We start from the raw sequence: 72089 nt of genomic DNA, 5'->3' as shown, positions 1-72089 counted from the left end.
GGGAGGAAGGTAGGACAGGTACAGAGCACAGACGGTGAAACAGACGAAAATTGAAATAGACAGTGGTATGGGGTAGGTTTCAATAGATGATTGTTGCGTCCACCTCACAATCTCAGTGGCAGTTGGTGGGGCTCGAGCCTACCATTCAAAGCGTCCTCCAAATGCGGGACCAACACTAAGTCAACCAAGCCTCCGAATCGCCCAAACCCGACCAGCCGGCTTCCAAACCCTACCCCATTCCCAGCCTCAAGCCCCCCGCATCCCCCGTATGGCATTACAGGTGCTGGCCACGTCGGCATCATTTGTCAGGGTAGAAACTTTGGCAATGTGTTACACTCCGACACTCCACACATCCCTCTCTTAGGCTAACATCTTCACAAAGTTCGATACAGCCAACCTCCTTAACCTAACCTAACCTAACCTAACCTAACCTCTGTAATGCGTTACACTCCAACACCGGCCAAATCCCTCTTTTAACGATTTTACATGAGTTCGATACTGCCTAGTTCCGTACCTAACCTAACTTAGCCTAATCTAATCTAAACTATGTATTAATCTAACCTAATTCAATCTAAATTGCGCAAACCAAACCTAACCTAACGTATGATAACCTAACCTTACTAAATCTAATCTAATGAAAGTTAGTAGCCGAATCAGTAGAATGGTGGTCTGCAGTCCTCATGGACCCAGGTTTGAATCCCGGCTGGGGCAAGGAACAGTTAAAGGAATTGAATTTTATTAAAACAGACTTTACTGCTCTACGAAAAGGCCCAACGACACGTAAAAATACCCCCGCTAATACCAATACACCAGTCCTGTATGAGACAGCCCTAGCATGTATTCAATATGGACGGACGGTGTTTGAGCCGAAATGGTGATTTGTGGAAGTGTATGATTTGTAGGAGGACTACTGGTCATTGGAAGCGGGCTGTGAAGCCTATGCCCAGTGTCGGACACATAAGGAAAAAAAAAAACTTCCTTCTCCCCTCATTTTCACCCCTCATCCTCACCCTTAACTCTCCCCCTCACCTACCTCTCAGTCTCACTCTTTCCCCTCTCTCCTCACTTTCACCCTTTACCCTCCCCCTACCCTCCCACTCACCTACCCCTCACCCTCACTCTTCTCCCTCTCCTCTCATTTCCACCCCTTACTCTTTCCCCTCTTCTCTCATTTTAACACCTCCCCCTCCCCCATTACCTTCTCCCACTCCTCCTCATCCTCATCCTCACCTCCACTCCAGATCTTTCACTCTTACCTCTCAATCTCACTCTTTCCCCTCTCCCCACATTTACACCCCTCAATCTCACTCTTTCCCTCTCCCCACATTTACACCCCTCAATCTCACTCTTTCCCTCTCCCCACATTTACACCCTCACCCTCATCCCTCACCTTCACCTCCTCTTGTCCCCTCTCGTGGCCACTCTTTAAACCTATGTGCTGCTTTTCCCTTAAGGGGGATGAGACACTGGGGTCGCATCCCTCGGCTCTCTCTCATTTCCTCGTATTCTGATGCATTCTTGCCCCCTTATCTTCCTCTCTCTCTCTCTCTCTCTCTCTCTCCTTCTTCTTCTTCTTCGTCTTCTTCTTCTTCCTCTTTTTCTTCTTCTTCTTCTTCCTTCTCTCCTCCTCCTCCTCTTCCTACGTCCACTTTTCCTCATTCTCGCTTCCATTCTCTTGCCTTCTTGCCCTTCCTCCAATCCCATCTTTCATTTCTTCATCTCCATTTGTTCTCTTACAGTCTCTCCACATTTGTCTCAAAATCCCTCATTTTCATCTTCTCTCTTCTTCCTGCCCCTTCTCTCTTGCCCTTCTTCCTATCCATTTTTCACATCCTCACTCTTTCACCTCTTCTTAACATCTTCCCTCACTTCCATTTGCTTGACCTTCCTCTATTCAATCTTGCTCCCTGTCCTTACCTACTTACTTGGTGTTGGAGAGGGGCGCCTTCATGTGGTGGCACTGATATGCTGACTGGTGGAGCTGCCCGGTAATTATACAAACGTCCCTCACTCCCTCCCTATTCCCCTAAAAAGAGGATAGTGGTGTGCAGGAGAGGGCGACTTCAGTCTGCAGTCCACCGGGTTCACATTTAGATAAGCCTAAGGGGTTGCAATTAGGCTACAAGATCTACTGCAATTACTACTGCCTGCTTACAACTTTCCATTATTTCAGCCTATCTTTGATTCCCTTATCTTTCCACTTCTTTATACCCTCCTATCATTCACCTCTTCACCTGTTTTCTTATAATTCCTTCATTTTTGCTACTTACTCCCCCACCTCATGCCCTCCTCTCCCCTTCATCTTCCCTCGCAATCCCCTATTCCTTCGTCTTCACTTGATTACTTTGCCTTTCTCCCATCTTACCACACGTCATCACTTGGTGCCTTACATTTTCCTCCATATTTATCTCTTACTCCCTAATCTTCACTTAATCTTTACCCCTTCCTCTTCCAATCTGTCATTAACCTCTCTTTATCTCCATTCCCGTTTTTCCTCAATCCTGTTAACATGTTGGATGGAATTTACAGGGTCTACCTTAAATAAGCACTGTTTTCTAAGAAGTACAACCATGGCAGTTTTCTATGACACAACATGTATCTTATCAAACTAGCTTTTCTAAGACTTTTGTTCTATCTACTTATTATCTACTGTATATATTTTCTGCTGTAGGCCTATTTGTTATTCTCTCTGCTTACCTATGAATACATAGTGGGGAATTAAGAAGCAGGCTTCTTGTGGTGTTCCCCACCTCTTAAGACGTGTCAGCCAATGTGCCTTATCAGCCAATGTTCCTTATCAGCCAATGTGCCTCTCTCTCTCTCTCTCTCTCTCATTCTGAAGATATATTTCCATGCCTTATGTGCGGTAGATGATCAGTTTTATTTGATATGAATTCTGATAATGCGATACTACTGACACCCCTCTCCCCGGGGCCCTGCCTTCATCTATAATTCTACATCGTTCCCAACTTCCCTGGAGTGTTCAGGATTGTTTGGGTGGGATTTTAGTAGTAGTAGTAGTATTAGTGGTAGTATTGTAGAAATAGAAGTAACAACCCTAAGCTCACACACACCACAAAGCCAGCCAGGAGACAGGAAATTTGTGCTGGGCAATCCCCAGGTCCTGTCTTCCCCCCTTGCTGTTTTTTAACCAGCCCATACCCCACTGACCGGGCTAATGTATGGCCCGGCCTGCACTGTAGGTGCAGAGAATCTTTAAACAACAACAACAACAACCCTAGGCTGATCTGACAGTGAACCCAGTGGACCGAATGCTAAAATTACCCGTTTCCTGCAGTCCACCATCCTCCTGTGGCGGTAAAATGAGAGAACTGAGGGATGTTCCTATAACCTGGCAACAGCATCACCTGGAGATATTGGTGCCACCCCTCTCCAGCACCTGATCCTTCCGCTGTTACAAGAGAGGGATGCCTTCACGTGGTGACACTGTAGGATTATCTATTTACGACCGGTTCTCTGTCGCAACTTTGATTTATTTTTGGATTAAAAACTAGAACCAGGGGAAACTCTACCCTTTCCTTTAATTATTCTTCCTTCAGTATGCCGATATAATTTACGCTAATTTTTCTCTCCAAAACTCCAAAGATCTGCTTATTGATTTGTTTATTTATTTACTTTTGTATTTATTTTTATAGGGATAGCAGGAGACAGAGGAAGACTGCACGCTCTGGTCTTTGTCCTTCATTAAAAAAAATACTACTGTAGTACTAATACTAATACTAATGATAAAAACAATACTGTAATAAAGCAAGAAGAGGGAGAAAGCAGTTGACAGTGTTTATAAATCTTTGGACTGAGTGATAAATACAGAGTGTGACTAGAAAAGAAAAATAATGCTTATCGTATCAAAGTTTTCCTAAGCCTAACATAATGGTACACCGAATGCTTCCCTCTTCCCTTTAAAATTTCCTGGACCAGTGTTTCTTTCCCCAGGTTAGATGGACTTCCTTTTCCAGGTCCATTCTGTGATAAGAAAGATTGGTGGGGAGAGCCATCGTCTATATTATGCTCTTTTCTCACTAGCAGAATAGCAACGTGTACCTGGCAGCTTCATTCATAAAAACTTCCTAAGGAGTCGTTGGACATTTTACGATACTACTTGTCCTTGTAATTCCTTGTAACTGTTTTAGAGCAAATTATTGATCCACACATCCTCCACTAATCAGAAAATCATGTTGCTTATTAAACACGTCAGTAAATCAATGTCTTGACAGGAAAAGGGAGAAATATGCGACTGTCCCAAGGCAGAAAGATTAAGGGCCTTATTTATGCTTTGCACATTACTCAAAGTCAGTGTTTTTATTCGTTACATTAGTCAGAGCCACGAGAGAGAGAGAGAGAGAGAGAGAGAGAGAGAGAGAGAGAGAGAGAGAGAGAAACATCTGTATGGGAAGGAACACTTGCCTTACTCCCACCTCACCATCACAACACCTGAGCTGGAGGAATCGATAAGACGATGTGTGTGTGTGTGTGTGTGTGTGTGTGTGTGTGTGGTAAAGAGATAAGTGTTAGTTTCGTAATATACTCAAGGAGATAGCAGCAACTAACATTTCACCTCTTCTGCTTGTCACTTCTGCTGGTTTATATTCCTAGACTGAGATAGGCCTGGCGTGTTTTCCTTTCAATTAATGATTCTCTCTCTCTCTCTCTCTCTCTCTCTCTCTCTCTCTCTCTCTCTCTCTCTCTCTCATAAGCCTAAGTTTAGAGAGGCCTGGTGTTCCTTGATATAATGCATAAAGGAAAAAGTGACAGACATACCCTAGCTGTGAAGTAGCAGCAATGGAATAGTAAGCATTTTTCCCCAAAAATTTTATAATATTATCCCGGAGTTGAATGATACAGTTGCGTGATGATACGTATTAAGCTCCTTGAATTTCGGTGTGTGTGTGTGTGTGTGTGTGTGTGTGTGTGTGTGTGTGTGTGTGTGTATTTAGTCCATCCATTCCCTCTCCTGATGGCTATTTTATTCAACGATTTTACTAAACATTACGATCAAAAGGAGTTATGGCTGTATCAACCCCTCCAGTTCTAAAAATATCTCCTAAACTGAATTAAATTGAATGGTAACTGCAAAAAGTTATTAAAAGAAAATTATTAGTTAGAAAAGCACCAAGCACCATAAATCCGATTATTTGCTCATATTTTACTGTGTGTGCGTGTAACTTATTTGCATTTTTACAGGATTTATTTGGACAGCGGGCTTATTTTCGACCACTTCCACAGTTGGTTTGCTTGCAACTCAGCGAAAGGAATCTCCATCCTGGTAAGCTTCAGCGGTGAGGTATGGAGTTAACATGTATTCTAGAGATAAATGTCCTACTAATTCTCAATTGAGTGTTTAGTGCGTTCACCATCACCACCAAGATAGTTGTGGAAGTGGAAACTGAGAAATGGAAGCTTCGTTGGTCAGCTCTTTAATAATAATAATAATAATAATAAAGCGAATGTGAATCTAGCCCTTGGTCTGTAATGTCTTTCGCTACGAGTTTTATAAACAAAGCTAACGGAGCTATCATGCGATGTTCGCGTGAACCAAGTTATCAATAGTAGGTAGGCGAAAACTATAACACCTTTACCACAGACAGTATAACTTTAAATAAATCATGGTTGATAAATGTATCTTCAAAATCGTATATTCGCATCATGAAAAAAAGAAGAAGAAAAAAAAAAAAAGGTAATTCAATGTATCAAGCCAGACCAAATGCATAGCCTACACCGACCAATAAGTAACACCTATTAATATACCCTTTGTTCTTGGAAAAATCTTCATGTTGTACTGGGGGTCAGGTTTGGGGACTGCACTTTCCCCTAACAAAATATACAGAATATTCTCAACCTATCCAGTGTGACGGCATAGTTTTTTTTGTTTTCCTTTTGTTACAGCGTGATGATATTTTACAGTTTCGAATATCCACTCTTTGTAGTAGAGTTGGAAACAATATTCATTATACCCTTTTGAGATTAGGTCTTTCATTCCCGCTAACGCAAAACGATTTTATTAATACAGAAGAGATTCCCCTTATTAACAGGATAAACAAGTCATTAATAATAGTACACTGAAATTCATTGCCTTAAGCTGTATGTTATTTGCATAATGATCGCTATAGACAGGTAGATGGATAGATATGTATAGGTATGGATACAGGCAGATACGAAGACAAGTGGACAGATATACAGACAGACAGAGACAGACAAATAAACAGAGAGAGATATATATACATGTAGATATATATATATATATATATATATATATATATATATATATATATATATATATATATATATATATACATGTAGATACACACACACACACACACACACACACAGGTCATGGTGTACGAGTATGAACGCAAGTGTTTATGTGCGTGTTGAGTTAATATGTATTTATGTAAATACCGGGTATGCATTTATGAATGTATGTATGTATGCCTCTATGCATCTATCAATATATCTATCTATCTATCTATCTGTGTCTATCTATTTATCTATCTATCTCTCTATCGATCGACTGATCTCTCTCTTTTTAGTATATGCGATTTACTTGAGTCCCACAAACTCTGCCGATTCGCAGCAACTTCTTATCAGCAATTCAATGACCTTGGGATGACTACATTTTTATTTCAGACACTACTTTATTTCAGGCGGTTTTATCCAACAATCATATTCTCTTCAATACGATTTTGTTTTTCTTCATTTCAGTCACACTACTGTACCTTCAAACGCTTTTCTTCGACGATATTGTTAACAGGTTGATTTATACTATACCTGACCCTTCCAGTTCCAATCATCTTCCTTTAGCTGTTAAATAAAATCGTCTGCAGTGAGTTTATAATAAAGTATATCCTCAGTATATCTTTTTCCTTGTCACCTCCAGACGATTTTATTTAGTTCAGGGGACGCCTTTCATACTGATGGAAGATTACACACCCTCCACTACCCTAACATTACTATTCGTCGGTGTTATACTCTATTCACTTTACCTTGGCCTAAAAGTACCATCCCTCCATCTTGAATGTTGAGTTATGGCAAGATATTAAGATTATATTATGACGCTAGTCACGAAGAAGTGATACAATAAATATTTAAAGCCACGGTATTATCTTTTTCTGCCACTGACCTACATGAATACATATTTCTATCTTGCATGCTGAGTCATAGCAAGAGATTAGGACCAGAATACGATGCCAGTCACGAAGAAGTGCTACAGAAAGTATGTACAGAAACAATATCTTTTTCTGCCACTGACCAACGTGAATGCCATCCCCACCATCTTGAATGCCGAGTTATAACAAAAGATTAAGACTAGTCACGATGAAAAGCTACGGAATGTATGCAGTCACAGATTATCTTTATCTGCCACTGAGATGCATGAAATTAGTGGCAAAAAAAAAGAAAATGAACACTTGGGCCAAATTAAAGCGAATGAACTATATGGGGGACGCCTTCACGTGGTGGCACCAATATAATCAGGCGGCTCAGCTGCCTGGTTATATAAATGACCCTCAACTACTTCCCAGACGCCCGAAAGGAGGATGGTGGGCTGCAGGAGAAGGGCAATTTAAGCCTGCTGTCCACTGAGTTTACGTTTTAGATAAACCTAGCGCATCATCTTCAGCAAGAACAACAACGACAAAAACAATAACAACAAAAACAATAACAACAAAAACAACAACGACGACGACACCTATAACAAAAACGAAAGCAACAATAACAGCCTTCTTGATCTTATAACTACCAATATAAAAACATATATTACTCAGCAAAAAGGAAAGATTTATAATACAAAAAAAAAAAAATACAAAATAAAACTATCTTTACCTCATCAGTACCATAATGTCTTTTTTTAAATTAGTGTTACCGTATTTTTTTTTATTCTCTCACAGTGAAGAGGTTCGATCCTGTCTGCAATCATCTTTCCAGTACGATGATGCTTCTTCTATTACTGATAACGTTACATAAGTTTACCTTAGGAAGTACTTTTATTTAGTTATTAATACTATTATTATTATTATTATTATTATTATTATTATTATTATTATCATCATCATCATCATCATCATCATCATCATCATTATTATTATTATTATTATTATTATTATTATCATTATCATTATTATTAGCGTGTTCGTATGCGTCTTTGTCCACTACGTCGCATTCCAGCATCTACAACCCCAGCAACGAGAAAGAGCCAGGGAAGGGGATCGAACTTTTGCATCTGACTGTACGTTTTTTTTTTTTTTCCCCGACTGTACGTAGCTCCAAAACTCTTCTTGGAAAACTCTTATCAAACCTGAATGTGAAGGTCAGTTTAATTCGTTCCATCATTTTCTTTTCCTATTTTGTTACGTCTGCCGCAATTTTGGGGTGGAGAGAGAGAGAGAGACAGATAGACAGACAGACAGACAGACAGACAGAGGATGATGCAAGAGGTGTGTGTGTGTGTGTGTGTGTGTGTGTGTGTGTGTGTGTGTGTACAAGCGAATGAGACAGCATACATAAAAAAAACACTTCAGTCATTCAGTAACGACCACACACACACACACACACACACACACACACACACACACACACACACACACGTAGCGATAGCCCGAGAAGTATGTGGTTGAGAGGGGGGGGGTAAGGATAATTTTGACCAACTTGATCCGTTCGGCGTTACAGTTTGGCCAGCTAAATAGGTATCATTAACAAACCAAGTTTATGACAAAGTACTTTTTATTGTTACAGATTTACAGTATTTCCTGGAAAGTAATTGACTCAGTCATGACATCCGGAGTTATTAATGACCAGACCAGTAGCAGGAGTCCATACAAATTTGCACCCTCCCTCCCCTCGCCGCTGTTCTATGGGTTAAGTGGATCCATATCTAGGCACCTGGATTAATATGGTACTTGATTTTGGCTTAGACTATTCTCCTGACCGGAAGGAAACTCGGGTATTTTGTTATTTGTACTCTCTCTCTCTCTCTCTCTCTCTCTCTCTCTCTCTCTCTCTATATATATATATATATATATATATATATATATATATATATATATATATACCGGTAACTTATTTAAAATATGTTTTGTCCTCTCGGAGACCTCTCCTTCTATGTTAAAAAAAAAAAAAAAAAAAAAAAAACAGGCTCCACTCTACATTTCTGACTAATCCAGTATTTTTTTTTACCAACTCAAAAAAAAAAAACCTGGCGGGGTAACCCCTCCTCCTCCCGGTCGGGCCATCCCTGCACACACGAACAGATAAAGCGACGGGGGTGAGGCCACAGAGTAAGATAAACGGTACACACACACACACACACATACACACACACACACCAGTCTCCCAGCAAGATACTTCGCAGACGGTAGAGTGAGCTGCGGAGGTGAGGTTAGGAAGAGACGCGCTGGGTTTAGTGTACCCAATGACTCGCACGCATGTTGAGCTCCCTGGTCCGTGTTGCAAGACGTACGCATAATTATATTTTCTGCCTGAAACTACCAGACGATTGTATTCAAGGAGAAACTTTTTCAATTAGAGGGGTTAGATACAAGCTTCATTAACCCATTCATGAACCAGAGGGGTTAATACAGCCTTCAATATCCCCCTTCACTCCTAAACCATCCTCCCGCGCTGAGTAAAATCGACTGGTTGAAGCAAGAATGTAATATGTAATAACATACTTGTGGGATAATAATTAACCATAAGACCCGCATTCTCGTCGGTTAAAGAAGCTCCCTAATACCGTTTCCTAAGTGATTTATGTTGCTTATTACACTTTACTGTCCTATTCTGTGTTACATAAATCCATCCAATATCGGCATAATCTGCATAAAGAAGTTATAAATGGATATCAACCAGCTCTTTCCAAAAGTAAATCGCTAAGGAAGAGATGTTACGGCTGCATTAACCAACGAGAATACGAGAATTAGGACGTCATTTATATTCTTGCTTCCACCAGACGATTTTATTCACTTTAAACAGAGCATCTTAAAAGTGCAGCGGTTAATGAAGACTATAATCAATCCTTCTTGTTTTAAAGGATCTCCTGAGCTGAATAAAATCGTCTGGAGATGGCAAAGAATATAATATCGTAGTAAGGTGGAGGGGGGGGGAAGTGCCATAGATGTGAGCGAAAAGAAAGGAAACTTACGGAAATGGACTGGACGAGAGGCGAGGGAAAATGCCACGAAAAGTGACAGAGAAATAGGAGAAAGAAAGGATGAAAACGGAATAGCGAAAAACTGGTCAACGTACTCGGGCAGAAACAGAGAAATGTGAGTGAGAGAAAGAATACTGCAACTGGCGGCAAAGGAAAATGAAGACAGCGGAAAAGACAGAGAGGTAAAGAAAAGTGAGAGAAAGGAATGAGTGAAAGAGTAAGACTTTTAAAACAGGAGACGGACAGTAAGAGACAGCAAAGGCAGGATAGCATAAATAAAAACAAAACTACGGACGCGGAAATTTAAAAAGCCGCCAAAAATGAGGAGTGAGAAATATGCAGCAAAGACATGGTGGATATAATGAAAATCTAGTAAATTCAAAATAAGAAATAGAGAAAGATGAAGTGAGAAGAAAAAATGCTAAAATTGGTGACAGAAGAGAGGCAAAAGATAGTGACAAGACAATACTAACACACACACACACACACACACACACACACACACACACACACACACACACCAGACACAATATACAGAACGAACAATAACAGAACGCAACAGAAGCGAATAACACACCTAAAAAAAAAAAAAAAAAAAAAAAAGACGAGAGGTGATGCCAAACGTGCTAAGCTTCAAAACAATGAGGCTGGTATACTCTTTTTACTTTAACCTGGACTAAAACTGCCATCTTTCCATTTTGCATACTGAGTTATAACAATAGATTAACAACAGAATAAGGTGTCTGCCATAAAGAGGTGCTTAGGACAGCATAGTATTATCTTTTAACTCGATTGACCTACGTGAAATAAACCCCCAAAGGACGAAAATCTGGGCCAAGTTAAGGTGAACTACAGCAAAAATAAAAGCTAGTCTCTTATTTCTAGCCTTGTTCCTCCCAGACGATTTTGTTCACTACTTCACTCCTGTTATGTTCAATTGTATTCTTGTTATCTCCTTTTTTAAGCTTATGTGAGACATTTCTTGAGGGGGTTAAATATAGCCTTTAGCCCCCTCAGTGCCAGAGATCTTTTCCTAAGATGAGTAAAATCATCTGAAGATAGTATGAATTGAGTATATATATATATATATATATATATATATATATATATATATATATATATATATATATAAAGGTTGGGAAAGCTTTCTCGTAGTGCAGGGTTTGAGCTTAGGGCAGGCCTCTTATGGTGAAGGGGTTACTGTAAGCTATATATAAATCTCCCAGTTCGAAAAGTCTCCCTTACACGAGATTTAATTTCCAGTGCTATTAGGGCAATATTCTATGTGGCCTTGGAGATTTCGTAACACCTTTTCCTTAGCTATAAACTGATTTTACTACACTTTAACATTCTCCCGTGTGTTAATTTACATCGCTTTAATATCGATATAAATTGCATCAGTGACATAAGATGTTAATGAGGTATAATGTGCAGAATATGTCCCTATGGAAGAGGTGCTACGAAATGTCCCATACCACCTTTAATACGGCCCTCAGTGTGGAAAGGGAAGTACATAGAAGACGAGTGGCTGTAGGCTGAATGAGATTGCAGATACCGGTTTTATATTCCTACAAATGCTCGTCTGTATCTAAAAGGATTATGGGAAACAAGATTACAACGAAAACAGTCTTCTTTCAGTGGGAAGGAAAGTGTATGGCAGTTAAACATGCAGGTGTGTGTGTGTGTGTGTGTGTGTGTGTGTGTGTGTGTGTGTGACAGGAAGAGGGGAATCCCACTGCGTGGCCGTGGCGGAGTTAACATGCTTAAGCCAAGAGATGAGGTGAGGTGAGGAGGGTGAGTAGTTAGGCTGAAGGGGTGATGAAGTGAGGTGAGGTAAGGAAAAAAAAAAAGTGACGAAAGCATGAGGTAAGGTGAGAAGAAAGTGAAGTGACTGAAGTTTATGGGGTGACGTGAGATGAGGGGGAAAAATGAAGTGACAAGAGAATGAAGTGAGAGAAATGGTGACGTCACTAAATATTTTAAGTTGAGGAGAGGTGATGTGAGGTGAGGTGAGGTGAAGTGAGATGAAATGAGATGAGATGAGATGAGGAGAGGCGAGGTGAGATGAGGTGAGGTGAGATGAAATGAGATGATATAAGGTGGGGCGAAGTGGGGTGAGGTGAGGTGAGTTGAGGTAGCATCAGGGTCTGTGGGTAAAGTCAGCGTTCAAGGATTCTCACACTAAGTTTTTATGCAGGTTTTTGTACTCAATTTTCCCTTAACTCTCTCAGGTTCGTAAGACTCACTCACAACTTAATAAAACCATCTGCCGTTCGCTGTGATATAATGCATGATTTGCCTCCACAATGAGATAATTAAGAGTACTAGTAGTAACACTCTCAGACTCCCATACTCACTCTCAGCTGAATAAAATCGTCTGGCATTAACTAGAATAGACTAAAGGAGCTGTCCCTGTATCTTCTGTATCAGTCCATGTGAATTCCACTACTGGATCAAACCTTTTTCTCTGAAGGAATATAATAGCCAGATTTAGCTCTTCCCTATGCTGGCTGAGTTTGAATGAGGAAGACCTCTGAGCCTGTGGCGGGTTATTCACACAGAAGCTGTGTATCCAAGGCCACTGCATTATCCAGTTTACCACAGTTATCTCTCACTGGTGTTACCCTACGTACTCATTTTATCTACCACCCTACAATGGATGGACGGACATGTGAGTCGAGTGACGCCAGGTGCCTGCATCAGGATTCGAACCGTGGCGCCATTGCACCTGTGAGTGACTATGACATATGAAAATAAAACACGAGGGTCATTAAGGCGACATTTTTTTTTAGGTTCCAATCTTCCCCTAGACTACCAGCTTCAACTGTTGATGTTCCATCCATGTCCCTGACTGTATCTGTGGGTAATGATGCGTCTTTCCATCGGTGTACGTGAAAAAATATGAAAAACTGGTGGTAGATAAGTGGAACAAGAGCGAACCGTCCTAAAACGAGTTCAGAACAACATTCCAGCAGTTCAGTCAGTGCAGAACCAGAGAAAACCCAGAACACTTCAAGGTTGAATGATCTACAAGAAGTCTGCAATGAGAAATCATGACGGTAAGTTTCACATCTTTCTAATAATCAGAGGTAATTTGCAATCACATTCATGGCACTTATTCCTCAGCGATTTATTTTGCCCTCTAGAAAGAGCGGTATGGTGGTAAACTTATAGGCAAGTACGGAAACAGTGAGCAGTGATTTTCAAGGTAGGTGACGCAGTCTTTGTAACCAACACTTTTTACTGGATATTGTGTCAAACAATCGTACACTTAACCAGATTTTTCGTGGCATTCCAAATTTGAGCAATTGGCGCGGTACACCAGAAGATTATAAAATTTGTTCATACGATCAGTCACAATTTTGGCATGGGAGGAGACGGGTATGCCTAACGATACAAGACAAATGGTTTTATGTTTATTCCAATGATTTGTATTTGGGAACTATAATATCAGCATCGTCTGACTGATTCTCATTTTTCAGATATTTTGGTACACCAAACGCAGAGTGTTACCCTGCAGAGGTGTTACCCTAAACAGGTATTACTCTAAAGAGGTGTTACCCTAATGAGATGTTATCCTAGAGAGGTGTTACCCTTATGAGATGTTACCCTAAAGAGGTGTTACCCTTATGAGATGTTACCCCAAAGAGGTGTTACCCTTATGAGATGTTACGCTAAAGAGGTGTTACTCTTGAGAGGTGTTACCTAAAGAGGTGTTATCCAAATAATAAGTTACCCTAAAGAAGTGTTACCCTAATGAGGTGACTGGCTCTGTGCGGGTGGGGGGTGGGGGTCAAAAATCCACCTAGAAACAGCTCACCTTAAACAGGCAGAGTTACCCGCACCTTATGTCAGTCGGGACAGATATCTTAAAAGAACTTAGAGCCTGGACGTAAAGCTTTCGTAGGTATTAATAACTGCTGTAATATTTAACGTAAGGAATGATGAACACGAAAACTGTAAATGCCAACATGGTAATGATGATAATAATTGTAAGGATAATACTGATACATATAATCATAAGAATAACTATTAACAGTAACACTGAAAACTAACAACAGGGACGATAAAATAAAATAAACCGATATAAATAATGATAATAATAATAATAATAAAAATAATAATAATAATAATAATAATAATCAGTTACCTATTTACTGACTGTGTAGCCACAACAAGGAAGCTTCAACACAACTGTTTATCATATACAAGGTATGAAATTTTGGCATCATAAACACGTATGTGACCTTTAAAAGTAGTTCAAGGTCATTCATATTTCGAACATGTACTTAGATTAACCTAAGGTAGCTTCTTGTGTAATATCAACAAGATGTGAAGACAAAGGTGTGGAAGAACGCATGGGTACATTTTACATCTGTCTCAGTAACTGGCTAGCTGTATACTTAACTGTAACCATATTATTTTCAGAAAATAACAAGGACCACAGCTATATTTCTGTCCAGTTACAGCTTTTTTGGTTTTCTCTCAAACGTGCGACAAACAAAACACTGAGCAGATTTGAAGTCGGTACTTTCCACTAGGCTAAATGGCAAACTATTCAACCAAAATTCTCAGCATACTTTTTATCATAGGAACTTCAGCCTAATAGCTGTATCTGAGATATTTCAATTTCAAATATGCAATTTTTGCACCGAAAATGAGTACATGACCTTAAATAACACGTCAAGTTCATTTTTCATTTGGCATAAGCAGGCTACTTGGGTTACCCTAGGGTACCTTTCTGTATAATATTATCAAGATCTAAGAAAAACAATGCGATGAAAAAAAATTATCATACTGTACGTACGAAAACAATAAGCTTCGCCATATAAATGGCGAAGCTTAATAATAACATCAACAACAGTAAAGACATCAACACTTTTGATATGGCAATAAATAATTTAATGACGATGATATTGATGATAATGACGACAATACCAATATCACCTGTAACAAAGCAATCCTTTAAATCACCAGCCAGACACTTGCTTACAAGAACCATGTACCATTTTCCCCGAAGATAACAACGACCAACAGATGATACGAAATGTCTATTACTGATAAACCAACACAACCTTCGCCCACGACAGCTGTCCTAAGGCTAAACTCATAACGGTCTGAGGTGCGAGATAAGATTAGGAGCTGAAAGCATTGACTGATACTTTGAGGATAATTAAGACGGAGCCTTTAAATTAATGCCTATCGACTGAACCAGCGTTATTAAGGTAGCTATTTAGCTTTTGTTATGTTACAATCTTTCCCCCAGAATACGGCCGGTCAAGGTTCAGATCCCCAAGTATACTGGTTAGTGCACGGGGACAAGGGGGAAAACAACCAGTCCACCAATCTCACCGACTCGAGAAGAAAGATCTTTCCTAAACTTAATGAATTCGTCTGCCAATTGCGCGAATGCAACTGACAGTCCATTAACCTAACGTTTCTTCTTTCTTTTAAACAGTAAACCTATATACCACGTTACACAGCAATCAGAAGCCAGGTATTATTAGGAGTAGCTGTATTTTCTGGTTCATCTGAGCGTGAACCCAGTGGACTGGCACTCTGCTGCAGTCCATCATCCTTCTTCTGGGGGACAGGCAGAGAGTTGAGGAACGCTTGCATAACCGAAGAGCTGAGCTGTCCGACTATATCAGTGCCACCACATGAAGGCGTCCCTATCTAGAACCCAGCAGGGAGGAAGAGCAGCCAAACTGGCTATATTCCGATTAGGGGTTTCACAGACTGCAGCAGGATTCTTAATGCTCTCAGGCTACTATGACTCACTCACAAAATAACAGAATCGTTTGGAGTTGGGTGGATAGAATACTAAAGCAGTCCCCGTATGTGAGTTAACAGTACCAGTAATAACGCTCAGGCATCTATGGCACACTCTTTCCTAAACAGGATCCTCTGACGTTAGCTAGAGTAAGATACCATTGTTGCCCCGGCCATGAGAGGGTTAACTGGGAAGATACACGTAAACTCTAGTTATTCCGGTCATTTACAGAACATCTGCCAGCATTACAGTACATAGATTAGCTTGCATTCTACGGTACAGTACAGCCAAATACACAAATCCATTCGCCTGCCCTGACTCCTTACTGCTGGATTTATAGGTATTTGAATGAGAAGTGATGGGAAAAGGTGTACAGTATATTATTACCCACAGATGAATGATAATATGCACGTCAGTCCACTATGTCACACTCAAGCGTCTAAGAATCCATCGATGCAAGAAGCACGAGAGGCGAACGGACTTTAGTATTTTTACAACCATGAGCAAATATTCGCCGACAGTTCCCCAGTAGTTTGTGTCCTGCCGTTCACATTTCATTTCTCCGCAAAGACTGAGAGTATATGTCCAGCTCCTAATCTTTCGTTGTCCGTTTCATATTGAGAGTGTATACTTCCATCTCATACCCTTTCGTTATCCGCTTCTTATTGTTATCAGATAATATAGATCACGTAACGCCTCCCACTGGCACAGTCGGAAGAGAGGTGTCAGCGAATTATTATTATTATTATTTTTTTTTATTTTTTTTTTTTTTTGTACATTCGGCAGCGGGGTAGTGAAGCCAGACAACCATTACACTTATCCTGGGTTCATAAATCATCTAGACTGTGTTGATGTTGAAAGTGATATAATGGTGTTGTAAGTGATGTTAAAAGCGATGTATTGAGACTGAATGATGTTGGCAAGGATGTACTGATGATAACAGGGATGTATTGAGGTTGAAGGTGATGCTAACAGCGATATTTCGCTGTTAAAAGAGTAATGTACTGATTCTGAGAGTGATGCATGGATGTTAGAGTCAAGTACTGATGTTGAGTGACGTACTGATGTTGAGAGGGATGTACCGATGTTAGAGTCATGTACTGATGTTGAATGATGTACTGATGCTGAGTGATGAACTGATGTTGAGAGATGTGCTGATGCTAGAGTCATGTACTGATGCTGGGCGATGTACTGATGCCGTGAGGGATGTATTGATGTTTGAGGGCCATATACTGATGTTGAGTGGTGTCCTGCTGTTGAGAATGATTTACTGATGATAAAGAGTGATGTACTGTACTTGGTAATGAAGTACTGATGCCGAGCGTAATGTACTGATGTTAAACTGAAGTACTGATGTTGAAAATAGTACCCTGATGTTGAAAACCCTGCATTTGATATCATGAGTGATGTGCCGAGTTTGCAAAGTATGAAAGACCAGCGTTTACTACCTCTTACATAAACATACTGACGCAATACTGACTTGACTCTTATACACTTTCATACTGACTATTAATATACTAGAGGTGACAGTGATAAGTAGGTAAGTTGATAACGTATAGGTAAAAAAGATGAAAAGCTACACAAACAGATAAAACGAGACAAACAGATGGGTAAACAGACAGACAGGTGGCAAGATGGATGGATAGATAAACAGGATGGCCAGAGATGGGTAAGACATAAATACACACATACATGGATAAAGAGATAGTTCTGTATACAAAAATATCTATTGACAAATGGAGAGAGAGAGAGAGAGAGAGAGAGAGAGAGAGAGAGAGAGAGAGAGAGAGAGAGAGAGGGTTACAAATGCAATGAAAATGCATACACATATAATTATTTAGAGCAGTATATAGACATATATGCAGATTTGAACAAACTAACACAGGTAAAAAGACAAACAGATAAACAAACAGACAGATAACTGGCACACAGACAACAGAAACAGATAAGCAACAGACTAACTTATATACAGGGATAGAAAGGACAGACGGATATAAGACAGACATACAAACACACGAACAGACATACACTGGCAGACAATCAGATATACAGACAGGTGGGCAGACAGATAAAGAGAAACGTACAAAAGGAATAATAGTGACAGATAAGCAGACAGACAGATAAAGAAACAACAGATAAACAGCTCTGAGTCTCTCATCTCTGGCTGGCACCGCTTCCCAGCCGCCTCTTCAAGTCACACACTGTTACTTAACCCTTCCACTGCGTATTCACACTTTGGCATTTCATTCACACTAACTGCAGAGGTGCTGGAGAGGGACACCTTCACGTGGTGGCATCAATGTGACTGGGTGACTCCGCTGCCTGATGATACAAACACCCTTCAGTTTCTTCTTTATCCCCCAAAAGGAGGAGGATGGACTGCAGGAGAAGGGTAGCTTCAGCTTGCAATCCACTGGGTTCACATTCATATGAGCCTGGGTTTACAGCAATGTCAACAACAACAACAACAGCAAGTTGAGCGTATTCAGAGAGTGCATACCTCCGCCAACGCCTATGCTAGACGACTCAGATCCAACAGATTTATTCAGCTCTTCCTTGGCCCATGACCAACATGTCCACAAAATTTTATTTAAAACCCATCAATAACGTTTCAGAAATCTTGTGGACAAACAAACAGATAAAAAGGAGTGAATGCATAACCTCCTCCAGCTTCATAAGCGGTCGTAACAACAACAATAACAACTCTACTATTACTACTACTACTACTACTACTACTACTACTACCACTACTACTACTACCACTACTACTACTACTACTACTACTACTACAACTACTACTACTCTACTACTATCACTATTGCTTGCCTTTTTTTCTACATAAAATATCGCTGCCGACCCTCTGACCATGCACACTGTATTTCCAGTTTTCTCTGAAAGATATTAAATACACGTGTTCCAGTTAATGGTACTATATTCTATTTTTGTGTCGGTTGCATATTTACTACCACTGCCTGTATTGCCTAAATCCATTTTAAGTTTAGGACAAGTAACAAGCGACATAGGACTGAGCCCTGAGGCACTCCGCTGGTTACTTAAGTCCAGTATAATACCTTGTGGAAGAGTAGGATGTGAATAACTGTGAGCCTGATTAGCTAATGCCATACAACAGAGATTCGTCAGTTGGCCATTAATCCCCCTCGGCATAATACATTCCGTATTTGACACTTGGAGATTCATTTAGGTTAGGAGGGCCTCTAGAGATGAGGAGGTTACATATAACAGACTGTGATTCATTAACTTTTCTTTAAAATATTCTTTAATGTACTGATGAAAAGGTGTTTCTTTGTGGAGATGTTAGTGTAGTTAGACAAGTTTCCCAGGACAGGGTTGGAGAACTGCATCCTTCAGTCTCTAAAAGACTGCCGGTACATTACAAAAAAAAAAAAAAAAAAAAAAAGTAGGTTAAATTAACATAGGCTTCCCCGGCTCGTTATGAAGACTATCTTTGAGTTATGGTCACTGAGTTCCCTGAGTATTGGTCGTGGAGTGAGAAATGCTGATTCATGGAGGATGTTGAAGAGGTCTTCGATTCGTGGAAGGAAACATGTGTCTTTGGTCCTGTTATTTAGATGTTAGGAGTCGATGCAGAACTACAGGTTACTGCCATTCTTGCGTGCCAAGATGGCTGGTGACGACACTGAACATATGGGTGGTTCGGTGATGACGATTTAAATATCTTCCACGTGGACTTATGCTCGGCTTGTCATTGGATTTTTCCCCCTTTTGGTGGCAGGCGTACGGGTGACTTAACTCTGTCTGTCTGGTGACTACTGAGCTTGGTGTACTCATAGTCATTATTGCCCTGTGTGAATATGACTTGACAGTGTCGAGTCTTTTTAGCGTTAAACAGGTGTTTCGCCAAACAGTTTCCCATATTTTTCACAATGACATATAATTTCCTATTCCTTTCTAAAGGTAGGAAGCGAATATAGCCTGCAGAATTCATACCATCCTATAATGAAATGATCCATGCATCATAAGACTTGCACAAAAAATGTAAAAGAACGGAGAAAAGCCACAGTATTGTACAGTATACGAGAGTCAACACTGGCACAAAATACTGCATTTGGGTTGTGTGTCCGCCTAAGTATATGTGTCTCGGTGCACGTGTGTGTGTGTGTGTGTGTGTGTGTGTGTGTGTGTGTGTGTGTGTGTGTGTGTGTGTGTGTGTGTGTGTGTGTGTGTGTGTGTGTGTGTGTGTGTGTGTGTGTGTGTGTGTGTGTGTGTGTGTGTGTGTGTGTGTGTGTGTGTGCGTGCGCGCTTACCTTGACAAAACAGCGAAGAACAACCTTCGTTTACCATACCACCTGAGTCAGGAAATACTTTGTTTGATATACTGTATCTTTCTATAACGTAGTATCGATATACTGTAATATGTGCTTAAACTCGTCAGTCCCATGATTTTTGTTTCATTTTTATTATCTCCTGACGATTGCGTTTGCTTAGAACAGATTTTTCAAACTTATGAAATCACATATAACTTTACCCTAACCCTTTCCATACGAGAGGTATTTCCTACGTTGAATTGACGAGTCTGAAAAGAACAGGACTAAACGCCATCGGACTGAAGGGTGTAAGATCGCACCAGAACCCCTCTCCAAGAAGGCGCGTATTCAAAAACTCTCTTACGATGTATATCCTGTCGTACAATACTTGCTTTTGCAGGAAGTGCTAGGCAAAGGATAATCTGCACTCTCCATGTACTTCCTGCGAGAAGAAATCACAGCTAGGACGGGTTGCTGATCGTGGGTCTACTTGTGAATACGGGCCCCGGGACGACACCTTGAACCGTTTGTGCTATGTGAACGGGTTTTTGCCTCGCCACGGTCGTTAGGTGACGTCAGTAGCACTCAAGGTCGGTTCTGGTTTTGTCGTCATTTCAGCAACTCACCTACATAGGCAGCTAACAGGAAACTTCATAACACCCCTTCCCCAGTGGTTTGCTTTGCATACTGCACCTTTACATTCTTTTGTATGCTGCTACAGCGCTTACTACGTGGGAATGGCCCAGGTTTCAGTGACATCACGTACATAACGCATAGATGCCCAAACAAGAAAACGCTTGAGGAGCCCTTCTTTATGCATCCGGACTAACAGAGCTTCGTTATTTGAGTGCAAAACTACTGGCAACGCCCACTAACCTTCGTAGGAGTCGCGAAATCGGGTCGGAAGTGTATCAGTTTTATTCATCTGTTTCTTTCTTCCTACATCAGTCATATCTCCCAAACGAAAAACTGTACATGAGCTTGTTATGTACCACCACACTTCAAGTCAACCTCGGATGTTTCCTGTCCATTCAGAGCAGAATTCGAGCCACAGTATGCGAGTTACAGCCTAAAACCATTCTATCGTATTCAAATGTCTTCTCGTATATGTAAAATTCCTGGGCTTCATGTTGCCCCAATCCACGTAAGCATTTTATGTATGCTGTTTAAGTACTTGCAGTAGCGATTATCACACAGTTAACTGTCGTTTTAAAGTACAGCTAATTTGTATTTAGAAGCTAGCTTCCATAAAAAGATCACAGACTAAAAAACAATTTTATTCTAAGATAAATGCTAAGATGTAAGGATGGAAAAAGTGCAGAAACAGGATGTGTAAAAGACACAGAAAAAGACAGCGTTTGAGCTGGGAGGAGATTCAGAGTTCTATACTCATTTATTCCATCAGATACAAACTTTCTTGCTGTTTTTTCTCTGTCGTTGCATCATTTTTCTGCAGTTTTTCCATCTTTACTTCTTAATAATTTTAGATTTTTTTTTTATTTTCTTTTAAACTATAGTTTTATTTCCGATCTAATTTCATCAGCATACAAGAGGATACCTGTTCTGATGTGCAATGTGGGAAATAAATCGCTAAAGAAGAGGAGTTACATAATCTTCACTGAAATAAAATACAACCCTCAGAGTGATCAGACAACGTATAAAGAATCCTAACAACAGTAAATTTACCAAATAAACAAGTCTCCTTAAGGTACGGTAATTATTATCATATATTGCTTTGTTTTTCGTTTGTTTTCACTTTATTATTCCCTCAAATTTGAAAATGTGGAATGCTTAGTAGGTGCATAAGTGAAGGGAAACGTATGTACAAGCAATCTTAACAATCTCGTGCACAACTTAAGTTTGGGACAGTTTCTAAATGCGGCACCAGAAGCTATACACAAGCAGTAGTAAAAAACAAAGGGGAGGGGAGCATTATAATCTGAGAAATATTTATAAACACTCGCAAGCTAAAGCTGTACATAAGACTGTTCATAAGTTTGTCTTCATTAATACCGCTACCAAGGGTTTCACGATCAAATTATAGGAAAAAAAACTACGATACTATATTCCTTTCACTCTAACCTGACCTGCAACTGTCATCCATCTCTCCGTCTTGAATGCTGAGTTGTAGCAAGGGATTAACACTTGAATATGATGCTGGTCACGATGAAGTACAACGGAAAGGATGTAAAGCCGTGACATTTTCTTTTTCCGCCACTAAGCTGCGTGAATAAGCTGTGCAAGGACGAAAATCTGAATCAGGTTAAAGGAGTATAGTTAACTGTTAAGCTGATTCTTTAGCTTTTACTCTAAATTTGTCTAAATCTTCCATCTCGTCCTCTTGAATGATGAGTTATGATAAGAGATTAAGAATAAAATAAGGTGCTAGTCAAGAAGTATAATGAAAAGGATGTTGAGCCACAGAACTGTTTTTTTTTTTTCTGTATATGTGTGTGTGTGTGTGTGTGTGTGTGTGTGTGTGTGTGTGTGTGTGTGTGCCACTGAGCTACGTATCATCAGGTGCTAAAGGACGAAAATCTGGATCAAGTCAGACTAAAAGGAGTATAGTTATGTGTTAAAGTGTTTCTTTAGCTTGTAAATTAGTTAGGATTCTTACACAAATGGGTTTCCTGGGCCTTTATCTCCTCACCTCTGATAATAGATGACGCGGATGCATTTCTTTTTTCTTTTTTTCTTCTTCTCTCACTTGCATGATACGTGTGACGGGAAGCCGAGAACGTTACTACGGCGGAATATGTCAGGAATGTACGGTGGCTTTGGAAAATTCGTAGCATCTTTTCCTCGACCATTTATTGTACGCATTTCAACTCAACCTCCTCTTGTATATATGTATATTATTTCGATATTATGATTAAAAGTAATACGGGAATATGCTAAGTTGTAATAAGCAAAATAAATCACTAAAGAAGAAATGTTACGAAGCCTCCACTGTAACGCAGAATACGGTTGTCATTTGTAATATTCATCAACGTTTCCAGCAGCCAAGACTACCTTCCTTACACTTCACGGCCGTTCACTGGAAGTTTCGCAATACCTCTTCCTCAGCCATTTAGTTTGTATATTACTGGTTAATATTCTCCCGTACGCTGTTAATATTTGATATCGACTTGCGTCAGTAACACGGGATCCTGAGGTGTAATGTTCAGGATAAATTGTTAAGGAAAATGTGTTACGAAATCTCCAATCTTCCAACTCTCAGAAACGGCCCGTAAGTAGCACTCCACTTGAAACTCAAGTGGAAGTAGCTTATGTGTTGAGGGGACGGCTCAGTCGGCTGGTGTGGGCGTGGTTGTGGCAGTGGGAGTAGGAAATGAGTAAATGATGCAGGGTACATACTGATAATACTGACTGAGCCGTCCCTACAACACACGAAAAATCGTCCGATATTTAAGGATATGTCGAAGAGGAAGAATTAAGGCCCTGAGAGCTTGTGGGTCATTATTTAGGCAATAGAGGTGGCTTTGTGCCACTTCCTACTAAGCGATTTATTTTACCTACTACCTCTTCATATTCTCTAGTATGTTATTTATATCATTTCAGTATCGACGTAGTATGCAGTGGTAACAAACAAGACGATATTAAGGTGTTACAGACAAAATAAATATTAAGAGGTGCTACAGAATTATTCCAAATGAATCTCTTAGTAGGACATGTTGTGGAATTACCAGGCAAAATAATTACTAAGTAGAAGATGCTACGGAAACACCAGGCAAAATAAACTGCTTGGTATGACATGTTACGGAATTAAGTCAAAATAAATTGCCTAGTATCGGATACTACGGATTTACTGGGCAAAACAAATTGCTTAGTAATAAATACTACGGTACTGTCAAAGACACTTAGAAGAGTCCGTGAATTTTATCAAACCTCTGAGGCAATTTCTAAGTTAAACAAAATCCTTACAAGTTAACTCTTACCGCAGATCGTTTAATTTCGTTTCGTTTTGTCTTTTATTTCGTTTCGTATTTTGTCGCTTTAACTCCTTACAGTACGATGAAGTTTTCTTCAGTTAATTAATCAACCACCAGAAGATTTTATTTAATTTAGGAAGGGTCTGTAGTAGCAACGAGGTTAATGAGGATCTAATTTTACCTTCCAGTTCGAAAACTTTCTTCCAAGCATAAAAATGTAAAGTCACTGGATAGAAGGGGGTTAAAGCTGTGACTGCAAGAGTAGACTATCCCCTAAAAAAATATACAACAAAAAAAGAAGCACGTGGTCTATACATGAGCTCGGTCTGCATCCCACATTACAGGGCACAGTTGGCATCGATACAGAGAGGCCAGCACGTTCTATCTCCGTCACAGGCTTCAGAATTTAGTGTCTAAAAATTGGGTTTGCCTTACTCTTTACTCGTTAGTCTATACTCTAACTTGGCCCAAAATTGCCATCTCCAGTTTCAGTACTGAATTGTAACAAGACATAAACACTGGAATATGATGCTAGTCACGAGGAAGTGCTACGCACAGGGTGTACACTGTACAGTCCAGTGTTGTCTTCTCCTGCCACTGAGTTGCATAATATAATCTGCGAAAGGACGAAAATCTGGGCCAGCTTAAGGTGAAAAGGGTGCGAGTATAGTAGTCTAGCCACACTCTTAAAAGACTGACATAAAAAATGAAAAAGGCATCAAGGACTTAAGAAATGGAACAATTGTGCCAGGTCTGGATCGATTTGGTGAAGAAATAAAGGATGGACACGAAGTGGAAGAAGCACTTGGAAGAAAGAAGAAAGAAACGAAGGGAATATAGCAACTCTTTCCACTTAGGTATGGAGACAATTAAAAGACGCCTCCACAACCATCCCTATTATATGAGACAAGTTTATCGGCTATATTCTAGAGGGTATAGGAAGATTTGTTCCGCTATTGCTTTGATAATTTTTTATGGACTTTTCATCTTGATATTCTCCTATATGTTTTTCATATATTCTTAATATTGTCACAGTTTGCCCCAGTGATGTACAAGAGGATAGAGATGCAACAAGCGGATCCCTTGCCAGGGATGTGACAGCTTCACCGCAACCTGTAATTCCTTTGACGTCACAGGAGCACAAAAGTGACCAAAACAACCCCTTGGACACCATCAATTTAATCTATCTCTCCTTTACATCCACGAATGCACGCTCGCACCAGTTAACGTGTTTGTAAAACTCATTGCACCCTTTCAAACATTTCGTCAATGAAGCCGTCACAGAAGAAAGTGGGGGGAAAAACTCTCCCTCGCCCCCTCGGGACATCAGCCTTGACCAAACCTGAAATGTCAATTGCTGGTCCCCAGTGGTTGCGTGTACAGAGTTTCGTGAAAACGTTTGTCAGGGATAGAAGTTTAGTTGAACAGATACAAAAAAGCGAGTATACTTACAAAGAAATAATTTACAACGCTGGGTGGTAACCGTATAGCCAAACCATATGTGCTTCCTACGTGTCAACAAGTGGGTTGGTGGAGGGTTAGTGCCCCTCCCCGTAAAACAAGTAAGTCAAAGTCAAATGGCCACCCCTTACGGGATTATGGCGTCTGGCAATAGATAGATAGTATAGCCGACATGCAAATAAATCGCCAAGAAGTAGTGCTGCAAAGAGTCCTGTCACTTAGACTAAGACCCTATGTATCTGAGGATGGTAAAGAGTAAATAATTTTCTGGTTTCAGATACACACAGAAAGAAATTACATTTATTTATGCTAGCTTGCATAACAGCTGTATTCTCAAGGTCAAAGTATTGTACGCGCCGTTAATCACTGCTTCATCTTGGCTGGGATGCAACTGACAGTTACGGTGACGCTTGGAAGAACGTAACACTCACATATAAAGTTAATTCAGAAACTTAACAGTTTTGACCCAGCCTGAACTCTCTTCATGTATGAGGGACCTAAAGATGGTTCACAGACCGAAATTGATAGCTACATCAGATTTTTTTTTTTTTTTTTTTTATGACGGGCCTGAAGAGGGTTCAAGTCAATTGTTACATCTAAAATTCTTATATGAGGGACTGAAGACGGTTAAAGTCGGGCCTAACTTATTACATATTTTGAATTTTATATTTGGGTATAATTTTTCCATATGAATAATTCACGGCACTCTTAAATAAATATATAGGACTGTAGTAATATAAATGCAGCTTCAGGGTCTTGAACATTCTTCTTTGAAATATAAATCTGACTGTATGGAAACGTGGCTTTATGTGATACCCTCCTAGCACAGAATACATTGGAGAATCAGCATCACGTGAAAGGTAACTTACAGCCACCTACAGAAATCACGCTCGACTTCCAATGTAAGATGAATTCCGAAAGATCAGAATGATTTACGAATGCGGCGTTTTGATGTACAAATGGGGGGAATGTAGGGTGTGAGCTACAAGGCAAAAGATCAGGAAGAGGTAAAAAGAGAAACAGAAAAAATGAAACAGTTGTGAATAAAATATTTTAAAAACTAGGTTCTGGGGATTGTGTGCTCAGAGGAATTATCAGTCACTGGCTGTCACGTCCGCCTTATATAATGAAGCTGAGGTTGCATTTTTTTTTTTTTTTTTTTTTTTTTAGAATGACCAGCGGAAGGAAAGACAAACTGAAAATAGATGAAAATAAGTTCATACACCACATTACAGGTATTAAAAATCTGTAACAGTAGGGACTGAACTGCTGTGGGTTGAAGTTTGGGGGAAACGAATCAGGAGAAACGAGTTCCAAAGAGACGCTGCTCGGGGAACATAAGAACCTAAGAAAAGACGATAACTTTAGTAGGCTGGATGACCCATGCTAGGCAGCTCCTTTAAAGGGATTTGTGGGGTCAAACGCCAAACCATATCAACGCATAAATTTTGAAATCTTATTTTGTGTATGTTCTTTGCTCATCATGGTAACTGGCGCAGAAACAATTCAGTGTACTGAAGCTGTGAGGAAGCCGTCTGGCATTCCCTTGAGAATGTTGGCAATCTTGTTATGCATCCGTATTTTGATATCTCTAGATACAGAATTTTCGGAAATAATTTATAAACAATCTCTGATTACGATTCATCTGTCTAAAAGTTAATACACTGGCGGATCCACCGTTTATTAAAATTGGGCCAAAGCATTTTTGTCTTAATACTGACTGGCAATTACACACACACACACACACACACACACACACACACACACATATCTATCTATCTATCTATCTATCTATCTATCTATCTATATATATATATATATACCGGTATATATTGGCATCTTGATTTACAACTATAAACTTCACCAGTACACGGAGCAAACTGATACGATGAAAAATGTTCAAAAAAAAAAAAAAACTGCATACTTGTTGCAGAAAAAAAAATAAGATGAAGAAAAGGGGCAAGTTTGTACTCCCTAGATCCCCCCCCCTTCGTTCTCTTGATCTAGCACTGGTAATACACAACAGTGACTCCCATAATTGATACGCGATCAAGCAGGAGTGGATGTTATCTCTTATAATATTCAGCAGTATCGTGCTGCGTGTCAAATGAAAATATTGATTTATAAAATGTCATGCTCTGTGGTACAGTTCACCTTCAGATTAGCAACCACGTGTCACAGAAATCCATTTTATATGATGTCACGGATAAATCACGTCAGCTGTAATAAAACAATCATTAGTAACACAGCGAGTTATTCTTATATTAACTGGAAGATGTCACTCTCCTTTGATGACTTTATGATAGCCATGAATAATGTGTGTCTCTAGTAATGCCAAATAATCTCTTCATTATACCCTTCTTACTCTAACTTGGTCTAAAATTGCCATCTCTCTGAATTAATGCAAAAATATGGTGTCAGTCTGTCTATTTTATGCCACTGAAGTATGTGAAATAAGCTGCAAAAGTGACAAAAACCTGGTTCAATTTAAGGTACTAAAGGTTTACGTATCAGGTATTCTGACACCGAGTATTGAAAATGTTCTGTAGATTAGTTTTTATTAACAGCTTAAGATGCCGGGATATAGAGCTAATGACTTGTGATACGTGTGTTGGAAGTGATTTTGTCGCAGTCACCCCTGATAAACTCTGAGCTAAGGCGCCCGGCAATAAAGACAGGGCTGGGGAGAGGCTACAGCTGTGAGGGCAGTCAGATGTCTGTGCAGCTGTGAGTCATAGTTACCACTCACTCTGTTGACTTTTTCCTGGTTGGAGGGAAGTCGTAGTCCGGGTTTTATATCGAACGAAGACTTGCTTTTCAGTATTAAGAAGAGAATTAGACGAATTCTGAGATTGTAAGAATAAAATTGTCATAGAAGTTTTTCGAGAATGTAAAAGTGTGATAGCGAACTATCCTTCACTGACTCCAATAAGTCTTCGAACTTCCAACTTAACACTGGAAACAAGCATTCATTCGGCGTAAAATCTTTGACACGACCTCCATCCAACCAGGGAGTAGATCAGAAGGGTAAGCAATAGCTATACTTCATGTCTTGTACACCTACCTGACCGCCACATAAGGCAAAAGGAGGCTGAGGTCACGATCTTCTGGCTGACTTTCACGGCCACACGCTCGCCTCCAGTGTCCTGCCAGTCTTGTGTCCTGCCTTCCATATTCCTTGTCCTCCCCAAACATCACAGTATTCTTCCTTATCATACTCTTTTATTCAGTGCTTGATATTACTATACTTTTTTCACTTTAACTTGGCCCAGATTTTCGTCCTATTGCAGTCAATTTCATGTAGCTCAGTGGCGGAATAAGATAGTACTATGACTACATTGTTTCCATAGCACTTCCTCAAGCTTATGATCATTGCCTAGTATATTATTATTATTTATACAAGCCAGAATTCAAGATAGGGAGATGGCAATTTTAGGCCAGGCTAGAGTAAATGGAGTATATACATCAAATATTTCATGTAGCACCTTCCACTGCCACAGCCGGCGGAGAAACAACAGCGAACTTTTTATGGTAATATTAGACCTGCTTAACGACCACATGAGACAAAAGGAGGCTGTGTTAGAGTATATGCGCCTCCGTACCTCACACACACATGTGGTGGAACAGTGACAGTGTGAATGAGGTGGTGGTGGGAGACAGGTGTGGTTGTGGTGTTCCTGTCAGCTGCCAACTGCCTCAATCGTAAAGAGAATATCGATAAGTCAAAGGAATATCTGGGGCTGTGTGTTTTCGCTTCATTCGGGTAGACTGGGTGTTTAAAACGTGATGAAGATGAAAGTAAGGACCATGTTAGAAGGCACAGGAGAAGTGACGAAAAGACTGGTACGGGGTGAGTACACCGATGTGGTGGTGTGTGTTGGGGGAAGGAAGATGGGAATGGGGAGGGAGTGCTGGTGATATAGGACGTGTGTTGCCGGTGTGAATCTACCTTGTTAGTATAATGAGCAGTGTCAAACTGGGACGCTAGTTTAATGAACAGTGCTGGAAATGGAGGCCTTCTCGTGGTGGCACTGATATATATCTGCGTGGCTTTGCTGCCCAGGTTCACAAACGTCCCTAAGTTCTCTATCCGCCGAAAGAATAGTGAACTGAGTGAAAATGTCAGCTTCAGTCCGCAGTTCACTGGGTTCACGTCCATATGAGCATGGTCCCGTAGCAACGACAACAACAATTACTACTATTACTACTACTACGTAAGCCAAGAAACAATTTACAACGCTGGGTGGTAACCACGTGGGTTGGTGGGAGGTTAGTGCCCCTCCCCGTAAAACAAATAACTCAAAGTCAAATGGCCACCTCTTACGGGATTATGGCGTCTGGCAATAGATAGACAGATAGACTACTACTACTGCTGCTACAACTACTACTACTACCACTGTTACTACTACTACTACTACCACTGTTACTACTACTACTACTACCACTGTTACTACTACTACTACTACTACCACCACTATTACTGCTATTACTACTGCTGCCACTACTACCACCAGTATTACTACTACGACTACTATCACTTCTGCCACTACAAACACTACTACTACTACCACTGTTACTACTACCACCACCACCACTATCACTAATAAATTGTCTGAGGCTCGTGTCACCATGGTGATGTGTCACATGACATGGCCGTATTCTCCATTGTCAAGGGAAACTTCATAGTCTGTTCCTTAGCGATTTAATTTCCATTTTATGCTCTTCTTTCTGTATGTTATGTATTTCTACCTAATACTGACACAGTCTGCGCCAACAATCTTAGGAAGCAGATTAATAATGTATGACTTTCAAAATACTATAAGTGGATTATTAATGTACGACCTACAAAATAAACCGCTGAGTAAGTGATGTTACGATACATCCGAAAGTTATTTAGAATTACAGCCCTGATACTAAACTCAAAAGCTTTCAGGAAAATGGGAAGTAAATTAGTGAAGGCTTCTTAATTATTCAAAAAGAATACAAATTACCTATCACATTAACAAAGAAACTGTGAAACAATAATTTTCTAAAATAAATGCGTTAGCTGAAAAAAAAAAAAAAAGTGGATTTCTACCATGACGAAGATCCCTAACCCCTTTTTATCTCAGCCGATGTCATGTTTAGTTAGGCTGGAGGTTCGATTTGACTAGTGACCAAGGAGATTTCATTCCTACCTCACAACTAAGACTCTTCCAGTTTCATGCAACCACGGCTCAGTATTCATATTGAGAGTGGTCCAGTTCTGTCAGGTAAAAACAAGCTGACGGTGCGAATATGAGGCTTGTTTAGCTACATCTGCACCTGTCCTGGTATGGAGGCGGGGGGGGGGGGGGAAGGGATGGTAAAGAAGGAATGGGGGTAAGGAGAAAGAAGGTGGTGAGGGGTAGAGAGGGTTATGAGGGGAAAGAAGGGTGGTAAGGGGGAGAGAGGAAGTGGGGTGGTAACGGGGAGAGGGAAAGAGGGGCGATAATGGGGAAGAGGGTCGGTAAGAGGGCGAAAATGGGACAGAGGATGGTGAGGGGGAAGAAGGGGTTAAGAGGACAAGAGGTGAAGAGGTTGCATTGATATATGGGTCGTATTCTAAACGGCTTTGGATATTTCTGAACATCTCTTCCTTAACGATGTGCTATCCATAGTACAGTTCAATGTCCCCTTGTACAATAGCCCCCACTTATACGGTAAGTACTACATGGGATGATGTGTCAGGGATCTTATGTGGCACAAGTGTACTCGTTTATTTTATGCCTGTCGTCTCCTGTGGTGTGACTATAATAATGCCATTGTTTCACCACAGCAGACGTGAGACATAAGCAAATACACTATTATAGTGACACATAAGATCTCGAAATGGACGAGGATGTACATAACTCAAGCAGACTTTGTCGACAGTACATAATATAAATGTCATATAACTGAATGTTAAGGTGTAATATACAAAATAAATCGATCTTATACGTCCGATTGCGACCTCAGAGTGAGGAAGCTCTCAGATGTATTCTGGCCTGTCATGCTGTCTGGGGATCTGTTATACTGTTTAGGTAGCCGGGTCGGGAACATTAACCCACTGAGCCTAGGGACTTTTTTTTATTTTCATTACAGTTTTGTCATTTGATGATTTTATCCACCTGTGGACAGATTTTTCGAACTGAAAGGGTTAGATGTAGCCGTAGTAATCTCCTTCAGTGAAAAGGGCCTTTCGTAGACTGAATGAAAATCGCGTGACAGCAGCAAGAATGGGCTAGAGAGGATGTCACAAGAACTAAATGGGTTGTCATTCATTAAGATATCGTCTTTTATATTACGTTTCTTTTTATTTATGCTAACATTTGAAATTGTATTCAGCTTAAAAGAACTCTCTGGTAGTGTAGGAGTTAATGAACGCTGTATCTAACCCCTCCAGGTCGAAAGGTCTGACTAAGTTGAGTAAAATCCTCATGAGAGAGCACGACGAACATATACTGTACATTCCGCCTTGGGGGTGAAGGAGTTAAAGTCACTTATGGTGATGCAGAAACGAGCAATTGGCCTACGTGCTACTGAAGGATTGCAAATAAATGGACGTACTAGTGAAGTATATTATAAACACAAAATTCTTAAACTGCAAGACATTAACACACTTAGGCTCCTATGACTCTCTTTCAGCTGAATATAACTGCCTGGCATCATCTGGAAAAAAAAAAAATAGAACGCTATGGGCCACACAAAATGGGACACATGACTATCCCGACAATTGGTAACTGCACCAACACTCTCAAACTCCCATGACTCACTCTTGGCAGAATAAAATCGTCTGGTGTCAGTCGGAATAGGACAATAGAGTTGGTTGGACCATGAGAAGATTAATGGTACCAATATTAACGCTCACTCGCTTCCATCCTCACTCCGAATTAAAAAAAAAAAAAACTTGTGTGGCATTAGCTGTAAAAGAACACTAGTGTTGCTTCGACCGTGAGAGGGTTAAAATACATAATAATAACAGCCATTATCACAGTTACAGCAGGTGAAAACTATCACTCAATCACTTAAATCCTATGACGTGTTTTTATATCTTATACTTAGCTACTACCTTCTGGCGATTTCATTCACCACAATGCAAACTTTTCGAACTTATGGGGTTTACATAGAGCCTTCATTTACCCCTTCACTACCAGGGAGCTTTCTTAACCACTCCAGTCTAGGGACGTCTTTTTATACTCTAATTTTGCTGTATTCAGATGATTTTATTCAGCGTATGGGGTACATATCGAACTGGTGGGGTTAGCTACAGCCTCCATTAACCTCTTCACAAATTGGGGACTCTCAGTAAATAAAAATCGACTGGGAGAGAATAAATTTAAACATGTTGTGGAACTGAAGACGTTAATCTGAATTAAATCGTCTGACAGCAGCAATATGTGAGTGGCTTCCTCTGAATGAAGGACTTTAAAGTTTCGAAAGGCCACTAAAGAGGTATATATATATATATATATATATATATATATATATATATATATATATATATATATATATATATATATATATATATATAAGCTGTATAAAAAGATATATATTGGCCTCATCCAACTGTGTACTATGTTTAATACGTCTGATTTCCCCATTTAGCACTCTGACGTGTGTGTGTGTGTGTGTGTGTGTGTGTGTGTGTGTTTTACTCCAAGTCTCTCTCTCTCTCTCTCTCTCTCTCTCTCTCTCTCTCTCTCTCTCTCTCTCTCTCTCTCTCTCTCTCTCTCTCTCTCTCTGTGTGTGTGTGTGTGTGTGTGTGTGTGTGTGTGTGTGTGTGTGTGTGTGTACTACCCCAACTAAATTATGCATCTCCTCTCCCACAGGTGTGTTCAGAACCAACCCTCTACGACTACCTAGTAAATTCCTGGCCTACTCTTTCCTGAATTACACCCCAGGTTTGTATAGTCAGTCTTTTTCTTTACTTTCACCACCTTTTCTTCTTTAAAGCTCATATCCCCTCCCCCTTTCTCTCTCCTTTCAACACTTTTCTGCTTTCTTATATCACCTACTTCTCCTTCTTTACTTTCAACACTTTTTTCTTCCTTATTGTAGATGCCTCTCTTTAATTTCACCACTTTGGTTTACTTTCAACATTTTTTTTTTCTTTACAGGATCTACATTTCGTTCTTTCATCACTTTTCTTAATAGTTCCTGTCTCTGGTCCCTACCTCTCCTTATTTCTTAATTCAGCCCCCTTTCCTTCCTTATTCATATTTCGCTTTCTTTAATTTCAACGCTCTTTTTCTTCCTCGTAGTCCCTGCCTCTCTTCCTATACTTTCAGCCTTTTTTCTTCTTTATAATTCCTACCTCTCCTATTTTACTTTCAGTATTCTTTTTCTACCGTATAGTTCTTACCTCTATTTTCAACACCCAATTTCTTCCTTACAGTTCGTACTTCTCGTTACATACAACACAGATAGACAGATTGACAGACAGACAAACGGACAGACACAGATGAATAGATATAGACAGATACAGATAGATATACAGACAGACAGATACACAGACAGACAGATAGTTATTCCAGGTATAATTCTGAGGGGAGGGAAAAAAAATGCCAAGTCAACGTGGTCCATTTCTCAACCTCTGTGGAGCTGCAGTTACTGATGAATGATGACCCATGGGGCTTAAATGATTTCCCACATAATTCACCCATAAGAACATCAGCAAATGTAGCTCCATAACAGTTGATTAAGTAGTGACGTTCTTTTTACTCCAGATCAACCTATTAATCGCTTAAGTTTGGAGATCGAGTCCTGGCCATTCTGTGTACCGTTTTTACACTTTTCTTACCCATGAAAGTCTAGGTTAAGTTACGTTTGTTGTCTTAATATCAGGTTAGGTTAGTTTCTTAGTCAATTAGGCTAGGTTAATCTGTTAGGTTAGGTTAAGTTAAGTTGGGTTAGGTTAGAGTAGGACAGAATAGCTTAAGTTAGGTTAAAATAGAAAAGGATGTAAGAATGATCATCCAGGGAATATCAAACTTAGCGCGTAGTGCAAAAATGATATGCTGTACAGAACGGAGATGATCTGAAACTTCGTCCAAACAGTAGCCTATCCTCCAAAAATCCTTCCCATTCTTATTTTAGAGGAGATTTTCGTCCATTTGAAGCCTATTTTCCTTACCTAAATCCCATAATAAAACAATAATATGGCCCTGCATCCTTTCCACACCACTTTTTCGAGATTAGTACCATTTTCCAGTGTTAATCTCTTCTTAGGCTATACCCTAGCATTTATGATAAAGAGCAAATTATACCTGTAGTTCTTTCACCTTAACTTGGACCAGATTTTCGTCCTTTTGTAGCTTATTTTGCGTGGTTTAGTGGCAGAAAGACAATATCATGGCTCTGCATTCTTTTCATAGATCTTTTTGACTTAGCTTATATTCTAGTGCTAATCTGTTGTTACACCTCAGCACTAAAGATAGGAAGATGGCAATTTTAGGCCAAGTTAGAGTAAAATGAGTCACAGGAAACCATCAGGCTTGTCAATCAGTGTACAGTCATCTTAGGAGGAAGTAGGTAACACTACACTGAGTGGATGATGATTGCCACCACCTACCACCAATGGCAAAGAGGATAAAATCGAAGGTTAACTAAGTCAGATATATGGATAGGAGGAGATGATTTATGATCTGGAAATGACGTTCATGTGACAAAAGACATAAGACGATAGACAAGAAATGAAAAAGAGGGGAGATTCACGTAAAATAATAATTGATGGTGGGGTTCTACAGTCAAGCCACGTGTGGGTAGTTGTGTCGTCTATTAACCAGGGAAATGTGTAACGATTGTAGAAGTATGTGAAAGACACAAAGATGTGACTGACAATTTAAACAAAAAGGTGGGGAGGGGTGATTATTGGTTATGAGGTAACGACGGATAATGGCGTACTCGAGGAGGAGCAAGTGCAGTTCCCAACGCCAGTTTTTGCGTCCAGGGGTTGACCATTGAGAAACAAATGGTTTTAAAGAATATAGTTTTTTTTGTGTGTGGCTTGTTACCAGAAGGATCGCCAATTTTGTAACAGTAAGGATTCAAACACTGGGAAAAGATCCGAGCATGGAACTGGGTAGGGAGACAGAAATGTGAGGGGAAAATTAATTGCGGACCGGGCAAGGTGACTTGCGTTTCTATCACCTGGGATGTCTGTATGTCCAAAAACCCATCAAGACTGGGCAGTTTTCTAACGGACGGATAAGCTGAACAGCCACTAGAGTACTACAATCAGGGGCGCACCCAGGGGAGGGCCCCCCCCCTTAGCTCTCTAGGTCGTCCTTTAAAAATTTACATACAGGTATATTTATTTCGATAACAGCAAAACATGAAAAATTGGCAGGTACAAACAAAGAGTAACACCTGAGTCAGGAGCTCTGACTCTAAACCTGCATGTGACCTGACCTCACCTCACTACGCCCCCTCCCCCTTAGAAAATTCCTGGGTGCGGAAGTCTACTCAAGTAATTTCTTATTCACTTAGTCAACACTAGTCCACTCAGGCAAGTTCAAGTCCATTCATGAAACTTCTGGACCATTCAGACTTTAAGTCCAGTCAGGCTATCTCCTCCGTTACGGAATCTCTAGCTTTTCAAGAATCCCGCCTAATGCGCCTAATGGCAACAAAAATTCGTATTTTATTTTTTTTATTACATCTGCCCCTTTTCGCACTACTATTTTAGATTTTGAAGTGTTTTATGAGTGAATATTAACTTAAACAAGCATTTGCTGCTTACTACATCAAATTTTGTGTTATTGAAGCGTCAAGCAATGAGCTTGTGTTGACGTAAACACACAGCTTGTCAGTTCAGTTACGGTGCGGTCTGGGGGAGAACATCGTGATTTTCTGTCAGGTGTCCACTTACTTTCAAGTAAGTGATTATGACATGAACATTGTGACTGTGTATGAAGGAATCATTTTACCTCTGATAATTAAAATTAGTAGTCAGGTGGAATGAGTAATAATGTGCCGTAATTGCAGTAACCTGTCAAAGGAAAGAGGACAAACCATGAGATAATTAAAAGACCCCACCGTTGTATTGCCCTGGTCTGATGTGGATTTCTCCCACTGGAACTAGATTATGGTCAACCTGTGTAACTTCGGTAAAACTATGATAATGTAAACTCAGACAGGATCAGTATTTTAGGAGTGAAGGCAGTTTTAATAGGAATCGCCACCTGGTAACCTACTGGTCTTTTTTGACACCGTGGTACATTATATGCAACCATACTGCATTTGCTCCCTCTGTCAGCTGTTGATAGTTATAACTTGCATTAAGTTTATTAATACTTTACTACATGGGTGTAGGTCTTCCAACTTTCCTGTTGAAATTTGACTTTCACAGGTTGATTAGGATAGAAGTTTTGGTCTGGTATGAACTGGGGGCTTTCAGTGTTAAGTTTAGTGGCAGTTGTAGGTGGTTCTAGTCATAGAAGGTCTGGGAGCAAAGCCCCCTGGTTTGGTTAGGATGGCAACGTTTTCAGTAAACAAGCTTTCGCAGGTATCCAGACAACAACCTTAAGTACTTTAAGGTATCCAGACAACAACATTAAGTACTTTAAAGGGTGTAGGGTATTTATTTACTTTACTGCTGTTTCTCTAGTGGGCAATCTTACCATACCCAGTGGATTTGAGCTATCATATAGTGTATGCCTGTATGTGTTTTTTTGTGTGCAAATATTTCTGTTTTTTATATTTTTAATTTCATTTCTCACCTGACCGACATCACTCAGCCGGCCAATCACAGGGCGATATTTAATTCTGAAATCGCGCTTCAACTCCACGGTCACCACCAAGATGCAATGTGCAGGCTGCATGTTTAATTACTACAAAATTGGGGAGAATTTCTTTGAAATTGTGCAATACGACCATGACAGTCTTGACCCCTATGCTTGGGTTAGGTTACCTTAGGTTGAGATAGTTTAGCTTAGCTTGTTGGATGACCCAAAACAGACCATCAGCGTAAGTTAGCCCTTACTTTAGGTTAGGTTACTTTTGTTAGGTTAGGTTACTTTTGTTTTGTTTGGTTTGGTTAGGTTAAGTGGCAATCAAGAGCTCTCGCATGGTTAGGAGGTAACCAAGATTGTCATAGTCATATTATGGTTATTATTCATTTGCACAACAAATGGGACCTCAAAACACACAAATGAGCTAGAAAAACTATCAGATGGGACCAAAAAAAAAAAAAAAAAAAAAAGAAGAAGAAGAAGAAGCGCCAATAAAGTAAATGTGTACCCCATAAAATAGGTAAACTTTACTCTATATATATGCATTTTGTAGTCTAGAATCTAGAAGCAGTTACATGTGTTGCTTAGTGTACTAAAAGTTATGGTAAAATTATAGTTTCAGCCACAAAAAGAATTACAAGATTTTGATCCATTTTGTGGGGGGATATATTACTCATTTCTAAGACTCTACTTTTGTGGCATTTTTGTCATAGATTATTATTATTATTATTTTTTTTTTCAGCTCTTGAAGATAACCTAACCTTCAAGAGTAAAATAAAAGTAATACAAGAAAAGTGTCTTAGGATTGTACAAAAAAAAAAAAAAAAAAATCAAAATCTCATAATTCTGTTTTTGGCTGACACTATAATACTGTAATAACAAAATTACCTTTCATAATAACATGAGTTGCTAAGAACATGGCTTGAAGTGTTGAGTCACTCTCCTCATATTTTACCCAGATATAACTTTTATTAACCCACTCACCACAGTTGATTTTTTTTTTCAATAACAGAGGAAGGAAAAACAATTGAATAAAAAAAATAATCCATACACCACAGTACAGGTGTCCTTCATTCATAAAAGGTCAGTAGCAGTTGGAGTTGAATAGCCTTAAGTTATGGGGAGAAACCACTCTTGAGAAGCGAGTTCCAAAGAGATGCCGTTCGGGGAATAAAAGAACTCTGATAGTCTGAAGTTTTACAATACAGCAGTTTGACAGTCCAGTGATGAGTGTTACAAGCTGCCCATGTAGCGAAGGGGAAGGCACATAGATGCAACTTTGTTACGTCATCTGAGCATTTTCCATGAAAGTATCTGCAAAATAATGCAAGGGAGGCAACATTCCTTCTTACTTGTAGGGTAGGTAGTTTATTTGTAATAGTAGAGTTATTAATAATTCTAATAGGTCTGTTCTGATTTGAATTTTGTCCAGTTGTTTTAGTGCAACCTCTCCACATCCACTCCACAAGGGTGAGCAGTATTCCAACTGAGAGCACATATGACTCTTGTTAATTATAGCTAACTGCTCATCAGTGAAGAAGTTATGGACTCTACAATAATCCAAGTTTCTTTGAAGCAGTTTTAGGAAGTGATCTGACATGAGAGGTCCAGCTGAGGGCATTGTCAAGTGAAACTCCAAGAATTTCAATACTTTTAGAGAAGGAAATACCGGTATCAATAGCATCAAAGGTACCGTAATTCAGGAATCAGGCAATATCTGTCTGTTAGTGAATTGTGAGAGAGGGGGGTGTGAGTTGGGAGCAGGGCAGTGAAACGGCAGGGAACAGGGCGACGTGGAGGTGATTTGTTTGTGGCCACCCCAAATGGGATTGAGGCGTCCGGCAATAGATAGGCAGATAGATATTTGGTTTTCCTAGCATTAAATGAGACAATGTTATTTTGTCCCCATTCAGTGATCAAAGATAAGTCTTGATTTATGGAGATTGCTTTACTGAGTTGTAAGTAGATATTAAACTTTGTGAATGGGTGTTTAAGTGTAAAGGAACTGTGAAGAGTTTGGTCATCTGCATATGAGTGAATGGGATTATGGATGACAGATAGGCTAACAGATGATCAATGTGAATTAGGAACAGGGTTGGAGCCATGACTGATCGTTGTGGCATGCCGGCATTAATCAAGTGGAAATTGGAATATACACCATCTACTTTTATCTTTCTCTCACCGAGATATAAGGAAATAAGAGGAACAAAAGATGATAGGCTGTAGCAAGGGAGTTTGGATAGCTGGGAATGGTGCCACACGCTGTCAAAAACTGTTGAAATATCAAGGGCTGCTGCATGAGTTTCTTCATGTTGGTCAATTGACTGATGGATGGCATGAGTTAGGAGACTGAGTATATCAACAATGGATCTTTCATGGCAAAAACCATACTGTCTATCACTAATTAAGTTGTTGGATTCAAGATGCTGAACAATGTGCTTATTAGCAATTACAGTCTTAAATACTTTACCATGAGAAGATATGACAGCTACTGGTCTGTAATCAGAGGATTTAGAGGAAATTCCTTTCTTCAGAATTGGGTGGATATTGGCTTCTTTCCAAGAATTTGGGAATGAAGAATTACGTATTCATAGTCTAAATACAGTAATTTAGCTAGAACAGGAGCAAGTTCTGGGAGCACTTTTTCAAAACAATTGGAGAAATTCCATCTGGACCTGGAGCTTTGTTGCTTGGTGAATTGTTTAGGATGAATTTTACATATCCAGTCTGTATCTTAAGTGGCACAGTTTCAGGAGAGTTAAATTCTAGCACTGGGATGCTCTGCCCAACTTCCTCTAAGGTAGAATTTCTTGCAAATGTGCTGGCAAGGATGTTAGTTTTACCATGCAGGTCATTTATGGTGTTACCATCTGCAGATTTTAGTGGGGGAGTGGGTCATGATTTGTTAATGTTATTACTGAAAGAATTGAGAGTTGACCAGAATACTCTGTCGTCATAAGGACTGTTTAATAGTTTGGATGCTTGGTTATGAAGAGTTGATTTAGCAAGATTTATTACTGCTTTTGCATGGTTTCCAGCAGTTTTAAATTAAGTGAGCAAATAAAATGTTTTTTATTTTAAGTAAACGTTGTATGCTAAGGACTTTTGGGTAGTAGCTCTTGCACAGTTGCTGTCAGACCATTTTGGGGAGTCCAGTATTTTAGTCAACTGTTGGCTGGGTATAAACAATTCCATACTAGCTTGTATGAAGTCATTAATGTGGGACTGGATGAAACTGATGTCACTGGAGAAGAAAGATTGCCATGGAATATCTGCAAGATAATATCTTAATCCATCCCAGTCTGTCCTATCAAAGTGACATCCCGTCACCCTGACAGGTTCAGAACCGGGATGTATGGGTTAACTGGCTAATGAGGGTTTGATGAGATTGTGGTCGGAGGATCCACGTGGTGACATTACATCTATCTTGTATTGATCTGGGTTATTTGTCAGGAACAGCTCCAAGAGACAGGTGTTATGGTCAAGATTATCTAGTATTCTGGTTGGTTGTTTTACTGTACCAGTTGCTTGAGATTATATGATTTTGTAAACAGCTCTCATTCTAGACCAGAATCGTCAGTCCTGGCAAAATGCAGTAACCATTCTGCATTTAAATCACCCAAAATGGTAATTTCAGAGGTAGGGGTGAGGTTAAGGTTAGTCAACTGTGTGGATGTGAAGTCAAATACACTGGGTTCAGAAGAAGCATTGGGGGATTAATAATCCATACAGATATATTTGGTAATATTTAGATAGTTTATATAATGAATAATCAAAATTAGCTGGAGTGAAGTTCAAAATCCAATAGCGTCCACTTCAAATTCAGATTTGATATAACAACAGGTGCCACCCTTGTTATGGAAGTTTATTAGGATACGGTGACCAGGAAAACGAAATAGGGATACATCAGTACAGGGAGAGATTTGGGTTTCTGTGAGGAACATATTTGGAGTTAGCAAGAATAAAATAGTACAGTATATACAGTACATTATTGAACAGAAGTGGTTAAGTGAAGAATAGGCTAAGTGTACATACAAAATACTGGCAGTTCAAGTTATGGCAGGTATATGTTCCAAAATATATTAACTTTTTCCGTACAATTGGTACAGTAAATTGGGAAAACTATTGCCAGTTTTTTGGTAGCAGTAGAATTTTGATTGGCAACTTTTCTCTATCTGCTGTGGATTTAATGGAAAATAAGTACAATATGGTATGGTATTTTTTTAAAACGTGACATATATTGAAGATACCATGTGCTTTAATGTTTCCAGATTACATTCTGATTTCGGAATCTACAGATGGTAATCTCCATGCAGGGTGTCATTTACAGGTGTGAGCATGACCGGCCTGGAGGTTGGTGAGGGCCGGCACTCAAGGCGGAGGGGTGGCCGAAGATTGGGCCAGGTCTTGGTCCACTGTTTACGCACCTTGATCCTCATACTCGTCTACTACACATGCTCAATAGGTCTTACATTTTACCAGAAGAAGTTGTTTAAGGTAGGCATAGTTCGTTGAGCATTAATGTAGAGTACAATTGCAGCCAGGTATTCCTTCCCACTCTGATAGTTCTAACCTGTAGTTTATATCCAAGGGGTGGTTGGGGTTGATTGCTCATGTAATGCCACTCAGGGATGAATGAAGCTGATCACTCTTATCTTAAATGTCGAGACCAACTGCCTAGCCCTAGAGTCCTACGCTCCTCATTGGGCAATGTAGGATTGGATGATGGATGGATGGATGGAAGTACAGCCAAGTTCCAATAGCTACTAGCAGCTAGCTGCTGCTCTGCAATGATGTTGTATTGGTATTATGTCCCGAGATCATAAGTGAAAGTGCCATAGTTAAAGGTTAGAGCTAGCAAAGTGAGAAGGAATACTTGGCCACAATTGTACATTTTAGGCTGTCATACCAGATGTTGTTTGTAAACTGCATAACTGGATTATTGACTGATCATTAAGCTACCATGCACACTTAGTCTCATATTCATTGGCTACACATGCTCACCAGGTATCACTTTCTACTAGTAGAAATTCTTCAAGTAGCTATAACATAACTTGATTATTATTAGACAGCATATTAGGCTGTCATGCACATTCATCTTCACAAGCATCTATTACATGTGCTCCGTAAGTCTTACTTTTTCATAGAAGCTGTTTGAGGTTTCCTGTCTAGAGTATTAGTTGACACTGTCATACCAGAAGTTGTTTAAGGGATGCACATCATGATCCAGAAAACAGGGAAAGAGAATGTTCAAAGTGGACCAACTATCAGCTGTATACAGGGGTGTGGAATCAGATTTTAAAAATTCTGACTCCAACTTCGACTCCAGGAAATTTTAAGGTTGCGATTCCGATTCTGACTTCACCCCCCCTTCCCCTCCCACTCTTCTGCAGTACAGTAGTAGACATACCGGTACTGCATTACTCACATATTTTTAAGTTTACTTCATCCATATTATTAGTGTATATAATATTGTAAATGAATAAAACTGTGGCGACCCTTGGCAAAGTCAAAGGACATTGCACAGGACAGGGCGTATCACGTGTCATTGGATACGTCTTGTACGAAATTGTCTGGTATATGCTTTATCTCAATGATCTACATATTAATTCTTGCGAAACATCACGAAATATAACATTTCCTCAAAAAATTCGCATTAAATCAATATTCCCACAAAAACGTCCCATATATTGCTTGCTTGAAATGTCCTTCCACAAGAGCTCCCACAAAAGCTAATGTCTCCCGCAAATTTGTGGGAATTTCCCACGATGTGGCACAACTGGCCTAGTAGTGCACGCAAGTACTTTACACGAGAATTGATCACATAAAGGAGTCGGAGTAGGGGATATTTTTACCGACTCCGACTCCGACTCCAGCCAAAAGTATCTGACTCCGACTCTGACTCCACACCCCTGGCTGTATACCATACCTTGTGCAGTGAACTATACACAATAATTCAAGTCCCCAGAATCCGAGTTGCACCTCACAAGAGAAAAAAAAAAATGAAAATGAAAAAACAATATGATAAAGCTACAACAGAATGCTCAGTGATTTTGGTCACTTGTAATTCAAGCTTTCAGAACTCTGCTGCATTCACACATACCAGTACTTTCATCTTTTCATAAAACTTGTGCAGTTATGGCTCAGAAAAAAAAAAAAAAAAAATCATCTGACTTTACAGCTTGAACTTTTATTATCTCCATCTTGCAGATGTGTGAAGGACATGTTAAAAAAAAAAAAAAAAAAAAAGTTCACATAACCAGGTTTGTGAGGCAAAGTCAGGTTCCGGGGGATTTAAGTAATACGTGAATGAGTGTCAGGCCCATTTCACTAGATATATACTTTTAATGGCTAGTTTTCCAACAATTGTACTTTTTCATTCCTCTGGATCCTACCTGACCTCATCCTTAATTGGAGAGAGAGAGAGAGAGAGAGAGAGAGTCAGAATGATAACGACGATAATGACAATTATGATATGGCATTTACTTTTAAAGTCTCCTACACAGGACTTCAAGTTTCCTCTGACAGTGGTAATCGTGCACCTGTTCATGAAGTTTGTGTTGGCTGGGGTGTGCCGCGCAATGTATACCTTGTTCACTGGTGCTCCACGTGTCATGCTGCCCTGGGATGTGTATTGGAGAAGAGTCCTTCCACCTGGGGCTGCTGCAGGACTCGATATTGGACTTTCACAGTGGTCCCTCGAGTTTATAACAGTGGCATTGTGAGTTGACAAATAAAAGTTATGGAGATAAGGCACATAAGCTGCATTCAGTGAGTCCATTGAAGACCCTCCTCCCTCTCCCAAAAAAAAAATAAATAAATAAAATGCATGTGCAGTTTTACAAATTGGTTTTACATTTTAATCTTTTAATTAGTTAATACAAAACTGATTTTTTGCATTTACTAATACAGTAATCTGAGGTGTATAAGGAGGGATGAAATTATCCAGAAATGAAGCCTACATTAAATATTCTAATTTAATGGACTGCCCTATTAATTATATTATTCATCCTTTGTTATAAGCAGATACAAGCATTAACCACAGTTTGTGGGAGCTGAGAAGTATGGGTTTCACTGGGGTGAGGGTGGAAACTTGTCTGTATAGAGTAGAGGGTGAAGACAGGTTTCTCACTGCCTGTTACTGTACAGTGGCATCATGTGTTGATTGACTGAAGTATCACATCAAACGAGAGAAGAAAAGTACCCTTACTGCTTGGTAAGAGTACACTGAGAAAATTAAATGTTTTTTAGGTTTCAAGGGTAAGAACCCACTTAGAATAACTTTCAGCTGAGAGTAGTGAGTCATGCTACATTATCATTGTGTTGTCATAAGTAATTCCTGTAAAAACATGATGATTCTCACAAAATCTACCACAGGTAACTACTGCTCACTTGATGCAGTCCTGCCTATTTTCTTCCTTCCCCTTTCTCATTCTGTCTTTGTGTACGCCCTCCTATCTTCCCACTTCTCCCTTTTTCTTTCCTGTCACTTTTTATTACTCGTCTTTGGTTGTACACTGTGTGACAAGCCTGATAGTTGTCTGACTCAGAAAACCATTTACAATGCTGGGTGGTAACCATATAACCAAATCATAGGTTGAAGTGAGTGTAACCTGCTATGGTGCTCCTGCCAACTGGGTGGAGAGATGTAAATATGTCCTCCACCCAGGAATCAAACCTTTACACTTCCCCACACCTTGCCTACATGGGAACATTGGTTTACTGCATGAGATGACCCAGCAGGAATGACTGCTTGCCTGCAGTTTGTGGGTCAGCTTGGCTAGACAGACTGGTTGATCAACAACAATAAGTATTAACGAACCAGAGGAGCTAATGCAAATTTTGGTGTCAAGATATGAAGCAGGAAAAGTCACTATGGAGTGCAAAGCTAATCCTGTATATGGTTATACAGACAAAGAAATCATTACTAGGAGAAAAATGGGGTAGCTCCTGTATATGGTTATACAGTACAGACAAAGAAATCATTAATAGGAGAGAAATGGGGTAGCTACGACAATGTGGCATGTTTGGTGTTCAATTACCACGTACGTGGTTGCCACGTGTACACATGGCTGAGGGAACACATTTTATGGCCATATCTCAATATTTTCAGCCATAAGATGTGTTTCTAAACCCTGTATCTCCACTCTCAGCCAGCAGTTAAGGATTGGATTTTTTTTTTTTCATGATATGAATTGATTGTGGATCCTTCTATGATTGTATGACTTTCAGACTGACATTGGAAATCTGTTCTGTTTAATATAATATTATAGCTATATTTTAAATGATGCTAATACTGTACTGCATTATTTTCTTGCAGGTACACAATGTCAAAATCTACAGCTCTTCTGTTTATATTAGTGTTTGCAATAGTATTCAAACTGGAAGAAATGGTAAGTATAATAACGTTGAAACATTCTTTTATCAAATTATATTTTATGTCATTATCCAGAAATACAGTAAGCTGACCATTATCCAGTACAGTATAGTATATACATTACTGCAGTGTATTTATTGTTTAATGCATATAACTGTACTACTGCATAGCTATTAAGATACAGACACTGAAGTACCGGTACCAGTAGGCTTCCCAAAGAGCCATTAACTGCATCACGGAATTGGAGAGGAGATTTCAGATCTTTCTATAGCTCTGCAGAAACTCATCCATTGTACTGGAAATATGCGCATCTACATGTAAGAAAATCCAGAACATAATTTCTCCAGCATTATTATTATTATTATTATTTATACGGGGGAGGGTGAGTTTTCTCAGTTCTTACATGACGGGGAAGGGTGAGTTACCACCCAGCATAGTAAATGGATTCCTGGTGTACAAGAAACTGTTTACTATGCTGGGTGGTAACCATATAACCAGATTATGGCGCTTGGTGGTTTAGTGGGTAATTAATATGCTCCAATCAGATTGAGCCTGTGTAGATTTATATCCAGGGGGTGGTTGGGGTTTATTTCTCACATAATGCCACTCAAGGATGACTGAGGCTGGTTACTCTCATTTTAAATATCAGGACCAACTTGCCTAGCCCCGGGTTCCTATGATCCCCACGGGGCAACATAGGATTGGATGATGGATGGATGTACATATATCATATACAGTAGTTTCATTTTTGTAGGCTCCAACATGCTTGCATGCATCGACCTTGGTCACCTAATGGCGGCTCTCCATGCTACACGATCTCTGGCAGCTTCCCTATTCAGTCCCTTGTCAGGTCCCACTCAATGACCTCGTCTCAGGTTATATCCCATTGGAGCCCAGTGTCCCGAGTATTGGACAGAACTGGGATTTTTCAAGTCTTTATAAAGTAGGCAACCCCAGGGTAGGTACCTATGAGCTTCATGACTATGAGCCAATAGGCGGAGGGCGGTACGCTTAGTACCCTCCCAGTGCAATGCCTTGCCCAGCACCCCTGGGATCCAATGGGTTAATGACTGGCAAACCTATCAGTCTCTTTAAATATATATACGGTATATCTAGATACATAGATACATCGATATATATACGAGGTGCTACCCAAAATTTCCAGTAATTTGAACAGAGGGAGCCAACTGTTTGCAGTTTTGCCTTTTGCCACTAGGAGGAGTCAGCAGCACCCCTTGTGCATCAATGTGGCCCTGGCCATGTCTGTGAGCAGACGTGTTGTTGAGCTACACTTACTATTGTAACATGGTGTGTAGGTGGTTTAGTTTTGCAATGGCGGACCAACGGCGCAGCAATATCAAGTCAGTGCTGATCATTTTCTTTGATATCCAAGGGATTGTTCACAAGGACTTCATCCCACCTGGTCAGTCTGTCAGTGGAAAGTTTTACTGTGAAGTTTTGCTGCGTCTTAGGGAGAACATCCGCTTCAAATGTCCAGAACAGTGGAAGAACAAGAACTGGGTCCTGCATCATGACAATGCCCCTGCCCACACATCAGTTGTTGTCTGGCAGTTCCTGGCTTCCTCTAACACGGTAGTCATTCCCCACCCACCCTATTCGCCTGACCTTGACCCCTGCGACTTTTTCCTGTTTCCCAAGCTGAAATTACGACTGAAAGGGCGTCGATTTGATTTGATTGAGGAGATTCAGACAGAATCACAGGAGGTGCTCAAGACCATCACGCCTGGAGCCTTCCAGGGATGCATGGACTCGTGGAAAAAACACTGGGACCACTGTATACATGCCCAAGGAGACTACTTTGAAGGCAACAGTGAGAACTAGGAGGTATCTTATTTTCTCACAATAATCAAATTACTGGAACTTCTGGGTAGCACCTCATATATATACTGTATATATATATATATATATATATATATATATATATATATATATATATATATATACACACACAGTACACCAAGCCTTCGTTTTTCAACCGATTGTTATTCGACAGTGCATTGTTTCGACATTTACCAGTATAAATCTATACCCTTTTTTGTTCGACATGATTATCCCCACCATTTTGACAATTCAAACCGTGCGCCCTCAGACAGACCAGCTAAGCGGCCTCTCTCCTGCACTCTGCCTTCCTGATTGATTGCCTCTTCATCTGTCTGCATTTCTATTTGGCCTTGTGGAATACATGGCTCCACCCAAGACCAATACTACTATCCCTGTCCAGCACAGTCATGTGCTCACCAACCTGTGTGAGTGTTTTGCCATCACATGGTTGGGTAACAATTATGCCAATGATTAACGAACACACTTAACGCGTGATACTGTTTTGGCGCCAGTTCTACATAATGCACATCTTAGTTTGCACTAGGTTAGGTAGGTTATAATCATTGGGGGGTCCTGCAGGCAAAGCCCCCCAGTTAGGTTTCAGTGCTTTCAGTTAGGCTTTCACTGCCATTTATGGTTTTAAATTTAACACATCTGAGTTTGTTTGGTGGGGTGATATATCCAGTCGGCGGGATCAGCAGTAAACACACTATCGATGGTGTTCAGACTGCTTTCTTTAATATCGCTAAGTGGGTATGTTTCGTTTGTTCTCCAATATTTTTTTGACTGAAAATCAAATGTCAGTCATCAGAGATGATATGGAGTACTAAAATAATTTTCCTTGAGAACATAGGTCTATAAGAAAACAGCTCAAATCTCTGTGTCACTTTCATTCATGTTTACCGGTATTTTTCCTATCTTTAGTGAATATTTTTTGAATGACGATGGTGGTCAGGAACCTAACCCCCCTATTTCTTAAAAATCTTATGGGAAAAATAAGTTCATTTTTCGACCAATTCATTGTTCAACCACTTTTTATGGAAGGCATCCCTGACAAATAGTTGGGGAGAGGTGAACATACATATATATATATATATATATATATATATACAGTATATATATATATATATATATATATATATATATACAGTATATATATATATATATACACCGGTATATATATATATCCCATTGGAGCCCAGTGTCCGGAATATTGGAAAGAACTGGGATTTTTCAAGTCTTTATAAAGTAGGGAACCCCCGGGTAGGGACCTATGAGCTTCGTGACTATGAGCCGATAGGCGGAGGGTGGTATGCTTAGTACCCACCCAGTGCCATGCCTCGCCCAGCACCCCTGGGATCCAGTGGGTTAAATATATATATATATATATATATATATATATATACAGTAATCACTCTAATATCCGGACGCCCAATAACCGAACATCCCCACTAACCGAACCTTATCGTCCTGGGATCAAACATTCCCAAAATGGTCCGAAAATCCAAAAAAATTAAAAAAAAAAAAAATCGATTTTTTGCCGTCCGTAATTTGAACTTGCCGCGCGCGCCGCGTGAGAGCATTGTTTTGGTTCGTCATTCCTCCGACGTCCGATAGAGCGCCGATGCATCCTCCCCACTTCCCGCCTGTCTCTCACCGCGACTGGACCTACGCTGTTCGCCATGGCTGCCCACGTGCTCGCATTTGTGGTGGTGCCGTACTTGCTGCAAGGCCTCCTGCTGCTCTCTGCCCTACTCTTAGTGTGTGTGATGATGGCCCCACCTCCTGAGAAAAGGAAGAGAGTGGTGTTGACTCTGGAGAAGAAACGAAGAAACGGGAGATATTGGAGAAGGTTGATGCGGGTTGGTCTTCTTCACGCATTCTCCGCGAGTTCAACCTGGCCCGGTCGACTTTGTTCGATATCAAGCGTTCCCGAGACAAGCTCATGCAGTACACGGCTGACTTCTCGTCGAGAAGCAAACGCAATGTGGAGAGGAAGGTTATGTTTACCCCCAAGTATGCAGAAATCGACCGCTCCACGTTGATTTGGTATCGACAGCAACGTGCAGCTGGTGTGATGGTACGTGGAACGGAGCTGAAGGCTGCTGCTGAGAAGTTTGCAAGGCTTCACGACGCCCTAGACTTCAAGGCATCCGAGGGTTGGCTTTTCGCGTTCAAGTTGCGACATGGCCTTACTAACCGTAAAGCACATGGGGAAGCATTGGACGCTAACGAGGATGGAGTGGATGAGTTTCGGCACAAGGTGAAAGGCTTGATCGACAGGGAGGGCCTCACTCTCGGTCAAGTCTATAACGCTGACGAAACTGGCCTATTCTATCGCTCGGTGCCAACGAACACTCTAGCCGATGAGACGGAGAAGCGTGTACCTGGCCGCAAGCTTTCTAAGGAATGGATATCTGCGTTGTGTTGTGCCAATGCTAATGGCATGCACCGGCTTAAGCCTGTTATTGTTGGCCGTGCAAAGCAGCCTCAGTGCCTTTGTGGGGTGATGGATGTCCTTCCTGTCGTATGGTACCATTCTTTGAAAGCATGGTTCACAGCTGTGATTTTCAAAGACTGGTTTCACCGTCACTTCGTCAAGGAGGTCATCCAGTACCAGACGAAGACACTGGGAATTCCTCGCGACCAGGTAAAGGCTCTCCTTCTCCTCGACAATGCACCTGCCCACCCGTGCAACAAGGACTTGGTTGCTGAGAATGGCCGTATTAGGTGCATGTTTCTGCCACCTAATACGACTGCTCTCATTCAACCCATGGACCAAGGAGTGATCGTGGCAACAAAGCGCCTGTACCGTCGGAAGTTCCTGGACGAGGTGATGGTTGTTCTCGAGGACGAGGACGAACGCAGGGAAGGACGTGACACTCGAGGCAAGCGGACTTTGGAAAACCTTCGCCGCTACAACATCAAGTCTGCGCTGTACAACTGGGCTAGTGCATGGAAGGAAGTCCCTGTGAAAACTCTTGAAAATGGTTGGTCTCGTCTGCTTCTCGGAACAGATGTGGAGTACGATTTCCTAGGGTTTGACTTGGATGACTTCCATGCACGGCTACGTACGCACGGCGACGATGTTGATGTGGACGATGTTCGTGAGTGGTTGGACGACGACGAGGGCGATCCTGGGTATCAGACGTTGTCTGATATCGAGATCGCGTCTTCGGTTGCTGGTGTCAGTCCCGAACTTGAAGATTCTGACGACGAAGGCGATGATGATGCGGACTCCTCTCAGCAGGACACTACTCCAGCCATCCCCAAGCTGAGCGCACTCCGGGAACATCTAGAGTTCGTCCTAGACTACCTGGAACACCCGGACTGCGACAGGGAGATGGGGCCCTTGGGACTCGTGGAGGAAGTGCATGCTTTCCGGCAGCGCATCATCAATCGCCAGAATCGTCGGTCCTTGCGTCAGTCAACGATTGACAGTTTTTTCAGGCCCGTGACCCCCGCTGTGCCAAGCCCTGGTTCCACTCCGTTGCCTCCCCAAGACAGGCCCTCATGCTCCGAGCCACAGCCCAGCACATCAGCTACAGTGGAGTCACCGCTCGATGTGAGTTTGCGGCTATCTTCAGAGTCTTCTGTAGTCGATACGCCATCACCACGACCCACCGATGCACCCCTTGGTCGCCTGCCAGTGATACTCTCGGACTCTGACAGTGAATAAACAGCAAGAACTTCTCCACTAGACCACACGGGAATTTTGAGTGTTGTGCAGTGAAAAAAACGGTGTGTTGTTTTAAGGTTTTCGAAATGAGAGAAAAGACTCAGTAGAAAAGAAATTTAACGTAACTAACTTTCTTTGTTTTGGCTTTGGAAAATTAAAAAAACTTGGGAAAAGTTAATGTGCAACACTTAAATTTAATGGAACATTATTTGGACTAAAGTGAACACTGTGAAGAGAACGGACTTCTGTGTGTTATTGACTAAGTTCAATGCAAGACTTCAGGAAGAGTGTAGTGCAAGTGCTTCAGGAAATTGTTCTTACTGTCAGAGTCCGAGAGGAGGCGGTTATTCATCGAGGTGGCCAGGGACTTGCTGTAAGTAGCCAGAATGTTTCATATTGTACTATTTTCCATACTATACTTACCAGAATGTTTCATATTGTACTTTTTTCCATACTATACTTACCAGAATGTGTCATACTGTACTTTTTTCCATACTATACTTACCTCATGCATGTGCAGTAGGAATGTGTTTTTCAGAGTTAGGTTCGGTTAGAGTCCATAAGTACCAGAATGTTTATTAATGTATGAACATACTTCTAAACCCACATTTTATGTTTCTTTTGCATTTATTTCAGTCATTTATGTGCCTTATTGGTGTGATTTGGGTGTTAAATAGGTGCTATGCATGTCCGGAGGGAGTTGTATAGGTGTTTCTCTGAGTTAGGGTCCATAAGTACAAGTCCATAAGCTGGGGCCCAATATCCGGACGAAACCAATATCCGAACCTACCGATGGCTCTATTGATCCGGATATTGGAGGGGTTACTGTATATATACAGTAGAAGTCCTATTTTTCGGCATCTATGGGACCAGGCTAGTGCCGAAAAATCAAAATTGCCGAATTATCAAAAAACCTACCCTCTCAATACCTTATATGTTTCGGTGAACACTATCATCACTACTCATATCATTACAAATGTGCTTGGAGAGAGTACTGTATACTGTTTGATACTGTACAATACTGTAATGAATACAGTACTATACATGAATATGAAAAATAAAGAAATTAGTGAACATACTGTATATAAATGTAATGGTACAGTAGGCCTACAAGTTCACATGCACTTACCTAAACTTATAGTAGGTTCCTTAATTACATATGTACAATAGAAAGGGTTGATTGGAGTCTGCTACTGCTGGAAGAAGTCCCCAGCAGTAGAGGGTCCTCATGGAGAATTTCAAGACTGACGAAAAAAATCGGCAAATCTGCTGAATGATCAGAGATTTTCGTAAATGGGACTATTTCTCAAAACTGCCGAAATGTCAGATTTGCCGGGGAATTGGATGCCGAAGAATTGGACTTTTACTGTATATATATATACAGTATATATATATATATCTATCTATCTGTATATATATATATATATATATATATATATATATATATATATATACTGTATATACAGTACTGTATATACGTATATGTCGGTTAGGTACAGCATATGTGAAGCTACAGTACATGGTGAAACTTTTTGGCCCATCAGATGGAGCCAGGATTCCGTGAGCTTGAATATTGAGTGAATGGAAGCATGGCCCATTCAGTTGGGATAACTTTGGTTGTCTCTCTCTATATATATATATATTTATTTATTTATTTATTAGTATTTTAACAGCTTTTCTCAGTGTATAAAAATCATTAAATAAGTTTTGCAAAGCCGCACTGAGCTATACCATTTATTACTCATTTTGTATGTATGTAAATTACAGTATTGTAGCTGTCAGCTTATGCATGTTTGTCTTAGGCAAGTATCTCTACACATTCAGTCCATGTGTATAATTAAATAAAATATTTCAGAGGTGTAGTGTGGTGGTGTTGGTAGTACTGATAGCTGGTGGCCTCTTCCTCTTCACTTACAAGTACACGCAGTTCAACCTCTTTGGTTTTATCCTCGTTATAATAGCCTCTCTTCTCAGGTATATGCAGTATGGTCTTCGTAGCTGATAGTATGCTAGATTCATAATTAGTGGTTAATTTGTTTTTCACAAGTATTATTTAAGAAAATATATCCATTTAAAAATGATTTAATTGAATTTTACAATAGGGAGTATTCATGTATAACCTAATACCGTAGTTCGAATGGATAAAGTGTTTCTTAACTTCATTAGAAAAGCTTGAATCACCAGAGAAATCTATTGACTAGTCTTGAACCTTAACTACCAATGTCATTTTTGCCAAGAAGTTTACTAGTCTATACTTAATGGTAAGTTTGAATAAAAATATCTTAAAACACTCAAAAATAAAGCCTCTTCCCATATTTACAGAAACTGTCCAGAATTGTCATTTCTCACATTAACCCCTTGGCACCCAGTGTCCTGTGTAAAGGACAGAACTGGGCATTTTCAAAATTTAATAATGAAGGGAACCCCGGGGTAGGGACCTATGAGCTTTGTGACTATGACCCGCTAGGCGGAGGGTTGTTATGCTTAGTACCCTTCCACCAGAATCCCTTGCACAGGAACTCTGGGCACTAATGGGTTAACATATGAATGTGACTAATATGGCATAGACATGAAGAATCTTGATTATGGGCAGTGGATATAAAGCTTGAAGTGCTTAGAATGGATCTGTTAGTGATTCCTGAAAGATGTGGAATAAGTAGGTTTGTTGATAAAAGGGTAGAAGAGTTAATGCTAACATGTTATGGCCATATAGAGGTAACTGGTAGAAATAGGGTGGTATAAAGACTACCAGTATGTGAGTTTGAAGGAGGTTGGTGGTAGGATAGGACATCAGCCCCACATCTCATTCTCATAGCGATCTCCTCCATTTCAGAGTTCTGATAAATCTCTCTGGTACTTATATTTTTGTATTTGATGGTGGTAGGTTGTGGTGACCATCATCCATTCACTTGATGTAGTGCTGCCTACTGCTTCCTTCCTCTTTCTTATTCTACCTCTGATTACCCTTCTCTCTTCCTACTTCTTTCTTTCCTTCCTGTCACTTTTTACTATTCTTTTCACTTTAGGTGGCTCTGCATTGAGTGAATGAAAGCCTAATGGCTTCCTGTAACCCAGGAAACCATTTGCAGTGCTGGGTGGTAACCATACAAGCAGAGTATGGGGTGACGTGGAGCTTGCCATAGTGTCCCTGTTAACTGGATGTAGAGATGCAAGTGCAGTGTCCATCCAGGGAGCAGACCACCACACTTTTCCCTGCATCTTGCTGTGGCGAGGTGCTGTCAGCCACAAGGGAACATTGGTTCACTGCACAGGATGGCCCTTTAGGGGCTGTTGTTTGCCTGCAGTTTATGGGTCTGCTCAGCCAGACAGACTGGGGTTGATCAGCAGCAACAGCTTATACTTTTGAGATCCATTCTACTAATGCCTGCAGTTACAGTAATGTTCCTCCAGAACAAATGATGGTATACCAGTATATTAAGCTCATTTTTAAGTGGTACTACAAGGGAAGGGAAAGGGAAAGGGAAATGTTTCCCCAAGCTAGACCATATTAGATCATATAGCTCTGCTAGGTGACAAGAGGGCGTTATCCCTCCCAGCATGGCAGCTACTGGGCATGGCTCAAACTCACGACCCCCTGGTCCTGAGTTAATTCTCTACCCCTGAGCCACCCTGCCCCCAAGTGGTATTACAGGGTATTTGTACAGTGGTTTCCTTGTCTGAAGAGGAGTTTTCTGTCACACAGTTCCATGGTCATCTGTAACCAAAGGATACCGTAGCTATATTATGTGGCAAAAACCCTATAGCTGACAAAGTCCCTGGGGGGCATTTTATTAATACAGAGGTGCAGAGGGATGCCTTCACATAATGGCACTGAGATAACTGGATGGCTCCATTGTCTAGTTACACAGATGTTCTTCATCTCCCTCCTTATCCCTTGAAAAAGAGATGTTGGACTAAGGAAAAGAGCAGTTGCAGCTTACAGCCCACTGGGTTATGTCTCAGTGCATATGGGGCCACAACAGAAACATTAATGCTGAGACAGTTCTTTCCATTTCTTAACTATGGAACTGTATTATCTCTGTCTACAAATGAGAATAAAGAGTGGGGTAATCAGTAAAGTGAAATAGCAAAAGCAGTAGATGTTTTTTCATCACATTTTCGCAAATGCATTTTCATATGATCCAACAAAACTGAGTCTAAAAGCAAAAACACTGAATTCAGTTTGACTGTCGTTATGCAGAGGACTGTACTGCAGTGTATATTTTTTTCCATGCAAAGCTACAAGTGAAATAATGATGCTGGAAGTACTCTTTCATTCACATACTTTTCCAGTGGTCTTCGGTGGACTCTATCCCAGTTGGTTATGCAGAAAACCGAGCTGGGCCTAAGCAATCCCATCGACATGGTCTACCATATTCAACCCTGGATGACTGTGGCACTCCTTCCCCTTGCAGTCCTCATGGAAGGTTATTTCATATTGTACTCTTGGTGTCACATGGAGGTTTGATAGCTATTGCATAAAAGATGTTGCTGGTGTTCTTCAATTATTTGTCAGTCAGCAATGAAACAGTCATGACAAAACTCAAAGTTTTTACTTCTGCATAGCCATAGCCATTGGTGGTAGACATTTGCTTAGGTTATAATTGCTAACATACTGTCAGGAAATCAACTCTTTAAACAAATGTAACTAGCCCTAATGGGACCAATTAGTGTCTCAGATGGTTTGATGTTTCCACCATTAATCCACTTTTAATTCCTTGACTGTACAATGAAAAGACATCATTGTAGCGATATACTTGCATCAGGAAACGCTGATGTGGAGCCTACATCTGGTGGCACTGTGCACATTGGGTAGAGCAGCTGCAGTGTCCATACAGGAGCTGAACTTCCTCGTGCTGTATATCCCTATACAGTACTTCATTGTGAGGAGGGCCCTGGTTCAGCCCAAGTGAGGTATTGTCTGCCACAAGGAGGTGCCAGATCCCTACAGTGTTTGTATTGTTCCATACCTGTATGACAGCCCAGCTTCTGCTTCTGTGGGCGATGGGTCTGCATAGCCAGACAGATGGATGGAGCAACAACAACAACAATCTTATCAGAGATAGCTTCTAAAATATCAACATTTTTAGACAAATGGGACAGTAACTAGGGAAAACTAGCAGATCAGCTGTGAGGTAGCAATGGAACTCTAATAGGCAGTTTTCTGTGATGTGCTGCCAATTTAATTGTAAAAAAGAATGTCAGTAAAGGCAACTTATAAGAACTCTTCAATTGCAGGCACCAGCATAGCAGCGAGTGAGTACGGGTTCCGATTCACAGATTCCGTTGATGCATTGCACATGTGGGGGAGAGTTGTTTTTGGAGCTATCCTGGCTTTCTGCATGGAGGTGTGTTGATCTCTGACTTTGAGGAATAAGGTGGTCCTTGTTACATGCCAAGGATATGTTCCAGAATATCAGCTTGCACATTCTGCTTAAGCTTAATTATTGTAATCAGTAAAAATTGTGGTAGGTGGGGGCACTCACCATCCACTTACTTGATGTAGTATTGCTGTCGGGTGTCTGCTCTTTCCTCTCCTCCATCCTTCTTTCCTTCCATCCTCGTCTGTCTTCCTTTCCTTCATTCTTTCCTTGTCCTTCTGGCTACTGGTAACTTTACACTCCCTCTTATGTCTTTCTTTCCTTCATTCCTTCCTCTTCCTTCTGCCTGTGGGTGACTCTACACTGAGTGACAATCCAAATGGCTTCCTGTACTCCAGGAAACCATTTACTACACTGGGTGGTAATCATATAACCAAATTTTGGCACCTGGTGGTTTAGTGGGTAATTATTGTGCTCCAGTCGAAATGAGCCGGTGAAGGTTTCTATCCAAGGGATGGTTGGGGCTGATTGCTCATGTAATGCCACTCAGGGATGAGTGCAACTGGACACTCTCATCTTAAATGTTGAGATAGCCCCAAGCTCCTACGCTCCTCATGGGGCAATGTACGATTGGATGATGGATGGATGAATCAGTAAAAATAGAAATCAATAAACCATTCTGGTGTATAAAGTTTAACTGGCTCTCTGAACCTGCCTGACCCCATCCAGGGGTGGGAGAAGAGGTCTGGACAGTGTTGATGATGTAATATGTTATTTAATTGCTAAAACAGTTTGACTGCTTAGTAATTAATCTGACAACTGCTGCATTGGGTTTCCTGGTCTACCCTCCCCATGCGCAAAAAAATCCTTAAAAAAAAAAAAAAAAATCTCAAAAATAATTTTTGCTCATATGAAATGAAAGAGTGCATGGAAAAATATAGGAAAAACATACCATATATGAGTTCATTGTTCAGTGTGGGTGGTGGCAGGACACGTGAGTGATGACAGAAATAGCTCAGTTGAGATGCCAAATGGCATTAGAAATGTGCCCATTAAAAAAAAAAAAAAAAAAATGATGTATGTAGCAACTACACATTTTCCGTTATATGAAGTACATAGCAGCTATCGGGTTAAACATACCCACCGTTTTTCCAGGTATCTGAGTATCTGGTTGTCTGCTACACATCATCCCTCACCTTCTCCATATCAGGCGTGGCTAAGGAAATCATGACACTGTCTCTGGCTGTTTACATTTACAATGAGCATCTTTCACCTATCAACATAGTGAGTATTTGATCCCTTTCTTCTCCCTTACATTATATCGATACTAATGGTCACACGGATGGTATGAGGATTGCAGTTCTGTTGGAGTAAATGGGAAGTAATTGAGTGCTGTGAAGTGTATGTATGAGGGTGCTTAGGCTGCAGTGTGTGTGGATAGTGAACTGAGTGAATTTTTCTGTCTGAATGTTGAATTGAAACAGGGATGTGTCGTGTCTCCATGGTTGCTTAATCTGTATATGAATGAGGTTATAAAAGAGATAGAAGGTAGAGCAGAGGATTTTGGAGTGGCCCTAATGAGAGAGGGCATTGTTTGGAAACTTCCTGTATTGTTGTTTGCAGATGATACTGTATTGTTAATCGAAGACGAAGTGGAACTGAAAGGCTTGGTGAATGACTTTGGGAGAGTGTGTAAGAAATGGAATCTAAAGGTGAATGTAGGGAAGAGTAAAGTTAGGGTCTTCGAGAGAACTGAACCCACTGAATGTAGTGAGATTGGATGTTGAGGAAATGTAAAATGTGAGTGCATCTAGGTACAGTGCACCCTCACACAATGCGAGTTTATGAGTGGCAGAAGCCCTCATAATCTACAATTTTGCATTGTGTGAACCAAAGAATTTATGGGAAAAATGGTATGTGGTGAACAGCCCACCCAGGTCTTGGTCTTTGGGTCCCCTTCCAGCCTGCTCTACCCTGCTAATACTTTGTCTAATAGTACTTCTAATTGGACCAACAAATAAAACAACAAATAGAACACCATGTACCTTTATTTAAGTGACTTCTGGGTTTGTAAAGAAGGGAGGGGGGTGGGTATCCTTTCCCTTCTTGCTTCATTTTAATAACCTTACTCTTTCCAATGTGATCCTCTTGCTCTTAGAATTCTTTGGTGGCACCATGATGAACGGGTGGGTACTGCTACGATGCTATAACAGACCACAAGATGCGAGGTACAACATGTGTTCTCGCAGCAATGTGGAAGAGAAGTGTCTGTTTACCCAGGAAAGTTGGTAGATGGCATGCAGATAGCTGGCCAGCCGCCCGCCATTTGGGATCTGGCTTGTTGCCAACCGCCTGCCTTCTTGTGACTGACTCGCATTGTCCAGCCCAACACGTGTAGTAATGGCAGGAAGTCCATTTTTGCCTTGGAGTCATACAGCCGATTAGCATGTTGGGAAGTTTGATTCGCAGATTTCGCATTCAATAAAAATAAGCATTTTCTGGGTTGACCTCACATTGTAGGTGATTCACACCATGTGAGTTCGCATGGTGTGGCTGTGCACTGTACTTGAGTAGTGTGATGAGTAAGGATGGAAGTTTGGAAATGAAGTGCTTGAAAAGGTACAAGGAAGAGAGGGTGCTGGTTCTTTGAAAGCAGTGATAAGAATGAGGAAGTGAGCATGGAAGTAAAAAAAGTCACTGCTAGATATTATTGTGATTGGTACCAACTGTAAAGTATGGAAGTGAAGCTTGGACCTTGTTGGAAGGACACAGGTCAAGAGGGAGGGCTGAGGAAATGAATTATCTGAGAGATGCATGTGGAGTTACATGGAGAGAAACTGACAAATGAGGAAGTGAAGGAGCATTGTGTAGTGGATGTGGATGTAATAGAAAGTGTTACGAGAAATACTCCAAGGTGGTTTGGCCATGTGGAGAGGATGGAGAGCAAGAGACTATCGAGGAGAGTGTATGTGAGTGAGGTAAAGGGGGGAAGAGGGAGGGGAAGACCGAAGATGAGATAGAAGGAAAGAGTGGAGAGATATATGAGAGAGGGGGGAATGTCAGCTGGGGGGAAGGCAGTGAAAGGGCGGGGGACAGGGTAACATGGAGGCGATATGTTTGTGGCCATCCCTTGCGGGACTGAGGCATCTGGCAATAGATGATAGATATTTAGTGCCATTTTGATAAGTCTTTTTCAAGGCTGATGTGTTCCTCATTGATTATTGTTTTTCACAGGACCTTCCCCATGTAGCTATTACAGGGAAACAGAACTTAGATGATAGGGTAAAATGGGGTAATTTCCTCATGAATGGTGGGTTTTGCTAAATACAAACCATCATATATGTAATATTGACCTTTTCATTGCTTTATCTATGCATTCAGACCTTCTGCTAATAACATCTATAATCATTTGTTAAAAAAAAAAAAAAAGCCACCTTTTTTTTTTTAAGTGTCTCACAGTCAAATTACCCCACCCTACAGGATATTATTATTGTTATAATATTTATTGTTATTATACCATATTACATTATCATACACAATTGATTATAACTAGGCTTACATAGCCTGGGCTACCATACAGTAGGGCCAATGCCATGTATTGGGCAAACTTTACATAACCATCATTGTTTCACAGATTGTTTCATGATTGGTAAGTTGTTCAGGGGGACTCCCCTGGCATGAATGCATGGCAGGGTACTGTGTGTGTGTGTGTGTGTGTGTGTGTGTGTGTGTGTGTGTGTGTGTGTGTGTTCTTACCTAATTGTATCTTTACAGGAATGAGTCAAGCTCGTACTGTCCCGTGTCTTAAACCATATTTATCATACATATCCTTAAATTTGTGAATTGTTTTGGCACACACTATTTCATTCGGTAGTGCATTCCATTGATCAATTGCTCTGTTTGGGAAACTGAATTTCCTTACGTCTTTATCACCTCTCTTCTTATGCAGTTTTTTGCAGTGTCCTCTTGCTGATGCTTCTCCATATGTTAAGTAATCATTTATGTTTATTTTCTCCTTTCCTGATATGCACTTATATATCATTATCATGTCACCTCTTTTCCTTCTCTCCTGTAGTGTTGGTAGATTCAGTTTATTTAGTCTTTCTTCGTAGCTTAGGTCCCTTAAGCTTGGTATCCATCTTGTAGCTTCCCTTTGAACTTTTTCAATCTTGTCTATATGCTTTTTGAGATGAGGACTCCAGACTACTGATGCATATTCCAGGGTTGGTCTAATGAATGATGTTATTATCCTTCTTAGCATGTCTTCATTTATGTATGTGAATGCTATTCTCATATTTGTAAGCAGTGTATACATGTTCCGTACCTTCTCGCTGATGTGGTCAGCCGGAGATAGTCTGTTATTGATAATCACACCTAAGTCTTTCTCTCTTTCTGATGTGTATAGGGTTTTATTTCCTAACTTATAATCCCAATCAGGTCTTTTTCCACTTTTACCAAACTTGATTACATGACACTTGTCCACATTGAATTCCATTTGCCATGTACTACTCCATTCATGAAGTTTATTTAATTCTTCTTGTAGCTCCCTGCAAGAGTCTGTGCTAGTAATTCTCCTTTGTATTTTTGCATCATCTGCAAACATATTCAGATAGCTCTCATTTCCAGTGTTACTGTTTATATCATTTATGTACACTAAAAACATGATTAGTGCCAGCACCGAACCCTGTGGTACTCCACTAGTCACTTCTTTCCATGATGAGTAGTTTCCTCTTAGTACTGTCCTCATTTCTCTTTTTATGAGAAAGTCTTGCATCCAACAAAACAGTTTGCCTCGAATTCCTCCTTGATGGTACAGTTTCCATAAAAGTCTTTGGTGTGGTACTGTGTCAAAAGCTTTCTTGAAATCTAAATAGATACTGTCCACCCATCCTTCCCTTTCCTGTATTGTGTTTGTTACTCTGTCATAGTAGCTCAACAGATTAGTAACACATGATTTTCCTCTTCTGAAACCAAACTGTCTTTCTGTTATCATACTGTGTTCTTCTAGATGATTTACCCAAGCTTTTCTTATAAGTTTTTCTAATACCTTGCTTACAACACTGGTCAGTGATACTGGTCGGTAGTTGAGAGGATTTTGTCTATTTCCTTTCTTGAATAAGGGGACTATATTTGCCTTTTTCCAAATATCAGGTAGTTTCCCTTGGCTCAAGGATTTCTTGAAAATTAAAAATAATGGTTTACTTAACTCCTTTGCACATTCTCGTAATACCCAACATGAAATTTCATCAGGACCACTTGCTTTTCCTCTGTCTAATCTACTTAACTCCTCCTGTATTACTTTTTCTGCTATTTGTATATCTGGTAGTATGTGTGGACATGCGTGTTCCACATAGTCCCTCTCAAAATTTTTTTCTTCTGTAAAAACTAATTGGAAATTCTTATTTAGTGCTTCACAAATATCTTTCTCTTGTGTATAAGTGATTCCCTTGTCCGTAATGGATTGTATTATATCTTTTACTTTGGTTTTGCTTCTGATATAGCTGTAAAACAGCTTTGGTTGATCACTACTTTTATTTATTATATCCTCCTCAAACTGTTTTTGGGCTTCCCTCCTTATTCTTGTATAGTCGTTTCTTGCCTGTTTGTAATTATTATACGCCCTTTCACTATTGTGTCTTCTGTATCTATTCCACAACAAATTTCTTCTTTCTTTTGATTTTTTACATTCTGTATTGAACCATTTCTGTATTTTCTTATCTGCTTCTTTGTGCTGTGGATGTACTTCTGGACTCCTATTTCATAAAATTCACAAAATTTTTTATATACAGCATTTAATGCTGTTGGCATCCCTACGTGTCAGGTTGGGTTGGTGGAGGATTAGTGCCCCTCCCTGTAAAACAATTAACTCTAAGCCCTTGGCCACCCCGGTTGGGATACATGGCGTCTGGCAATGAATGATTTAAATCTTGTCCTCTAAGCTCATTTTCCCAATCAACTTCAAAGAAATACTTCTTTAGGTCTTGATAATTTCCCTTTTTATAGTGTAGGCTCTTTTTGTAACTGTCATTGCTGTTTACTATGTCATATGCTATCCTGAAGTTATAATTTAGTACTGCATGATCGCTTTTGCCGAGTGGAGGGTGATATATTAAACTGTCAATCTCATTTTCTTGCCTAGTAAATATTAGATCTAGCACTGAAGGTACATCAAGTCCTCTTTTTCTGGTGGTTTCCCTCACATGTTGCGTTAAGAAAAACTCTTGTACGAGATCCAGGAGCTTTGGGTCCCAACAGCTTTCTTGGCTATTTATATCTAGAGTATTCCAATTTATATTTGTATAGAAGTCCCCAGTTAGTACAGTTCTTTCTGATTTCTCTTCCATTTTATGTAGCAATGATCTTATGCTCTGAATTGTACTCTCTGCCAGGTCCTCATATTCGTCTCTTTCCCATGTGTTTGATTTGGGTGGCATGTACAAATTGGCTACAGTTACTTTACCTTCAGATGTGTCGATCTCTACTGCATTCAGTTCTACTTGTGATGGTATATCTAGGTTTATTTCCTTGACTTAGATTTTCTTAGTTAATATTATAATTCCTCCTCCTTTTTTAAAATTTCTGTGTCTTCTCCATATATTGTATTCCTCTAAGTTTAGTATGTCATTGGATATCCTTGGTGTTAATTTTGTCTCAGTTAGGCATATTATTTGTGGTTCATTTTCTCTGACATAATCATTCATCTCTAGTAATTTAGATACCATTCCATCCACATTTGAGTACATCAACTTTATCATCTTGTTTATATACTTGTCTTGACATGGTTCTACTACCTTCCTCCTTTTTCTTCCATCCTGTTTGTGTACCACTTTCGCACCTGCAATCCTATTACTTTGTAAAAAAATTTCTTCTTCTCCTCTTCTGATCTTCCCTCATTTTTTGTTTTTGCTTCCTCCCTTTTCTCTTTCAGTAATTCCAGTTCCTCTTGTGTTAGGCATCTTTTTATCCGTACATTTTTGAACTCCTCTTTTTCCATAAGATTCTTTGCATTTTTTAGTATCTCTTCCACAGTGTTTACACTCTGGAAAGTCACCTTTAGAGGTCTTGTCTTGCTTTTCTCGTATTTCCCTAATCTTTTGTGTTCCTCTATGTCTTTACTACAGATTTCCTCTGATACTTCTTTCAGTAAGCTCATTACATTTGCCATCTCCTTTTTGTCTCTAGTGATCTTGTTTTTAACTTCTTCCTCTTCTATACCAGTGATTACTATTGATTTATTTATTTCTACTGAATCTCTGACTAACTTTGAATTGTTTTGGATTATTCTTTTCACTTCCTTTTTAATACTTTTTTCCTCCACCCTTGTTTCTAAGTCTTTCTTTACTTTCACCATTTCAGCATACGTGGTTTCTACATCATTTTTGTAGCTCTGCACAGCTTCATTCACCTGTGTTATCTTCTCCTCGGTATCACTGCTCTGGTCCATAAGACTGCTTGCTTGTCTAATTGTCTCTGTGTCATTTTTTAACTCTTCCATAACACTCTCATGATTGACTACTGTACTTGCCATTTCACTCACTTTCTTCCTAAGCGTACTCAATTCCACTGTTAGTTCACTGATGGTTGTGTCTTTCTTATTGGCCTTCCTTCCTAGTTTTTCTATCTCTTCCTTTTGCAAGTGCATTTGCTTCTTTATTTCATCAATTTCATTTTTGAAAGCCATTTCTAGTTTGTGTACACGTTCAACCAGTCTATTGTGAGTCTCCACTTCAACCAGTTCTTGGTAGAAATCATCATTTTGCTTTTTACTTTTATCCCTTTTCTTTTCCAAATTTGTTTTACTGAAGTATGTATCCATTTTGTAATACTAAATGAACAGAGTATGTACTTACAGAGTACTGTATGTACACTTTCCCCGTGTTGCTGTAGTCTAAACAAACCCAGCTGACTCAGCTCATTTTTTTTTCCTCATGGTTCTTTTTTTTCTGTTTGAACAAGTCTTGTTTAAACATTTTTTTTTTTCCTTTTAATAATGAAAAATGTATGTTGCTGTAGTATAAACAAACCCAGCTGACTCAACGCATCGTGGTTCTTTGTTCTGTTTGAACCAGTCTTATTTAAACTTATTATTTCTTTTCCTTTTAATATTGAAAAATCATTTAGTCTAACCTGGTACAGAGCTTGACTCATTCAAAGATACTAATTTAGGTAATGCCACTGGCCGTGTTGGTCTGGTATGGAGCGCCGGTGACGGACGTCTATCTCCGATGACTCCCTGTGTGTGTGTGTGTGTGTGTGTGTGTGTGTGTGTGTGTGTGTGTGTGTGTGTGTGTGTGTGTGCATGTGAGTGACTGAATGAGAACATTGCAAACAGTTCTGAACCACTTTTTACTTGAAACATGTACAGTAAAGCCCAAGGTTTCGCGCCTTATTGGTTCCATGAAAGGTACCGCAAACCATGAAGCCACAAAACTTGGGGCATTGATCCTATGGGATATAAGCTAATTGGTTCCGGGTCCCATGCCAGTTCCCTCCAAAACCCATTTATGTAATGTAAAATTTACTAATCGCACCTGAAAGAAACTAGTATTAATACAAAGTACATATTAGGCATGGAAACTCTCATGGAAGGCTGGAGTGAGGTACTTAACCCCATAACCACGGGGCGTCACTTTCGTGACGATTGGGAGCAAGGGATCATACCGCGGGGCGTCACTTTTGTGATTCTGTGTTATTTTGAATTCACCTGGGCTTTCAAGTGGTGGCTTGTATCATCTATCAGTACTGCCAATGTCCAACACTAGTCAGCACTCCTAATCTCATCTGTACTCCCATCCATTGTTGACAATTTAGCCATTTCTCCCCGTTCTTGACTTCCCTTCCTACCCCCCCCTCCATTACCCTATCCTCTCGCCTGCCCGGCTGTGCTACGCTAAGTAAATCTTCCCTGGAATTTTTCACTGATTTCATCCATTGAAATAAGCCCTATGCCCTATTCTTATACCAAAAAATATATACAAGAAAGAAATAAGGTAAGTGAGAGTGCCATACACCTGGAATTGGCTAATTATCACCTGACAACACCTCACGTGCACTCGTTCGCTAATTTTCGCTGTTTATTTCCCCGTGAAATATGCCGTATAATCTATTTTCGTAATAAATATACATATAAGGAGGGAAGGGAGAAGCCTAAATGATATTTACATTCACCTGGAACTACCTAATTTATAATGTATTGTCAAGATTTCCTGCCAATCTTTTCACTGCTATATATTAGCTGCTGTCAAGAGGCTAACGTTGGCAGTAATGCATTTCCCTAGGTAGGCCACCACCGCGGCCCACCCTTATCAGTTCACTCTCATCTTCCAATGTGAAGGTACGTCTGTTTGCTCTTGCTAACTTCAGGCACTTTTCACCCCCATGCAAAGGGCCCTGTGACCTTTACCCCCTACTAAACCTCGTGTGGAAAGAGGTAAAGGGCTGACAATTGATAAAAGAGTGACTACGATCTTTCTATTGAGTAAAACAGTGCAAGTGGAATTGTAAATAATGTGTAAACGGCAAGTGAAAGTAATGAATGTAAATATACGTGAACAGTGGAAAATAGTTTTATAAGTTACTTCAAGTGACAGTGCATAACACAGTGTAAATAAAATAGAAATGTAAATAACGTAAATAAAATAGAGAACATAAATAGAAATTAAATGAGTACTATTATAAGAATACGAGTATATACCCTAGGAGTAATGAAAGTGAAAGTTTCACTCTAGCATGTCTGAATACTATGAGTTATGAGAGTGAAGGTGAAAGTGACATTCACTCTCAATGCTAGTATACAGGACGAGAAAGTGAATGCTACGTATTTTACTGAAAGAAATTGAATCCCTACAGTGACAATAAACTAATACTACTGAAGGAAACTTATGGATAAAGACTGTAGATATATGTAAGTGTTATATAGTAATAGAAATATAAAGTGTGAGGGGTTTTATGAATAATAAATAACAGAATACCAACAGCGAACTAGTGCAAGTGGGAAGGTCCAACGCGCTCGTAATTTTCATTGCTTTCACAGTGGTTTTTATTGGAGTATGGATCCCAAACTACTTGATAATCATAGAGTAGTGTTTATAGTGTTAATATCTGGCTGTGGTAATCATATTATGGGTTGTCGGGAAGTGTAAAGTGGAGACTTTATTACCCAACTTCAGAGGTCTCCACAAGTCCTACGGTAATCGACGAAGGCTCAACAAGCATCCCAGGAGAAAGCTGAAGGTATGTGCCATATGCATATTTAATTTTAATATTCTAGGACTAATAACTGATTTTTGGCAAATATTTTTTGAGAGTCTGTCGGAGCCTGAATAACCCCGCGGGAGACGCAAAACATTGGGAAACATGCCCGCGGTGTAAGGGTTAATGAAAGGTATTGGGTGTAATTTCCAAGGCAGATGGTGAGGCTAACTTGTTGCACTTGTTCCTCATACTGCTCGCTGTTGACTCAGGAATGTTAAACATTTCATAGATTTCAGAATTCTTAGCACCCTGCTCCATCTGCGCCACAGTTTTACTCTTCAGATCATTTTCATACACACGCTTCCTAGTGCCAACACGGTAGTCACGTTTCACTTTCTTCTTACTTTTCTAACTTGGCAGTTCTGACCTCTTCCTGTCACTTCTCTCACCCCCAGGACCGCCACCAAAACCTCCAGAGCAGCAGAAAGCCATACCTTGAAAGTAAAACCAGGAACACGAGCGGCAAGTCACAGAAAAAAAGGCACAGGGAGCAGGTTCAAATACACAGCGTGCGGAACATAGCGGGTCTGCAACAGTGGCGGTGAACAAGAGACGATTGCTTTTCATGCGCGTGGTTTGTTTACGTTTTCTCGCTGCAAACAGAGGGGTTTTGGGAGCCAAACCCAGAGTTTGGGGATATTTGCAGGCGACCACTAACCGTGAAGCCGCGAACGAATGTGTTTCTAAACTTGGGGCTTTACTGTAAATGATGAGTAAATACTGGTATCTATTTATCTATCTATTGCCAGATGCCATAATCCCGTATGGGGTGGCCATTTGACTCGTGAGTTATTTATTTTACAGGGAGGGACACTAACCCTCCACCAACCCACTTGACACGTAGGGAGCACGTATGGTTTGGTTATATGGCTACCATCCAGCGTTGTAAATGGTTTCTTGGCTTACAGGAATACAGTATATGTATATTTTTTAATGCAATAAATGCTGAAAATTTTCAGTTAACAATTTCATTTCACCAATGCCATTTTTTTGCACAGTGGATCAAAACTTCACATGACCTTGTTAGGTTGGCATTCCTTTAAAATCTAAGCCCAACAGAAGCCGAATCCATGCAATAGTTTGGGAGCTATGGGCCTTTGACTTGGCATTATTGGCGTCGCAACAAAATTACCCTGTTTTACCCTAGTTATAGTAGGTTGATAGATACTGTAGATAGATAGACAGACAAAATTACACAGTAATACACCTACTCTTATGACTCAACAATTGGTCAGATTGTGGCTTCACATCGCTTAAACTCGGTCTGAGAATTGCAGGTAAAGGAAGGTTTAAGCAAGCTTATATGTAGTGCTTTGCCATTTTACTGTCACAGTGGTTGATGATACACTTGACCCTCCATTTCCTGGACTAAAAGGGAGGGGGGACCAGTCCGGGAACCCTGAAAGTCCAGGAATCACAAAAGTCCGGTCCCACATACCATTCCCCGGACTTTTACCATACTTGTCTGAATTCTACAATATTGTCCAGCAAATATTCCGATATTCTAGAGCATTCTGGATTGTAGGCTACCTGTACCAACATAATTAACATACACAGTACATAAAATAATAACACTGACACAGTAACAATAACAATGACACAATAACGGTACTTTGCCAGCTGCAACCGTACAGAATGGTTGGTTAGACAGTTGTTGACGAAAATGTGGTGGATATGATAGAAGAAGATCAGAAAGCTGAAGAAAAAGAGGAAAATGAACAAGGAATGGAACACCACAAGGTAAGCCAGCCACTCATCAGCTGACCTAGATACAAACACACAATCACCAAATGTGATCTCGATCTTGGACTGAATTAGCGGTTTTAATTGGAAAATATTTTAATTTTTATCACCATAAGGGAGGGCACTCACCATCCACTCACTCGATGTAGTTCTGCTCTCGGGTGTCTGCCCTTTCCTCTCCTCCATCCTTCTATCCTTCCATCCTCTTCTGTCTTTCTTTCCTTCATTCTTTCCTCATCCTTCTGCCTACGGGTGACTCTACACTGAGTGACAAGCCAAATGGTTTCCTGTACACCAGGGAACCATTTATTACGCTGGGTGGTAACCATAACCAATTTTGGCACCTGGTGGTTTAGTGGGTAATTATTGCACTCCAATCGGATTGAGCCAGTGAAGGTTTATATCTAAGGGGTGATTGGGGTTTATTGCTCACGTAATGCCACTCAGGGATGAGTGAGGCTGGTCACTCTCATCTTAAATGTCAGGACCAACTTGCTGAGCCCCGGGGTCCTATGCTTCTCATGGGGCAACATAGGATTGGATGATGGATGGATAAGTTTGCACACCTAAAACCTGAAGTCAAAAATTTGTGCTTAATTAAATTATTAATAGAAAATTAGGATTCAGAGCAAAAATTTCTTAAAGTTAGGAGGTGTTTTGCCTCTAGCCAAACAACTCGCCTTGATGGACTTTTGTATAAATATCGATTTACAATGCAGATTTATTTATTTATTTATTTATTTTTTTATTTTTTGTACTCAAAATATTTATGCAAAACGGTAGTCTGTCAGGGCGTGCTGATGATCTGAAGGGGAAATATCTGCTAACATTGGTGCATTTTAGCTCTGAAACCTAATTTTTTAATTAAGTTTTATTAAGTACAATTTTTTTAATGGATTTCAGATACTGTAATTAGGTGTGTACGAGCCTCTGTATAGAAAAAATTTAAAATATTTCCCAATGAACAGTGCTGATTTGGTATTTAGTCACACCGAGTCAGGTGAACTGGCCTAAGTGAGCAGGAGTGGATACCATTGACTTTGTCCAGAAGAATTTTTTTTTTATTATGAGTTTTATTGTGTCCAAGCCTTGCTTAAATTTTACTGTTTATACAATAAATTATTTATAGTGGCACTTGAGAAAGGTAGGAGGCAAATGGGATATTGCCATGAGCAAGGAACTGGTGGGGTGAAGCAGGATGGTGGCCATGATGTTTTTCATGTATGAAAATATCTTCTTGTGTGTGTTACAAATGGCCTTCATCAAGTCTAAACCTTGCTAAAATTATACTGTGTAGTGCAGCAGACTGCTTATAGTTTTATATGAGAGAATAATGGGCGGACTTTTGAGAGAATCTTGGACTTATACGGGCATTTGTCCAGCATTTGATAATATTGTCCGGCTTCAGCCCATGTCTGTGAAATCCGAAATCCAAGAAATTGGGGTAAGATAAATGGAGGGTCGAGTGTACATTAAACAAAGACATTTAGATAATCACTACAATATTGCTCATTGCCAAGAGCAACTCATCAGTACCTGCAGCAACAGTTCTGGTCACATACTCTACCGGTACTTTTTTTCATCATATAAGAACTAAAATATTCCTCAGGCAGGAAGGTTGTCAGTGCCTTATACAGTTGCCTAGGCTTGAGCCCTGCTACTAGGTCGCAGTGCTTTGAACAAAGTACCACCACTCAGTATCCCAGCAGAGACTGAAGAACCGGGAATAGTGTATATAGGCTATGTGGTATTTTTAAGGTCAGTTGTGAGCATTTACAGATGAGGTATTTGCCGTAGGAGTAGGATTATCAATGATGGATGGAGGAGAGGAATAGTGTTTTTAAATGTAATAATAACTGTATTAACATCAAGTTTACTCCATAGAGTGCAAGCCATTGTTTCAGCTCTATTTATGGCCAGGTGCAGGCTACAGCTCAGGGTGTGCCCACTTGAGTGGTAAATTTCAGAGGCCACTTCTGGATGGGCAACTTTTCACTCACCTTCAATGTCTAGACTGAATTGCCAAAGCTGTAGCATTAGTGCTTCTGATTGGGCAATAAAGAATTGGATGTAGATGGTCTGTCATCACCAAACATTGCCTTATGATTTTTTTTTTTTTTTCCTCCATGAAAGCAGCTTGGCCATGTGTCTGGTGGTCTTCAGAAACCTGAAAGTTTGCCATACAAAATTTTATATTATTTTTTCTTGTTTGTTTCATTTTTCCAGAGTGGCTTGGCCATGTGTCTGGTGGGCATTAGTCTCCATGTAGTGCTAAAGGCCATGCATCCTACTAAGCCACCTCCCCACCAGTCTCAACACATCCCTCTCTCCCCTACTGACAGTCTCCAGCAAGTACCACTTCTTTCAGACACGGATGGGGAAGAGCAAGAACTATTTACACGGTAGTAGTGGTAGAGTCATGTATAGACCGGTAATTTTTTATATAGGTACTCTTGGGGGAGGGATACAAGAAGGGGAGAGGGAGGGAAAAAGGAGAAATAAAGTTGCAGTTTTGTTCATGGTGTTAAAATATCATTAGAACGTATTATTTCTTCGTTATTTTTGTTTTCCGTGCGATTTTATACTGAGGATGTTTTTGTTAATTAAATACCAGTATCTGTGAGTGTACTTCTGGTAAAAGCATCTTTTTATATTATTGTACCCATATTCTGCCACATCACTTAGATAATTATGGTGGATTCTTTTTACACTGGTTTTATTTTGTTATGTTTCTTTTGCAGTTGAATTATAGCTGCTGAATTATTATAGATGCTGAATTTTCTACCATCATCGTGTCAGTTTTTCTTTTATACAAGCATGTTATGATACATATCAGCCTATCATTCCAATTTTACAGTGGGTTTTTCTTGAATATGAACTTGCAGGGTTTGGTGCTGAAGATAGTGGTACTATTATGTATTGTTTAGCATGTACAGAGAGAGAGAGAGAGAGAGTGTGTGTGTGCGTGCGTGTGTGCGTGTGTGTGTGTGTGTGTGTGTGTGTGTGTGTGTGTGTGTGTGTTAAGATGTACTTGAAGTATTTATTGAGCCCATGTTTTCATTGTATATACAGTATAGGGTATTCATTCATTCAATTCATCTATTCATTCATCAGCTAATCCTGTGTTGCCCCATGAAGAGTGTAGGAGCCCAGAGCTAGGAAAGTTGGTCCTGACATTTAAATTGAAGGTGACCAGCCTGACTCATCTCTGAGTGACATTATGTGAGCAATATTTATAGCATAATGTATGACAGAAAGAATAAGATATAGTTATAAATGTATGAAAAAACTATGTTTGTGTCATATAACCGACACGGGCATCAAGAAAGAAATATATAAACTAGAATGGCACTCAGTAGAGTGCATACCTCCACCAAGGCCCAACATGCAGTTCCTTTTTATTCAATCAAGTCTAATCCAGTATCAAACTCATAACCCTATAAGTTGTAACACGTTTGTTATTAGGTTGCTACAGCTCTGCAGCCCTAGTTGTTACTGTACTGCAGCTGCAAAAAGACTACCCCCCT

At 40.1% G+C, this 72089-nt stretch overlaps 1 protein-coding gene across 3 annotated transcripts; it reads left to right on the top strand.

Moving 5' to 3' along the window:
* Positions 1-11921: 11921 nt before the first annotated feature.
* LOC145407707 (solute carrier family 35 member H1) lies at positions 11922-70975 on the top strand. 3 transcript variants are annotated; one of them, XM_080278574.1, is made up of 10 exons: positions 11922-11956; positions 33444-33515; positions 41677-41843; positions 43853-44067; positions 45667-45739; positions 53100-53218; positions 55538-55671; positions 56483-56592; positions 57721-57849; positions 70789-70975. In XM_080278574.1, exons 3-10 carry the CDS (start codon positions 41685-41687, stop codon positions 70966-70968), a joined length of 1119 nt encoding a protein of 372 aa, XP_080134700.1. In that variant the 5' UTR covers positions 11922-11956; positions 33444-33515; positions 41677-41684; the 3' UTR covers positions 70969-70975. The 3 variants fall into 3 exon arrangements, with proteins under 3 accessions (XP_080134700.1, XP_080134699.1, XP_080134701.1); XM_080278573.1 differs by having other exon boundaries at positions 41663-41843; XM_080278575.1 differs by lacking the exons at positions 11922-11956; positions 33444-33515 and adding an exon at positions 36453-36490.
* The last annotated feature ends 1114 nt before the right edge of the window (positions 70976-72089 follow it).

Source organism: Coenobita brevimanus, chromosome 74 (genome assembly GCF_032717465.1).
Source record: "Coenobita brevimanus isolate Jiangsu-jjx chromosome 74, ASM3271746v2, whole genome shotgun sequence".
NCBI lineage: Eukaryota > Metazoa > Arthropoda > Malacostraca > Decapoda > Coenobitidae > Coenobita > Coenobita brevimanus.
Note: the sequence above shows the minus strand (reverse complement) of the source record. Positions and strands in the feature narration are given on the sequence as shown.

What these genes read in the sequence shown, in the direction of transcription:
- LOC145407707 (XM_080278574.1), top strand. Translation starts at nt 41,685, where the DNA reads ATGACCGGCCTGGAGGTTGGTGAGGGCCGGCACTCAAGGCGGAGGGGT. An exon ending in GAGTTTATAACAGTGGCATT is followed by an intron (nt 44,068 to 45,666) that starts GTGAGTTGACAA and finishes ATTTTCTTGCAG; the next exon opens with GTACACAATGTCAAAATCTA. An exon ending in CCTTGCAGTCCTCATGGAAG is followed by an intron (nt 55,672 to 56,482) that starts GTTATTTCATAT and finishes CTTCAATTGCAG; the next exon opens with GCACCAGCATAGCAGCGAGT.